The sequence below is a fragment of the Eumetopias jubatus genome, unplaced genomic scaffold (genome assembly GCF_037043125.1).
Source record: "Eumetopias jubatus isolate StellerSeaLion01/CBP00866 unplaced genomic scaffold, mEumJub1_p1.0 scaffold_3, whole genome shotgun sequence".
In the NCBI taxonomy this organism is placed as follows: Eukaryota; Metazoa; Chordata; class Mammalia; order Carnivora; family Otariidae; genus Eumetopias; species Eumetopias jubatus.
Genome location: NW_028274809.1, coordinates 60,231,930 through 60,304,018, shown reverse-complemented (window position 1 = coordinate 60,304,018; position 72,089 = coordinate 60,231,930).

Here is a 72,089-nt window from a genome sequence, read left to right as displayed (position 1 = left end):
GTTTTGGCCCTGGCTGTCCCTTGGACTAAGACATCGTAAGACTGAATCCATCTCCCTTTTCTTTCCCTTACTAGATTTTGCAGATAGCTTTCTCCTTTGCTTTTGACATAGAATAAAGCTTTTTTTTTTTTTTTTTAAAGGTCTGGGAAATCATTTTTGCTCTGGACTTGGCTTCTGATGAATTGTATGACCTTGGGAGAAATTCCATATAGAGAGTTCTTTGTACCTCCTTTTCCTGAAGAATAAATAGGATATCCTACCCAACAATGACATTCAGAATATTAGAATATAAACTTTAATTTTGGATTTTGAATATGGCTGATAGTCACAATCATGGACTGGCTTGTTAAACCTTCACTGAGAAAATGGCAGTATCAAGAAAGAAAACTAAGAAAATCCAGCTTAAGCCACAAGGAGGAATTTATTGATTCATACAAATGAGAAGTCCAAGTGGGGGTAACTGTGGCTTCAGATGTGGCTGATTCCACAAACTGAAGTGATGCCTTTGCTCTCCATTTTTCAACTCTGTTTACCTCTGCCTGGCTCTGTTCAAGCTTTATGGTCTTTATAGTTCAAGATCCTGGAGTATGAGAGGCAACATATCTCTTTTAGTACCCACGTGTCAAATCTTAGGGAAGATACTGTTGGTCCAGCTTAAGACACTTGTCTATCCCTGACCAAATAATTGTGGCTAGAAGAATGGAGTACCCTGATGGGCCAGCCAGGTTTGTGAGCCATATTTTTAGCCGGGGGACAATTGGGGCAACATGATAGACAACTTCATCATGATCCCATGAAGTCAAGTGAGGATGGTTCTACTGTTCCAAAGAGTAAAGGAATGATAAACAGGCCAAACCAACACAACAAAAGCCTTTGGATTAAGTGTGAGTGTATTAGCTATAGATTTGTTCAGTGTTTAGACATGTTTATGTCTCTCACCATACATGTAACTTATACATATGCCCACATTTAATTTGATTTCACTATAAATCTTAATTAAGCTCCATTGAACAGAAGCAGCACCATAATAAGCCTGGCAAAGATGTGGTATTGATATAGAAATGTATATCAGGCTAGAGAGATCAAAGTAAGAAGATAATATTTTTTTTCAGCCTCAGTTAGCATAGAGACATTATATTTATAAGTTTTTCTTGGCTTCTTTCATCATATAATTTAGAGAAGTTCTTCAGAATTATTTTTTTATTATAAAAGTAGTACAAAAGAATATAAAATAAAAGTGAAACTCTCTCCTACTTTCAGAAATAGAATAGTTTCTTTTATAAAATTCCAGAAACTTCCCATGTATTTGCAAGAATATATGTATATTTTATATAGACACATAGGATATATGTCTGCTCTGCAACTTGCTTTCTTCGCCCAGGGCCGTATTTTGGAGATCTTCGTTAGCGCCGATAAAGCTCCTTCCTTCTCTTTAACAATTGCACAATTTTCTGCAGTTTGAATGTGTAACTGATCCCCTCATCAGAGGATTTTAAGGTGCTTTACAAAGAAAGCATCACTCTTTGGTCTCTCCCTGCCTGCAGGAAACCTGGTATGGCTGGAGGTCCTGTGGCTCAGAGTTGGGCCAAGTTTTCCCCATTGATAGTAGATGCAGCAGGAGCGGTGATGCCATCAGGGATTTCCCAGAGGGAGCAAAATTCCCCTAGGACTGAAGTGGAGCCAGAATCTGGTCCTATTAATGTCCCCCCTGCCCCAACACTGCCTTCCCTGTGGTTAACCAGACAGGAGGTCCATTGTTGAGTGGTTTGGCAGGTGTCTGAGAAATTTGCAAGGATGTAATGACTTCCTCTCTAGCTTGTAGCCAAACTTGAGGGGACTGATACATATTTCTCAGGATTACTACATAGCTTCTGTTCTCCAGCCCCCTGAAGGGGCTTCTTGATGTCCTTTATCTGTTTGCAAACATCAGCATGTATTCCTAGGTTATGGTCGATCACAGGTAATTGATTTATGTCTAGTTTGGAAATGCTTATAGCAGATGGAATTGCCTCCAGTGTCTGTTTCTTACCACCTAGTTACCAAGACTGTCCTAAAAAGCACACTGGGCTGAAGGGACAGTACCAGGATGGAGCGAGAGGGCAGCTCAAAGGTAAGTGAGCAAAGGAGCCATCCTCAACTCAACTGCCTAATTAAGAAAAGGTCTTTGGCCCCCTTATCTCCCAACTCTGCCTCCTGATATTCCTTTGCCCTTCCTGCTTCACGCCCATCAGCTTCCATGTCAAAGGAAAGGCTTCTTTTTATTTAAAAAATGTCTTAGCTCATGGAGTCTCCAGGGCAGATGAATGGCTTCAGAGTTGCAATGACCTAGAAACTAGAATTTAAGACCAGAAGGTGTCTCATCCCATGTTCCCTCATTTACTGCAGACTTCTCTCTCTGCCTTTCATTGCCCTTCCGCATGGTTCTGCCTATTGAAATTCTTATCCTCTAGACTCAGCTCTGATGCCACCAGGAAGGTGTCTCTAGTTATCCCAGTGAGAAAGGGTCCCTGACCTCTGCTGCATGTACCAACTGCCCATTGTCTTCCTCACTGGACCCTGGATGTTCTTGGAGGTCTTGTCCTGGAGTGCTGGGATAGACAAGCTTTCCTCTTCCCTACCAGACTGTCTACTTCCTCCCTCAAGCCTCAGAAGGCACTGTATTCCTAGCAGCTAACATGATGCTTGGTTCATAGTAGGAACTTAATACGTCTGTTGAAAATCTGAATCTGTCTAGTTCAAGATTTGCTGTGAGGACTTGAACTTTGTTTTATAATTAAATCACTGGCATCTTTTTGGGGGCCGCTCTATTTGTCCCTTTTGTTGGTTTTTGAGTTCTGGTGATGCTTTAACATTTGAAAATAAATATTTTTAAATGGAAGGATTTTCCCTCCTTTAGTGCCCTAGTAGACTTTAAAACTATCAGATCCTAGGAAGTAACCACATAGGGACAGGTGGTATATGAGTCTAAATTGTTTTGTAAATTCTAAAGTCAGAACAAAAGGGAAAAGAAATAAATGTCAAAAGACCTCAGGAAATAGCATCTTGCCATGCAAGAGGTTGGGCACAATCCCCATCTTGCCACAATATATTTTTGGACCCTGGAAACCCTCCTGAGCTTCTCTCCAACATAAGGAAGAACCTGCAATTACAAGTACAATGACATTATTTTACCTCCCTAGGGTGGCTGGAGCACAAAGAACTCAGAGAGGCCCATGTGGGTGTTGGTTTGGGGCTACAGGAATGTGCTCAGAAAGAAGGTTCTGTTTGTTTTATGACTTGACACAGATGTAAATGGCAGCCCTCAAGGCCTTTGTTAGAGCAAGACATTTACTCCTTAGGTTTTCTGTCCTGGAATATCACCTCCTCCTCCCCGAGGATGGCAGTTCTGACTAAAACATGCTGCAAAAGCTATCTTTGGCTTTTTATTGTCTTCTGAAGACAGTCCAACCTCTTAATGTAGATTTTCAAGGCCCCAAAAGGCCAGCACTGGCTCAGATACATATATATATATATAGTGAAGATGGCAAGTCTGGAAGCTGTAGGAGAATCTCTTTCCTAGTCCGAAGTGGAAAGAATCAAGATTTCTCCTATTTTCAAAGAGCTCTAAGCAAAATTTCTGGTACTTCTATTTAGTGACCAATTTTCATTTATGATCGCTGTCTTGCTAGGGGAGTTCTGCTTGACTTTCCCCTCTTCATTTTCTTTAGGAAGCCCATCATGTGGTTTAAAGATTTTCCTTTTACTTCCTCTTTTCAGAACTTATAAGTAATTAAAAATTTTTTCCTCTGAAGAAAATGTATGTTGGGCATCTGGATGGCTCAGTTGATTAAGCGTCTGACTTTGGCTCGGGTCATGATCTTGAGGTCCTGGGATCGAGCCCAGCGTGGAGCCTTCTTGTCCCTCTGCCCCTCCCCCAGCTCATGCTCTCTCTCTCAAATAAATGAATAGACTTTAAAAAAAAGTATGTTCGTTGGAGAAAATTATAAAACCTCAAAAAAGTTTAAAAAACAATAAAAGTAGTCTTAATTTTATCTGTAGGATTGAAAAAACATTTAAGCTATTTTGGGGTATTTCCTTTTGAGATCTGTATCTATATATCTATCTATTGGTTTGTATCTTGCTTTTCTTCTCAATTCAGCTTGGCATTGAAAGGATTGAAAGCATTTTCCTGCATTGATAGAATTCTTTATTAACACTTTAAATACTGCATAATAGGGGCGCCTGGGTGGCTCAGTCGTTAAGCGTCTGCCTTCGGCTCAGGTCATGATCCTGGCGTCCTGGGATCGAGCCCCACATCGGGCTCCCTGCTCAGCAGAAGCCTGCTTCTCCCTCTCCCACTCCCCCTGCTTGTGTTCCCTCTCTCGCTGTGTCTCTCTCTGTCAAATAAATAAATAAAATCTTTAAAAAAAATACTGCATAATATTCAGGCTATGAGAAGTTGTATGGCTTAATGTAAGCTCTCTCCTTTTGCTAGACATTTAGACAGTTTTCACGCTGGCAACTAAATCTTTGCCTACTTTTTCTACTTCCTAAAAATAGAGTCTGAAAATTGGAATCACCAGTTAAGAAGGTATAACCTTTCTTATTGTGGGAAAATATGCATAACATAAAATTTACTCTTTTAGCCATTTTCAAATGTACTGTTTAGTGACATTAAGTACATTCACATTGTTGCACAACCATCACCATCATCTATCTCCAGTTTTCATCTTTCCACACTGAAACCAATTAAACACTAACTCCACATTCTCATCTCCACCCAGCCCCTGGCAATCATCATGCTACTTTTTGCCCCTATGAATTTAACTACCTCGTATAAGTGGAATCATACAATATTTGTTGTTTTGTGTATGGCTTATTTCGCTTAGCATAATGTCTTCAAGGTTCATCGATGTGGTAGCATGTGTCAGAATTTCGGCATTTTTTTAAGGCTAAATAATATTTCATTGAGTGTTTTATACCATTGATAAACATAGGGTTGTTTACCCCTTTTGGCTAATGTGAATAGTACTGCTATGAACATTGGTGTACAAATACCTGAGTCTCTACTTTCAATTTTTTGGGGATATAGACCCAGAGTGGAGTTAGGGGATGACATGGTAATTCTATGTTTAATGTTTTGAGGAACCACCATACTCTTCTACAGTGGCTGCACCATTTTTCATTCTCACTAGCAATGTATGAGGGTTCCAATTTATCAAAACACTTGCCAATATCTGTTATATTCTACTTAAAAAAATAATAACCATCTTGGGGCACCTGGGTGGCTCAGTTGGTTGAGTGTCAGATTCTTGGTTTCTGCTCAGGTCATAATCTCAGGGTCGTGAGACTGAGCCCCACAGTGGGCCCTGTGCTCAGCATGGAGTCTGTTTGAGATTCTTTCCCCCTCCCTCTCTCTTTTCCCCTCTGCCCCTCCCTCTGCTCATGCACTCTCTGGCTCTAAAATAAATAAATAAATAAAATCTTAAAAAATAATAAAAAATGAAAAAATAACCATCTTAGTGAGTGTGAAATGATATCTCATTGTGGTTTTGATTTGTTTTTTCCTAATAATTAATGATGTTGAATATCTTTTTGGGTGCTTATTGGCCATGGGTGTATCTTCTTTGGAGAAATGTCTATTCAAGTACTTTGTCTGTTTTTGAATTGGGTTGTTTGTTTGCTTTTTGTGCTGAGTTGTACAACTTCTTTGTATAGTCTACATTTTAACCCCTTATCAGATATATCATTTGCAAATATTTTTTCTTATTCTATAGGTGACTTTTTCACTGTTGATAGTGACCTTTAATGTGCAAAGTTTGAAATTTTGTTATAGTCCAGCTTATCTATTTTTTCCTTTTTTAGTCTGTGCTTTTTGTGATATGTCCAAGAAATCATTGCCAAGTGTAATGCCATGAAGCTTTCCTTCTATGTTTTCTTTGAAGAGTTTTAAAGTTTTAGCTCTCATGTTTAGGTCTTTGATTTTGAGTTAATTTTGAATTAATTTTTTATATATGGTGTAAGGTAAGCGTCCAACTTCATTCTTTTGCATATAGAAATCCAGGTTTCCCAGAATCATTTGTTGAAAAGACTGTCGTTTCTCCCACTGGCACCCTTGTTGATAATCATTTGACCATATATGCAAAGATTTATTTCTGGGCTCCCTAATCTATTCCATTGGCTTTATGTCTGTCCTTATGCCAAAAACATACTGTTTTGATTCCTGTAGCTTTGTAGTAGGTTTTGAAATCAGGAAATATGAATCTTTTAACTTTGTTCTTTTTCAAGATTGTTTTGGCTGTTCAGGATCCCTTGAGATTCCATACAAATTTTAAGACTGGATTTTTTTCCCTCCATTTTTGGAGGATAGTTTTGTTGAATATGAAGTTCTTGGTTGATGGTCAGTACTTTACATGTACCATCCCACTGCCTTCTGGCCTCTATGGTTTCTGATGAGTAATCAGCAATATCTTATCAAGGATACCTTGTACATGATGAGTTCCTTTTCTCTTGTTGCTTTCAAGATTCTCTCTTTGTCTTTCAAAAGTTTGATTATGTTGTGCTTAGGTGCAGATCTCCTGGAATTTATTCTGCTTGAATTTCATAGCACTTCTCGGATGTGTAGGTTAATGTTTTTAATCAAATTTGGGAAGTTTTACCCTTTATCTTTTCAAATATTCTTTCTCCCTCTCCTCTTCTTCTGGGAGTCCCATTATGTGTATATTGCTATGCTTGAATTTGTCCCATAGGTCTTGAGGTTCTGTTCATTTATCTTCATTATTTTTTCTTGCTGTTCCTTAAAAGATATAATCTAAAATGACCTGTATTCAAGCTTACTGATTCTTTCTTCTGCCTGTCCAGATCTGGTGTTGAGTTCCTCTTGTGAGTTTTTTAAAAAGATTTTACTTATTTATTTGAGAGAGAGAGAGCGAGAGTGTGTGCGTGTGTGGGGGGGACAGGAACAGAGGGAGAAACAGACTACCTACTGAGCAGGGAGCCCAATGTGTGTCTCAATCCCAGGACCCTGAGATCATGACCTGAGCCAAAGGCAGGTGCTTAACTGACTGAGCCACACAGGTGGCCCCCTCTAGTGAGCTTTTCATTTTAGTTATTGTCCTTTTCAACTCTAGAATTTCTATTTTTCAAAAAAATAATATTTATCCTTTATTGATATTCTCTGTTTGTTGAGATATCATGCTCATACTTTCCTTTAGTTCTTTAGATATTGGTTGCTTTTTGTTATGTGAATATTCTTAAAATAGCAGAATTTAAAGTCTTTATCTAGTAAGTCTAGTGTCTCAGATTTCTCAGGGACAGTTTCTACCAACTGCTTGTTTCCTGTGTATGGGCCATACTTTCTTACTTCTTTGCGTACCTGATAATATTTTGTTGATAATGGATATTTTAAATGATTTAATGTGACAACTCTGGAAATTAGATTCTTCTTCCTTCCTCGGGTTTGTAGTTGTTGCTCTTTAATGACTTTTCTCAACTAATTCTGTAAAGTCTGTATTCTTTGTTTGTGTGGCTACTGAAGTCTCTTTTCTGTTAGCTTAGTGGTCAGCTAATAATTGGACAGATTTTCTTAAATGCTTGGAACCTGTAAGTCTCCAAACCTTTACTGATGGGTTTTGTGTGTGTGTTGGCATATGCCTTCATTGTTTAGGTAAGTTTATTATATCCTTGCCTCAGCCTTCAATCCTGGCTTGTGCAGAACCTCAAAGTTAGCCAGAGGCAAGAACTTAGGGTCTTCTCAGGTCTTTCCTGGGCATGTGCACAACCCAATGCACACAGGTAGCCTTCTAGATTCACAGAAATGTGTTGGAACTTTTCAAAGTCCCCAGTGAACATCTCATTCCCCAGCTTTTCCTTTTAATTTTTAAATTTGTTTGGTTGCTTGCTCCAACTGTTGTCACTGCCTCGGATAGTTGTGGTATTAAACAATTGCCACTGATTGTTTTTGAGAAATGTGTTTGGGGGGAAATGTTATTTGCACTAAGTGAAATCTGTGGCTGGCAAAATAAAGACAAGGCTTGTGAATGAGTTTTTCCAGGGAACCGTTAGATAGGACAAACAATGACAGTCGTCTGTGGTTTGGGCTTTGAATGAGCTCCAATCTTGTTCTGTGCCCTTCCGAGGCTACCTGGTGGCTCTGTTTTGCTATAATTGTGGGGCTATTGGTTTTCAAGGCTACCATGGGGCTGGAAATAGAGGGATGGGACGAAGGCAAGTTAAAATGAAGCAAATGCTTGCAAGCTTGCTTTTGTTATGGAGACTCAGCTGCTTTCTCACATGAACCCTCCCCAGATTGTTGCAAGGCTTTGGTTAACTTCCAGGGTTCTGAAAAAGTTGATTTTGACAATTTTTGCTTGTGTTCTCATTACTTTTATGGAGGAGAGGATTTTCAGAGGTCCTTATTCTGCCATTTCTGTTATTGTCACCTCTTCCATTGATTATTCTGCATCTGGTTTTGTCAACAGGAAGTCAGATGTTAATTTGATTCTTGTTAATTTTAGGTACTTTGTTTTTAGGTATTATGAAATTTCACCATAATATATCTAGGTTGATCCTTTTATTCCAAGGAAATGTGTACTTCCTCAGCTCTGGGGAATCTTCTTCTCTGTTTCTTTGAGGGGTTCATTTCTTAGGTTCTCTCTTTTCTGGATGTACCCTTCATGTCTCTATCATACTTCTCATTTCTTTATCCTGTTGTTCTTTCTGGGAAAATTTCTCTATCCCACCTGTCAGCTTTCTAAGTCTATCTTTTGCTTTGTCCATTCTGTCACAGTAAGGGCTTTATTAAAATGTTTGGTGGTTTGTGATTGTGTTTTCATTTCTGATTTGAGAGGCTTAGATGGTGTGTCTGAGAACGTGCTTTCCTCAGGATCAAGATGTGAGGTTGGGCAGGGTGAGTCAGTAGACTTATCTGGCCAAGAGGCTTCCACTCTTTCTGGGTGAGGCCAACTGCCAGAAATGCTGTCTTCATTTCCTGACCTAAATGCTGGCCCCAAATATGCCTCTGGGGCCTCCTGCTCTTATAATTTTGTGTGTATGTGTGTGTGTGTGTGTGTGTGTGTTTAAGACCACCTGCCTCGCTCTTCTTATTGGAATGGCCCAACCAGTTCTGATGATAGCCCAGAATCCACACAGCATCCCAATATCTTCTCTCTCTAATTTGGGGCCCCTTGGAGCCATCTCCACCACTGTCCTCTCTTATATATATTTTAGGTTACTGTCTTGTGTTTTTCAAGGATGGCTCATATTTCTTACCATAGAGGCTACCTTTCTTTGCTTACCTTCATTGTTTTTGTTTTATTTATTTAAAATTATTTTCTGTCATTGCTAATGATTTGGAGTTGGGGGGTAGGCTGGAGCATGTCAACCTTCTTTATCCCATCTCCTCAGGTGACTTTTTAAAAAGTCATTTGGGGGTGCCTGGGTGGCTCCCCATCAGTTAAGTGTCTGACTCTTGATTTGGGCTCAGGTCACGGTCTCAGGGTATTGAGATCGAGCCCCATGTTGGGTTCCATGCTCAGTGGGGAGTCTGCTTGAGATTCTCTCTCTCCTTCTGCCTCTGCCCCTCCCCCTGCTTATGCACACACTCTCTCTCTCAAAATAAATAAAATCTTAAAAAAAAAAAAGTCATTTGAAGTTTTCCTCTAAGAATTCAGAATTGATAATCAGATGAGGAAGTAGCTTAATATTTGCCTCCCAATATCTTAGTAAGTGTTGGGAATTTAAAACCTGAGTATAGACAAAGTATAGGTTTGGACCATCCCCTTGACTAAAAGTCATACTTTCTTTATCCATAGTTAAATGCCACCTTCCCTCCGAAGCTGCTCCTTGACTCTTGCCAGGCCTGTTGCTAGAGAACTTTGGTGGCCCTGCTGGAGACAGCACCTCCCTGGCTGGAGGCAGTGTTTTATAGCTTTGCAACTTTAGGGAGAGGTCTGGGTGGGGTCAGGTTCCAGCTGCTCCCCATAACACTTCCCACGAACTCGTTGTGTTGATAGTTGGTGCTGTCTGCGGTTCACTGTTCCAGCTAAGGGAGGCAGAAGCATTGCTTGTGTTGAAAAGCATTGACTCATCCAGCAGCCTCTGGCTGTGGTTTACTCCCATGCATTTACAGACCTCTGGGGCTGGCATTTCTGTGAATTCTTTCAAGTTCATTCCTGTTCCTCAGGCTCACCCCTTTACAAGTGCTTGCTTGCCCTGCATGCCTAAAATGACAGAAGGACATCAACTCCGCGCAATAACTTGTCAGCGACTTTTCTTCAGGATTCTCCTGGGCTAGTGTGTTATCATATCCATGTTTGTGCAATGTCATAATAAAGATACTTTGTACTTCTCTAGAACCTTCCCCCTGAGGAATTTTTGAACATTTAAAGACGGTAGTTTTGTAATCTCATAATTTTCCAGTCTGAGGTAAATGTCCCTTTGTTAATTTTTAAGCAATGATTATGACTCTGAAGATAGCATGGCAGGCTTTTCATTTTACTGCAAAACAAAAGAACTCTGTATCCTAGGCTGATGTAGAAATGTGGCATTTTATACTTACTAGGGGTGTAGATATACGTACAGGCATCTTTCGTTTATTAGTATTTCAGTGACGCTGACTACAAGCTATTTGTCACAAAATTTATTTCATTTCCCCAAGACTTTTTGGTACGAAATTAGAGATTTATTTTTCCAGAGGGAAAAATTCGAACAGAAAATGTTCAAATTTTGTGAGGCAGGATTAAGGAGAGAGTTTAGCTCTCTGGGATCTAGTATCATAGATATCACCATGTCTGTATACTAGAAACACTTGGGAAGTTTTTTAAAAAAATACAGGTGCCTGAAATCTGTAGAGGCCGGAAGCAGACCAGTGGTGCCAGGAGCTGGGATGAGAACAGAGACTGACTACAAACTGGCAGTGACCAGGGAGCTTTTTGGGGGTGAAGAGAAGGGTCTGCATGTGATTGTAGTGGTGGTTACACAATTGTATATATTTACTAAAAAGTTATTGAACTTATAATGGGTGAATTTTATGGTCCATAAAGTATATCTTAATAAAATTCTTTAAAAAAGCCTGCCTGGGTATCACTTCAGATCAGGGAAATCAGAATCTCTGAAAGTAGGACTATGGCATTGGCATTTTTAAAAAGCTCCCTAACTGATTTTAATGTTCAGCTCAGGTGAAGAACCACTGGCCTCAACCTTGTTTATCTTGGTAGGACAATCCTGCCCTGAGGCCAAGAACCTTCCGGACAGTATTACTTAGTAAATGAGATCTGGTTTCTTTGCCTTTCCCTTAAAGTAATAAAGGCTTACAAGACTTAGAAGGATGGATGGTGGGTACTTCTAGATTACAGTGGAGCAGTTTGAATTTAGGTGGCAGTGCTATCTTGGAAATATAGGTGAGTGACTGAATTAGTTATTGATGTTTGGGGGAGACCCCAGCCTTTGCACGTCTGGTGATTCTCTATAGGCCTCGTCAGGACTGTGGTGTGGGTAAAGTGAGTGAGGCACTCACTCACCTAGGGCACAAAATGTGAGTAAATGTGAGTAAAAAACTCAGTAATCAAGATAAATGCAGTTTTAATGCAATTTAAAAAAATTAAAATTGATGCCAAAAATCCACCATGACAAAATATCAACATTTTAAATGAAGACAGGGTCCTCTTAGTCTCCCTGATAAAGCTTGGCTGTCCCCTACTTCTTGAAAGCTGAGACCGCATCTAGCTATTTGCATAAGAGGAGGGCTAGATGACTGTCTGGGCCCGTGACGGGAGGACTCACACCCAGACCTGGCTGCATCCATGTCTTGCCTTTCCTCTTGTTGAATAAGAAGCAAGCCAACCTTCTGGGGACCTGTAGGTTCCTGAATGTGCACTGAACCCTCTCTGTGGTGTGAGAACTAACTTCTACTTCTCCCTTATTCTCCCCTGGGGCACAGGAGAGTAGGAGTGGTTTTGAAGGTTGCCTGTGCTGTTTTCCATATTCTGGTAGGTCTGTGATTCTCTGCTTGTTCTCCAGATCTGGAGCTAGAAAATGAGACTCTAATCTGATAAATTCCTGGTCTCATCCAGGGACAGATCCAGGTTTTGTTTGTTTGTTTGTTTGTTTGTTTGTTTGTTTAGCTTAATTTAATTTTTTTCAGATCCAGGTTTTGTAGTCTGAAGCTTATACTATTTTGAGGGGCCTTCCTTAAGGAAAAGGATACACATTTATAAATACAAAATTAAATTGAGAGCTTTAGAAGGAGCTCCCTGAAAAGGAAAAACACATAAGGGTCATTAACTTCATGGTAAGATTGTCTCCAGTCTCAACTTAGTATTTCATTTTCCTTATCCCTTTGCAGGATTTCTCTCCCCAGTTTGTTAGCTCACAAGGCCCAGAGACTATAGGACTATATCTCAAGTCTTATTTTCCAATTTCATACTTTCAAAAGCCCCTAGAATTTTTTCCTTTTTGAGGGAATGAAATGATTAAGAGCATTAAGTTCTAGTGTCAAACTGGCTGATTTTGTATCCTGGCTCTGCCAAACTAGTTGTTTGACTTGGGCAACTTAGTGTTTTTACCCCTATTTCCTCCTCTTATCTTACTTCATGGGGTTCTGTTGAAGCAGGACTAAATTAGATAATGTGTTTGTGGGCTTAGCACAATGCCTGAACAGAGAAGACACTCAGGAAATGTTATTTAGTGTATCCATCAGGATTCTTGATCCTAAGCAACAGAAACGTACTCTGGCTACTTTAAATGGAGAAAGAATTTAATCAGAAGATGTTGGATAGTTGACAGAATTGACAGGGAGTTTGGAAAAGTAGGTGCTGAAAATAGGCAGGAATTAAGGAAGGCCAGCAGCAGAAATAATCTGATTAAGACTTTCTGTTCCTGCTGGATTCTGCCATTGCTCCAACCCTAATCTACTCATTCCTTCTTCCTGGAATCCAAAATCACTGATGATTCTGTCTAAATCAGCTGAACCCAAGGTTAGGGAGAGAAAGGTCTATCTAGTTTAGCTTTTAGTAGAGGCTGGGACCTCTTACAATGGAGGATTCCACCCAAATAGGAAGAGGGTTTGGATGTCAGGGACCAGAAAACTCTCAAACCAACATTACCGTTTCCCTTGTGATTCTTCAAGGTCTAATAGAACTGAGCTGCAGTATGATCTCCTGCTAGTAGGCGCCACCCTTTAACATTTGCGTCTGTACCTTTAACCTCTAACTTCAGAGGTAATCTGCTATGTATAGAACACGGTGGTATTTATCCACGAAAGTCCAACTGTGATGGCCAGCTGTTAGGTACAGGAAATGGATTCAGTGCTCTCAAATGAAAGCTTGCCATACATAAGTTTATGGTAATTCTTTGGTACTTGTTGATTTTTATCTGACATTAAATAAACCTATTTAAGAATCACTGCCATAGTCTGAAAAGTCCTTAATCTTGAAGTTTGACTCGAGTCCATTTATGGGTATGGATTTTCCCCATCTGTTTGCTATTTTCCCCCATATCTTCAACCAAAATCCAGGGCTTACATACTGTACAGCAGCACTATGTTAGGCGCAGCTGTGAGGGTTTGCCAGCAGTCTCTGGCCCTCATGGATTTCATATTTGAGTTTAGGAACAGAGAGACACACGAAGAGAACTGTAGAACAATGAGGTGAGCCTGATGGTAGAAATATGCACATAGGGGCAGTTCAGAAGAAGGACACCTCCCCTAGCCTGCGAAGGTCAGGAATGATCTCCTGGAGGATAGAAGTTGAAATTGAATCTTAAAGTTCTTCAAACTGTCCAATTTGTCCATAAAATCAATTAGCGCACACAAATTGATCTTACAGGTTTGAAATGCTATACACCACCGTGAGGTGAAGAACTTAGCACAGTGCCTGGAACATGGTAGATGCTCAATAATAAATAGTTGTGGACTAGTTAATTAGTTTAGGAATACTGGTACTATCTAGGCTGGTATAATCTGTAGCATGCTGTTTAATATAGAGTTGATTTTCTAGTATCCTAAATGGAAACTTATGCATTTAATTCCCACATCAGCTGGTTAGCTACACACATAGGAAATGCCTCCGTTTCAAGGTCATCCATTGAAACTTGAAGCCCACTTGATCCCAAGAACAGCCAAGAGTGGGGCAGTGGCTTACTACAGATTCAACTTCCCTGCTGGGAAAAGGAAAGAAAGTGCGTTCTGTGGTAGATGAGTATCAAGGGACAGTGTATATGGTCCCACATCCATCAGGTTCCTATCCAGCTGGGCATCCATCTGGAAGAAGTTCTTCATTTTGAAAACAGAAAATTGACCAGTAGCTGTGCAAGAAGGCCAGTTAGAAAAAAATTATTCATTAGATTAAGGTAAATTTCTATTCCCTGCAATAAATACATTCAGCCATCCTTCATAGGCCCCCAAAAGAAATCTCCCTTTTTTTTCATGTGAAGGTGACTTATTAGAACGTGTTTCCAAAAGAAATCTTGGTTTAAATTGATAAGCATGTGGAAGTGTATTTGCTTTGCTCTAATCCTGTTTGAGTTCCTGAAATTTATTTTGCAAAGGGGAAAGGTTTGTCTTAATTTTTTTCCTTTTGCAATGGAAACATAACTTTAAGTTTTATAGCATTCCTTCCTAGTTCTATGCTTTGCTTATTCAAAACACTGCAGAACTTTGATTTAGGTCACAGTTTGGTTTGGTTTAACCTGTAAGTAGTAACTGGAAGATGGGACTGGAGGTATCCTGGGTCATGTAAGGATATAAGGAAAAGATGTTTTGTAAGATTTAAGGAAAAGCACACAATGCAGCCATGGTTGGCCTATGACAAAGATACTCTTTAAATGAGGTGGTGCCTGTATGGGGCTCAGCACAATGCCTGACACATAAAAGGTACTCAATAAACATTAGTCTGTCAGCCAAGATTCTTGATCCTAAGCAATAAAAATATACTTATTCTCACAAAAACCTAATTTATGAGGGCAGTCATAGTCCTGCCCCTGTGTAATCAAGAGGTCAGCTTTCCTCTGCTCCTTGAGAATTACATCTTACCTCTGACTTTTGAAAGTTTTGAGTAGAAAAATTTGCCATGTGTGTAATAAACAGTGAAGATCCTCCTGGAGATATATATATATATATAAGTTTGCTGCTATAATTAAATTATATTTATAACCCAGTTAATCTGATGCATGTTCGGTGATTTAAAGAAATGATTTTGTGTTCCACTGGGGACAATGAGCATTTCTCATAAATGCTGATATTTTTTAATAGCCAAATGAACATTTTAGATGTTATTATCTTACTCAGTGTATCTAGGACTTGAAATAATCCTACTGCGTATCTTTTCTCTGACACTCTCTACCTTTTAATGAAAACCATTTAACACTTATTCTCATATGTTTTAATACAGAGACCCTGGATCTCTTACTGAAGCTGGAGCTCTCTGGTCCCCTGCCCCAAATCTCACCCCCCAGAACTGATGTGCCTTGGGTCTCCCTTCTGCATTTCTAGTGTAACTTCTTCAGTGTGAGGTTTGAGCAACTGCTCTGGCCCCCATACCTGGCTTTTCCTGTGGGCCAAGAATCCTTCCATTCTTCTTCTCTTTAAATGTGGCTCTGTGATGGTTCCTGTTTGTTTGACAAACAGGGAGCTTGCCTTAAATAAGTTCAAAGATTAGTGAGGGAGAGAGGAACAGTTATAATTCAAGGTTATGAGTGTAGGTGGGGAAAATCACAGTGCTTGATAGGGTGCAATGAGGGCTGGCACTAATAGGCTCCTAGGGAGGTCAGGAGGTCCTCCTGTAAGAGATGGTATCTCAGCGGTCTTGGAGAATAAATGAAGAAGGATGGGAAGTGTATTCAGCACATGCAGAAGCAGGAAATGATGGGGAGCATGGCAGTTTCATGGGACCATAAGTGGTATGGTGGGGACGGCTGGCACAGGGTTTACGGGGAGAATGGTCAGAGGTGAGGCTGAGGGGAGGCAGAGGCTGTGTCCAGGAGCGGGGGTGTGTGTGTGTGTCATTCTAGGGAGTCAGGACTCTGTACTATGCAAAGCCATCGAAGAATGTTAGGCCAGGGAGTGACAAGGTCAGATTGGTTTTAGAAAGACCATTTTGGACAGGCTAAGGACCAGTGAGAATGTGATCAATGTCTGATGGAAGGTAATGGCAGGGGAAACAGAGGTGAGGAGGGATCCTGGAAATGCAAGTTGAATTAATAGGATGGTGTATCTGGTTGGATACAGGCAATGAGGGAGAAGGAAGAAACAAATATGATCCCAGGTCTCTGGCTTAGGTAATAGGGTAGATTTCTGAATCCAGGAGGAAAAGGAAAGGCTTTGTGGCAAAGATGTGAGGTTCCATTTGGGATATGTGGACTTCAGATGCTTGTGGGACATACATCTGGAGATGTCCAGCAGGAAGTGGGATCTTTGAGTAGGGACCATGGGGGAGGTCTGGGCTGGAGGAGGGGATGGACTCACTCAGGGAGGAAGTGAGCATGACAAGGGAAGGAGTCTAAGCCCCTGGAATTGCTGAGTCCCTTTCTCCCTGTCTTTCCAAAGGCCTAAAGGGGTAAATTGGGGCTTCCCTCACAAGTGTTGGCTGCTCTGGCCTCCCTGCCTCTGGTTCATCCTGGCCTCTGACATTGCCCATAGGGGTGAAATTCCAGAATGCGGCAAAGAGAAATCCTCTTATGATCCCTTAGCTTGGCCATTCCTTTTGTCTGGAAAGCTGTTCACCCAGAGGCCCCTGTAGCTCATTCCCTCACTTCCTTTAAGATTTCGCTCAAAAGTCACATTTTCAATGAGTCCCAGGTGGCATGGGGTTAGAAAGCCATGCAGTTGTCAGGAGCCACAGGTGACTTTGTTTTTACAGTAGCCTGCAAATCACTTGGCCTTTCTAGCCCCCATCAATACAGTTTTTCATCATAGGAAGTGTTTTTTCAAGAAGAGTTCTCTGAGAGGAATTTGTTGGTGAGGGAATTCTGTGAGTTCTAGCCATCTGTTTCATCATAACTCAAGGGGTGAAAGTCTGGACAACCATATAATAGCCATGCATTCGGCTGGCAGCTGTTTGGCTCATCATAACACCCCTGCGCCTGGGCTTCCCACTTCGGTAAACATGTGGGGCATGGAGGTTAATGCATGGGGGCAATGTGGCCTTGTCACCCTGCCCTGACAGTAAGCTCTGATCCGTTTTGATAGTTAAGTGTTTCTATTCTAGAAAGCTCTGTAGCTCTCTGCCATCTCCCTTTCCACACCAACAGGAAGGATCGAGGTTGTTGAAGACAGGCTAGAACCTTGACACAGCCAGCTGTGCTTATACACTCCTATCCCCGCACTGGGAGCTTTGTGGCGGGTTTGCCTTCGTAGTTGGATGTCCCAGGTGGCATCTTGTGTGGGGATGAATTAGTATGAGAGGGAGACCTTGTATTTCTCACACTATTCACCGTAGGAATACCTGCTTAAGATATAGACACAGGGAAGTGCGCCTGGGTGGCTCAGTCACTGGGTGTCTGCCTTCGGCTCAGGTCATGATCCCGGGGTCCTGGGATCGAGCCCCGCATCGGGCTCCCTGTTCAGCGGGAAGCCTGCTTCTCCCTCTGCCACTCCCCCTGCTTGTGTTCCCTCTCTCGCTGTGCCTCTCTCTGTCAAATAAATAAATAAAATCTTAAAAATAAAAGATATAGACACAGGGAAATATCCAGGGACTTCCTTTCTCATTCTTACTTCTTTTCCTAGTTCTCTTTCAGGGTTAGCACCCACCTTCCTCATTGACAGACATCAGGGGCATCTCTGTTCACAGTTATGTCCCATGCTACCTTCCAAAGGCAAGGATGGGCTCATCTACCATCTGCTTTCTCCACCAGATTCACGCGAGAAGTAACATGGGTCATCACAGCTCTTTCCCTTCCGCCGAGCTCATGAAGGCAGACCAACCCTAGACCCACCAAGATGGATTTGGGTTAAAAGGAGAGATGCATTCTCAGTGAGAGTTGTTAATCCTGAGGAGGCTGTGGGCTTCCTTTTCTCCAGGCCATGACAAAACACAGATCTTTTCATTAGTTAGGAATGTGTTGTGCTCCTGTCTGAAAGCTGGAGGAAGGCTTGAAGGACCTCCTTATGGAAGCTGCTTCCCTGTGTCTCTGCTTTGCTGTGTTTTAACTCAAGGGAGCGAATATTGAGTAAAGGCTGAGGTAGCAAAATAACCTATATATGGAGCTTAGAGTTGGGGAAAGATTTTCTCTTCTGGGATGGCAATTTTCAAGACTGTCCATTGTGAAATAGCCTAAAGAGGGAAGCGGACATGGTATGATTCATATCTGGCCCCTCTTTCCATGCTCCTAAAAGACGGTGAGCCTGGGGTCAGGGCTAAGGATGACTTCTGATTTGATGGCTCGATTGTCAGATGCTCCGTGCATACTGCAGGGCATGTCTGGAGCTGCACTCAAAGTTTCCAACCCTCCCGATGCCTCACACTTGCTGAACAGTCTCAGGGAAAATGCTGGAGTATGAAAATGATAAACCTGGAGAAGGCATATATTGCTGAACAGTGCAGCATTAACAGAGGATACAGCCAGAGTTAATATCATTTAGACAGGTTTTTTTTCCCCATTTTTTTAGCATTGTCAGAGTAAACTTTTTTTTTTTAAATGAAACTTTGGGGTTATTCTAACCCTCATCAATCTTTCTAATATATTTTTACTAGCCCTTGCTTAAAACGTTTTGTTTTTAAATGTTGATTGTGAAAAGTTAAACCGAGAGAATAATGAGCAAAAGCCTGTTCTTCTTTATCCATTCTTTCTCCTGGTGCCATGCTGTCAGATGGTACATCACCCCGTGAACTGCTCCGTGAGAAAGGCCTGGTTGGTGGTGTGGGATGAGTTCAGGGAAGTTTGAAGTCATCTGAGCGGCGGTAGTCAGGTCAGGGGCAGGGGGGATTTGAGCTGGGCCTTCAAGGGACAAGATTTGGTTGGGAAGAAGGGCCTTTGCAGAAAGGGGAATGTCATAAACAAAAGCACAGAGGTGGAAAAACAGGGTTGATTTAGGCAAAAACGAGGGGCTGAGACTAGTGGAAGATGAGCCTGGAAAAGACAGTTGGGTCAGGCAGAGGGTCTCAGAGGCCGAGAGTCTGGTCTTCAGCACCCTGGCCGTGGTGGCTCATTAGAGGTTTCTGCATAGGCAGCTGTCTCGATGGTGCTTGGCCATGTTGCATTGTGGTGAATCGTCTCCAAGGGTTCTTTCCTTCCTGTACACATATATTATTCTTTCCTTTAAGAAGTGGAGTTTATTCCCCTCTCCCTTAAATCTGAATTGGCCTTGGTAACCTCTGTGACCAATAGAATGGCATAGAAATGACATTTTGAGATTTCTAAGGCTAGGTCATAAGAAGCCTTGCAGCTTCCTCCTGAGTCCCTTTGAGCACTCAATACTCCCAATACTCTTGGATCTCAGCCACCGTAGAAGTCCAAGGCATGCGGAGAGGCCATGTGTTTGCACTCTGGTCGACAGCCCCCGCTGAGCTGCTCACAGTATCAGAGCAGAAAGAGGGACAGAACCTGGATCCTTGATAATGTACCTAAGTCACTAAATCAAATCCAACTCTGACTTCCAGTATTAGGAACCAGTAAATCAATTTTATTGTTTTTAGCGAATCAAATAAATCTTTGAGTTTATTTTTCTGTTTCTTACCGTGGAATGCATTCTAAATGATACAAAGGAGTAGTGGATCCAAACTGTTCCAGTTATCGCCTCTTATGCCCCTCTTCACCATGTGATCGGGGCAATGCCTCTTAACTGGCTTCCTTATTTCTCCGTCTTTAAGGGATGCTCTATGTGGCTGGTCTTCAGGTTGCCCTAAAATATCCCATTTCTTTTGTTATGGTTAAAAGCATTTCTCTCCCCTGGACTTGGTTTCATACATATGGAGAAATTTCTCTCCTGGAACTGTCAACTATATTTACATTTCAGAGTCACTTTCTTTCTGTTTGCTCCAGGCATTAAAGCCATCCCACCCTTATTTCACGTGTAATAGTTGCCGTAATACTCTCAAATGTCTCCATTTTTTCAATAATGCCACTCTCACTAAAAAAAACCTCTCTATAGAGGTGGGATGTCCTCGTTTGGAACACGCAAGTGTCGAGTCATAGGAAAGGTTTTACTCAGTTTAATTCAGTAAATCAGCTCTTAATTAAAAATCAGTGCTGACAGAGTTTGGGTAGAATGAATAGTTCCCCTGGAGCCTAGTTACCTACGGTTAAGTTGACTTTTGAGGTTTTGAACTTGCGGCTCTGGAACAATCCCACAATCTGTGAAAACCAGTCAAGATGGTACCAAATGAGACCTTAGTCTCATTAAAGCTAAACTTCCTCCTTAACTTACTGGACTCCTGTTTCCAGGGATTTTGAAGGGTGTATTCGGAAATTTTCTCAGTTCTGGAACATCATACATAACAAAGCGTGTGTGGGTCTGGGTCTTCTGAAATAAAACAAATCTCATGCCCCAAAAATGTTGGAATTACAAACCTAGAATACATATTGTCAGGGGGGCTCTGAGAAGTTCTATAATTGCCGCCCTTTTTAGTTGTAACTGGAGGGCTAGAAACCTTCATCTCCTCATTCTAACTGGCATTGAGAAGGCAGGGGCGGAGGGTATCAATGCCATGGTTAGAAAGCTCTAGTTTAGAGACATAAAACTCACAAATACAGAAGCCAAGCTCAGACACATCCCCGTGGCAGTAGTTCTTCTGTATTCTACCCTCATGTTCATGGCATCAAAATGATACCTTCCTTGGTATTTGACTCCTAGAAATACACTCCAGCCCCATCTCAGCATCCCGGAGCAGGAGACCTGAGTTCCAGGGCAACCTTGACATTATGAGCCCTTTGACCTTGGGAAAGTCCCTTGAGAAGGTAGTTTTCATGCATGTAAAATCACCACCACCTCACAGGCGTGGGATGAGACAAACATAGTAGGAGACAGCATGCTGAAAACCGTGAAACACTCGATCTGCTCACGTCAACCATCTTGGGTTCTCCATACCCTTTCAAAGTGAGCATTTTTGGTAGAATGCCTGAAGCCATTAGAGGTGAGGATCAATGAAAACAAAAGGCAGATTGGTAACATTGCAAATAAATCCTTCTGGAAATGATCGGCCCCTGTAGCCTATCTCCTTCTACTAGCCCAAGTCACTTTTGAAGGGAAAAGGGACAGAACAACAAGTAGTAATACATGAAGGAAGGAGAAGGGGCAGAAGGAGGAGAAGCCCCAGGGGATGCTCTGCGGCTTGTCCGCATATCATACTGGAGACTCGGCAATTATTTGGTTAATTTGGTGGTTGTAGACAGACCTAAGATAATTACAAGGAGAAGCATTAATTCTGGGACATGATTTGCCCAGATTGACTGTCTAGAATGATCTAATTATCAAGTTAACCAGCAAATCTTTATTTCACTTGAGGCTATAGAGAGTTATAGCTGGTTTTGTATAACTGGGAGCAATGCTTAAAAATATATCGTATATTTCTGGGTTAGTGCTAAAGGAGATTTTTTTTTAGAATTGTTTTGTTTTGTTTTCGTATGGTTTTTTTTGAAAGTTGCATTTCAAAAAAAAACACATCAAATTTCTAGGCCCTTCATTGTATTTTCATTTGAGATGTATAGTTTTGATGTTGCCCATGCATTTAGTTACGGGTTATTTAACACCACCACATATTTTAAACTCCCCTTCTCCTCCATTTCATTAGTGATGAGAAGAAGATTACAGCCTACAATCACAGTCTTTATAAAAAGGAAAAAAGGAAATTGGTCGGTTCTTCTCTATTTATTCATCTTCTCTGACTTCCTAAATCTCCCCAATTAGTTTTTGGGTTGTGTGCCTGCCAGGGTAGTTAGCATTCTATTGATGTGGGAATCCATTTCCTGCTCACTGGCCTTCTAACTGGAGTGCCACATTGCTTTCTTTAAATTAAACCTCTTAGAGCAGTCCAGCTAAGAGTTGGAGTAATAGCACTCACAGGCCTGACTTACATTAAACTTAGATTCACAGCAGCTACAGGTTCTCTGATGTTAAAATGGCGGCCTATTATCTGAAGGGTCGGGGAAAGCGCAGTGGAGAGCAGGGGCATAAAGTAACTGCAGTGTATTGTTCTCTGGGCAAAAGGCTTCAAACCTAATAGCACAACAAAAGAGTGAAGAGAAAGTACTTTTTGTCACCGTGGAGAATTTTTGCCAAAACTCCCCTCTACTTGGAAAGGATGAAGAGATTTTGCAAGGTTGAAAAGAGAGCAAGGAAATAAGGCTCCATTTCCATGTTGGGACCTGCTCTTTCTTGGTGGGTACAGAAGGGCACTTGTGCACGTTCACCCAATTATAGGAAAGAAGCATTAACCAGCAAAAGCGTGACATGCTTAGAAAAGGCATATGGCCTTCCTTTCTCCCCAAGCATAAAATGACAGGCTGGTCCAGGGGAATTGGTTCATTTTGACAGGACAATAGTAGCAGCATTCTAATTTCCATTGTATTCTTGCTTGAAATTACCTTCCCTTACTAATAAGAGTCTTCCAGGACAATGAGTACTGAATAAAATAGGCATTAGAAAGATTGTAGATATCAGATTATGGGGGAGATCTGGGATTTAAATTCAAATTCAGGTCATTAGAAAAAAGACCAATGACGTGTTTCACTTGAATCATTTGGCTTTATATGGTTTTTTCCCCCAGTGTGGTGGTTCTTGGACCTTACCTACATCACAATCATCTAGAGGGCTGAGTCCCACCCTGAACTTTCTGTTTTAATGGGGCTGGGTTGGGGGTGGGGTCTGAGCATTTGCATTTCTTTCTTTCTTTTTTTTTTTATATTATGTTAGTCACCATACAGTACATCATTAGTTTTTGATGTAGTGTTCCATGATTCATTGTTTGCGTATAATACCCAGTGCTCCATGCAATACGTGCCCTCTTTAATACCCATCACTGGGCTCATCCATCCCCCCCTCCCCCCTCCCCTCTAGAACCCTCAGTTTGTTTCCCGGAGACTATGGAGTCCATAGTCTCTCATGGTTCATCTCCCCCTCTGCATTTCGAACAGATAGTGATGCTGATACTGCTGGTTTTGGAACCACACTGCAGGTGGAACAGGGCTAGTTAAATGTCTAAAACCCTGCCCTGACTTGTAGCAAATCTGGTACAAAGCAAAAGTTGAATTTTTGGCCAGCTGCTTTCTAGTTGGACTTAAACTGGTATGTGTTGGTCAAGCTGATGGACTGGGTTCCAGTTGTTAAAGACAAGGCCAGAGGAGTGATTCTTTTATAACACCCAGGGAAGAGATATGTAAGAAAACTATGTAGGGGTTTTGAGCATAGTAAAGATACACATGGGCACGTAAGTTCCTATAGACCTTATGCAATGGAATCGCTTTTCTTGCCCTAATTTTCCCTCTATAATTCTGAATTGAATTGACAAATAACTTACTTATAAGAAGGGTTGGATTTGAGAATATTTTATCCTGTGCTGCTCCTAGGATAAGCCTCAGGGCCTTTTGTTCTTAAATGCCTCTTCAGGAAACAGAAAACCGGTCTGTACCAGGTCTCAAGAATTTGGGGATTTTTACCTTTGGCTAACACAGGCAGGCAGGGAACATGCCAGAATCTAGCCTTATACAAATATAAACCATAGTAATATATAGGATGACAGGGGTCAATTGCTCCTTCTTCAGGTAAGTAGGCTGAGCCAGAGTGTTTGCAGGAGGTGATGGTGAACTATGCAGTCTCATGTGGTAGCTGGTGATGGGGCTGGGTCAGGGAGGGGAGAAATTCAGGATAAAGAGCCAGTGTGTCCTGCCCCTCGCTTATGCCTTTGTGACCTGGCGTGTGGAGGCAGGGGATTCAGGCTCTGAGAGGAGGACAGCGTTGGATCTGGAGGCTAAACTGTGAAACCACCATCCCTCAGATTTCATTGTGCCTATAGTCTCCTTGGGAGGCCAGCCAACTTGCTGTCTGCCGTTGAGAGTGGGCGAGGAAGTCGGAGGGAAGAACTGGTGATGAGAGTAGGAGGACAATGAGAAACTGTGAAAAGTGGAAAATCTGTTGAAGGGGGTGAGGAAAAAGCTGGTGAGGCACAAGAACCCCAATTTAAAATATACAACTTAAGGGACCCTGCCATCTCTGGCAGACCAGGGACTTTGCACGTGCTGTCCCTTGATCCTAGCAGGCTTGTGCTGGCCATGGGCCCATGGGCCCTAGAGGCAGCCCCGCTGTGAGCCACAGGAGAGCCAGTTCATGGGGCATGTGTCCCCGACTGTACGTGGAGAGTGTGTCCAGTGGAAGGCATTGGTAGGACTGAAAGGGAAGACTAATCCCCGAGAATTCCCCTCCCCGCCCCTGTCTCTGCCTCAGGGGGCTGCTCTGGCCACAGCTGCCAGACAAACCCTCAGAGACCCAGTTTCCTCAGGTGACCTTGGACTTCCATCATTTCATCTCCTCTCTTGTCTTCCTCCCCAGGATAGATAGTGGTTTCCTCTCTGCCAGGACCCCCTTCATCTGTGGTAAGGATTCTCTGAATTACACTCTTTCTATTGTAAATGCTTAAAAGTAGTTCATTTCATTGGTTAGATCCTGACTGATACAGGTTAGAATTCTTATTCCTAGTGAGCAGATTAGTAAACTCAAGCTTGTAATAGGTTAGCTTGTTCAAGGTCATCATAACTAGAAAATGATGAAAGTGACATTCAGAATGCAAGACTGCAGAGCTCACACTGTTAACACAATACTGTCTGGCCTCTCAGAAAGAGTTTGGACGAATTAAGAAAAAAGAAGGAAAGAAATATTTTCACGTATGAAACAGTGGTAATGGTGTGAAAATGTTGCTTTGACCTCAAGCAATTAGGTGATCTCTGTGGTAGAGTAGGCGTGTGTGCCCTGTGTTCTATAGTCCTAAATCTTGGTGAATTAATTCAACTCAGGCACGGACGCCAGTCTTTTATTATAATTCCTCCTTTTCTTGGTTGATCACAAGGGGTTACTTATTTCCACTCATCTAGCTATAGTTTGTGAAAATGTGGCCTGAGCCTTGCTTTGGAACTCAGGTTGCTATAGAAACCTTTGACTGGAGGTGGATGGATCACGGAGGTTTATTAATGGGAATTTCCCTGTTCTACCTCTGGGCTTGGTCTGTGTGAAAATCCAAGAAAGGCTCATTAGTTTTTATATTAGTCAGTGTTCTCCAGAGAATCCAAACCAATAGGATGTACAGAGATAGAGAAAGAGATGTATCTTAAGGAATTGGCTCATGTGATTATGACAATTGGCAAGCTAGAGACCCAGGAGAGAAATGGTGTACTTCAGTTCGAATGCCAGCAGGCTTGAGATCAGAAAGAGTGGATGTTTTAGTTTGAGTCCAAAGGCAGGAAAAAAAATCACATCCCGTCTCAAGGTAGTTGGGCAGGTTTTGGTTTTATGCGGACCTTCAACTGATTAGATGAGGCCCACCTGTATTAGGAAGGCCAACCTGCTTTAATAGTCCACTGATTCAAATGTTAATCTCATCCAGAAATACCCTCACAGACACACCCAGAATAATGCGTGGCCAAATGTCTGGGTATCCTGTGGCTTTAGTCAAGTTGGCACATAAAATTAATGATTGCAGTTTTCATTCTCGAAGGCTGACATTTCAGCCTAATTGTTTGGTGATCAAAGGTTCTCTCTCCAATCAGCTCTACAGAATGTTGACCTGCGTCAGAGGAGAGTGTATTCTTGAGTTGACTGCTGTCTGGCTTCTTCCATAGAATTCTGTCTTGAAGTGAATGCTATCAGGGTGTCAACGAATATTTGATAGAGGGCAATGGTCCTCAGAGAGTGAGCACCAGCATCAGTATCACTTAGGAAATTGTTAGAAATGTAAATTCTTGGCCCCACCCAATACTTACTGAATTGAAAACTGAAAAATGGGTGTTTTAACAAGCCCTGCCAGGTGATTCTGATGCATAGTCAAATTCAAAAGCCAGTGGTCCATCCTACAGCAGTGTTTCTCAAACTGAGAGCCATGAGTCTGCAAACATACACTTGGGGACATGAGATTTTTCTAAAAGAATGAGAGATGAAATGTTTTGTTTTGACAAAAATCCAAAAAAGCTAATATATTCTAATTAGCCTCAATAATCAGTTTTAAAACAAATGCTGCCATACTATTTCTTAGTCCATAATTTGTGTATGCATTAGTTTTCGTGTTGGCACAGAGTAGAATTCCTTTGCTACAGGTTCATGAGATGCATCTGTGCTCAGTGAAGACTGAGTGAATTGTGGGAGTTTGAACCTAGAAGGGTGAGGGACAATTGAGGTGTCACATAGCATGACACTATCTGCATGTCAGACACGTGGGACCTGTGCCCTAGCAGTCACTGTGATTCAGTTTCAGCAAACAGCATCACCTCCCACATTGACTTCATGTTGCTAACTTGAATTTCATTGGTTTTGTCGGTTTGTGTTAATTTGTAAGCTTGTTTTGGCTTTAGAGTTGTTTGCATATATAAACCCAAGAACTTTAGGCTGAAGTTTATATTTGCATATATCTAAGTGACATAATAATGAATATAATTTATATTAACTTTGGGTCTATACAAATTTATTCCTTTTATTTTTTATTTTTTTATTTTTAAAGTTTTTTTTTTATTCATTCGAGACACAGAGATACAGAGAGAGAGAAAGAGAACATGAGCAGGGGGAGAAGCAGAGGGAGGGGGAGAAGCAGGCTCCCTGCCAAGCAGGGAGCCCGATGCGGGGCTCAATCCCAGGACCCTGGGATCATGACCCGAGCCGAAGGCAGATGCTTAACCATCTGAGCCACCCAGGCGCCCCTATTTTTTATTTTTTTTAAAGATTTTATTTATTTATTTGACAGAGAAAGACACAGCGAGAGAGGGAACACAGGCAGGGGGGAGTGGGCGAGGGAGAAGCAGGCTTCCTGCTGAGCAGGGAGACCGATGTGGGGCTTGATCCCAGGACTCTGGGATCATGACCTGAGCCGAAGGTAGACGCTTAACAACTGAGCCACCCAGGCACCCCAAATTTCTTCCTTTTAAAAGGAATTTGCGTTTTTGTATCAGTAAGGATAGGTTAACTTATGCAACAATATTAAAAAAAAAACCACTCAGTTGTATAATTCAAAAGAAGTTGAGGGGGTTTTGCTAATTTGAGGTCACTCAGGGACCCAGGCTAGCTGAGGCTTCATTTTGACCTTAGCATTCTATTTTTTTTTAAATTTATTTATTTATTTGACAGAGCGAGAGAGAGGGAGAGCACAAGGAGGGGGAGCAGCAGAGGGAGAGGGAGAAGCAGGCTCCCCACTGAGCAGGGAGCCCAACGAGAGGCTCGATCCCAGGACCCTAAGATCATGAGCTGAGCTGAAACCAAGAGTCGGATGTTTAACCGACTGCACCACCCAGGCGCCCCTGTAGGAAGCAGTTTTGATTTGCGATGACTAATGATGTTGAACATCTTTTCATGTGCTTATTGGCCATTCGTATATCTCCTTTGGAGAAATGTCTGTTCAAATCCTCTATTTTTTAACTGGGTTGTCTTTGTAATGTTGAGCTATAAGTGTTCTTTATATATTCTGGACACTAGACCTTTGTAAGATATATGATTGAACATTTCTTCCCATTCTGTGGGTTGTCTTACTACTTACTGGGAAGTGTTTTTTGATGCACAAAAGTTTTTAATTTTTATGAAGTCTATCTATTTTTTCTTTGGTTGCTTGTGCTTTAGGTGTCATATCCAATAATCTGTTGTTGGTCACCTTCAATGACTGCAGCAGGATGATACTGTGGCCAAATGGGCCCTGGTATTTGAAGCTTCCACCTAGAAGTTCCACGTATTACTGAAGTTCACATTTCATAGGCTACAGAATGTCCAATGGTTTTACCTAATTTTAGGAGACAGAAAAGTGCAAACTTACTGTGTTTGAAATTGGGGAAAATAAGAAATATTTGTTAAACAGCACGAATGACCACCATGATTAAACTCATACTCGAGAAACACCAAAGTTGGGATCACCAAAAACAACCTATGTGGTGTATTTTAGAACCAGAAGATCTGTCATTACTGAAATACAACCAGATCTTATGTCCTTGCCTTTTCTTAAGGTGCTGTATGAGAAGTAGGCACATGAAAAATTTTACATCTTCAGGAGGATTAGGCCAAACTATATTATTCGTTATGTTACTTGGTGGCTTTTACATAAGGAAATGCATGGTAATTCTTAGAATTTAGTAACAGGAAGACATTTATTTCTAGATGAACTTATATGCCTCCCTTTTATTTTGTAATGGGAAAATTCTTACTTTTGTTGCTAGGAAACTCAGAGCTGAAATTAAAGACTGTCTCATACCCTCCTAGTATAGCTAATACTCTCTTGTTCAAATATTAAGATTTTTTTTTCTCTAAATGTTTATTGTAGCTGTCCTAGCATCATTTGTGTGTGGGGTGTGTGTATGTGAACTATCTCATTTTTTTTTTTTGCCATATAGTTAGGAGATAAATTACAAATAAATTACAGATATTATTATGTTTTTCAATACAGTTCTTAGGGGAATGTTATGCTTAATTTTCAAATTTTCCAGATCATTCTGCCATGTTCATGTATCAAAAGTAAAATGCATTAAAAGTATAATGACCTTAAGACATAAAATTGGTACAACATGAGTAAGGGGTTGAAAAAAATGGATGAAGTCACCTTTTACTCTTAGCGTCAACACTGGTAATTGCATGATACTCTCAATTTACACTTTCCTGAGAGGGTAGTTTGGTAATTATATCCCAAGCCTCAAAAATGTGTATACTGTTAGACTCAAAATTGAACTTCTGGGTATTTATCCGAAGAAAATAATTTGGGAAGTGGGCAAGGATTAAAAATCAATCACTAATGCTTTTTTTTTTTTTTTTTTTAATTTGGGGGAGAGAGAATGTGAGAATGGGCATGAGCAGGGGGAGGAGCAGAGGGAGAGAGAATCTGAAGCAGAATCCACACTGAGCATGGAGCCCAAAGTGGGGCTTGATCTCACGACCCTGAGATCATGCCCTGAGCCAAAATCAAGAGTTGGACGCTTAACCGACTGAGCCACCCAGGTGCCCCACAATTGCTAATGCTTTTAAAGCTCATGGTTAGTGCTTTATATATATTTTCTCATTTAAACAGTAGGCACCACTATAACCTCATTTAACAGAGGAGGAATGTGAGGCTCAGAGAGGTTAAATGACTTGTTTGAGGCCACTTGCAGCTAAGAAGGCAGTGCCTGGGAATTGATTTCCCAGGTGATTCTAATATGTTGCCAAGGTTGAATACCATGGGTAAAGCAGGAAGTTCACCTAGGAATTAAAGATGATTGTCTCTGAATAGAATGGGAGACTTTCCCTTACCTGTATAAGCTCTCTAACTTACATTTTTATGTTCTAGAATATAAATATATTTATAGTGAAGATATGCAATGTATGTGTGTGCGTGTGCATGTGTGTGTGCATGTCTGTGTGTTTGTGTGAGTTGTGTTCTTCCACGGTACCTGGGAGCCAAACTACCACACATATAGATGCCTGTGGGACCAAGCCAAGTACAATAGTCGTGCTTCTCCAGACAGCTTGGGGTGGGAAAGCCTTGGCCTCCTCAGTTACCCCCAACAGCCACTCCTGCAGCTTCCTCCATCCCTGTTAGGGTGACCAGTCATCCCAGTTGGCCTGGGCCTCTCCTTTTGGTTTTAGCACCAAAAGTCTCCAGTCCCAAGAAATCCCCCAGTGTTGGGCAAACAGGACGGTTGTTCCCCTGTTCCTGCTCTGCTAGCCGCTGTCATCCTTTGCCCCCTACTCAGTCTGTCTCTGAGCCACAGCGCTTCCACTCCTCCACTCTTCATAGCCACCCAACACAACATGCGAAGGCGGGGATGAAGCAAACTACATCAGTGTTTGCTCCAGGGCCAAAGTACAAATGAAAAATGTATTTTCTTTTTTCATCTGCCTTTGGTTTGGAAGGAGAAGGGTATCTGTAAGCCCAACAGTACCAGGATTTACTCTCTTTTATTTTGCTCTGGGCTTTCCTTAATAGCCTTGAACATGCTGAGTTTTCTAATTTATGGGAGAGCTATGATATTCTTGCTGAGTAGCCCATTTCTTTAATATTCCTGAATCATAATACATTTCTCTAGGCTATGTTAGAGGCCTGCCAGCCAGTCCTTCATCGTGACTTAAGCTTTCGTAGGATTTTGCAAAAAGCTGGCCTGGATTCTGCTTAGATAATTCTAGAAATGGAATCCAAACAATCTCTTTTTCCCAGTCCTCCTTTTCTAAATTGCTTTTTGATCTTGTCATACTCTGCTAAACCTTGGGTCCTGTTTCAAATTGCATATCACTCTTTTTATATGGTTTGACTGATGTAACACACCTTATTGGAAATGCATACAGTACATCAAACTCTACTGGTTACTCATAATATTTGAAGTATAACACCATTGCACATATATTACTCTTTTTCTTAAACTTGGTGCATCAAAAATTTTCCCATTCATTCACACGAGTGTCATCCTTACTCATCAATTCCCACTGAATAATGGCACACACCTGACCCAGATCAGTTACACCAAAATGTCATTGATATATTAAAAAAAGTAAGAACCAAAGCTCCATTCCCAAGCTGCAATAAGATCTAGTTTGTCAGTTGGAACTGAAGATTCAAGGCCAAGGTTGTGTGAGGGATGGTAGGGGTTGTATGTTCTCTTCGTGAAAATGAACACTGGGTATCATTATGGACCAGACATGGGTAAAACATTTACCTTCCATCTGCTATAGCTGCTCGCTTAGGAAAAACTGATTTCATTATGTGAAATTCAGATAGCCTTGGGACATTACAAAATTGTTCTTTTTACAAGAGACTAAATAGCTAATATTTCTGTAACAATTGTAACATTTCCTTCAAGATGTGAAAGGAAGACTAACCCCCCTATTTAATGAGCTAGTGGTAAGCATAGGGCCAATGGCTTCTCTCTCTTTCTGTGAACTCTTGGCTGGTTACAGACAAATAGATAAAAAATTGGGTAAACAGAACTTGCTTTCCACCCATCATGTCATCACAAGGGCTGCTCCCACCTCTTCAACTGTGAAGATACATTTTCCTCCTGGAAAGGTTTGGGGGGTAGAGAAACCAATATCCTGGGCCTGTCCTTCAGGAACCTTTGGACCATTGGCTACCTTGGGTATTTCTCTCATGTCCCCTTAAGAAACACTTCTGTTCCATGTGCATTTCTCTTCGGTGAAATGCCATGGTTTAAATACTAATAACTCAGCAAATGTTAACTCCCTCCAAAATCCAAAACTTCCCATCCTTCAAGACCCTGATCAAATGCTTGTTAACCTCCAGGTAGGAAGGAACTTGCTACCCTGCTCCCTGCTCCTCAAATCTCTTTCCTTCCACAGGAAAGACCCCCGTTTTCAGGATAACCTGCCCCTGTCCCCCAGGCCCCATAGCAGTGTGCTAAATCAGAGAGGTGAAACTCCAGATCAAGTTTCCTTTGTCCAGCCAACAATACTAGTCAGTCTGGTCCCTGCATTGGTTGACCTGTTAAATTTAAGCATCTTCCAATGACAGACATTGAAGATAAAGGTAGGGAAGAATTAAATCCGAAATCACATTAAGAAAATAAATATTTCCTTCTTTAGTCCTCTTTTGGGAGTCACTGGACTTCCATTATTATGTGGCTGAGCACTTAGCTTCCTCCCATTTGTTTTCTCTCTTTGGCCTGGTTGGGAGGAATCCATCAGTATGAAAGAGGAGCTATGTGTCTTTAATGGACTTTTTGTTACTCAAAGAAGGGCTGTGGCATTCCATCAAATTCTAAGGTTCTTTCTGTTTCATTTAGTTTAATGTTTCTCAGTGAGGGTCCTATGGGTAATTTATCCAGGGCAGTTCTACTTTGACTACTATAGGTTGTTAAGTATCCTTGCTTCCCCCCAGGTCCTAATGACCCCGGAGAAGACCACTGTCAACAGTGGTTGAGAAAATACTATTTTTACATAAATGCCTACATATTATAGCTGGTAGAATTCTAAGAAGATTCCCAATGATCCACAAACTTGTCTAATCTCCTTGAACATGGGCAGAAACTATGAATACAATGAGATACATGATGATGTTATGTGATATGAGAAAAGGGAGATTATCGTGGTGGACCTGACCTAATCAGGTTGGCCCTTTCGAAGCAGAGGATGATGTCAGACATTTGAAGCAAAAGACATGCCCTTGATGGCTTGAAGGTGGGAGCCATATGGCAAGGAGTAGAGGAAGCCTTTAGGGGCTGAGAGAAGTCATGGAGGAAATGGGGGATCTCATTCTTAAAACTGCCAGGAAGCAGATTCTGCCAACAACTTGGAGGAGCTTGGAAGAGGACCCTGGGCCTCAGATGACCCAGAGCTGGACCCAGCTCAGGCTCACACCTTGATTTCAGCCCAGTGAGATCTGGGCAGAGAACCTAGCCACTCTGTGCCCAGACTTCTAACCTACAGAGTTGTGAGAAAATCAGCTGTGGTGATTTATTACACATTAGTAGAAAGCTAACACCCATGCATTTGTCTTCAAAAAGCACACAGATTTCTCCAATAAAATATAATGTTCTCAGTTACACAAATGGTGCCAGTTTCAGCTGGGGTCTACCATCATGCCCAGGATGACAGCTTGTCGTGGCAGAACTCTATTAATGCCTGCCTAGTGAATGAATGACATTCTTAGGTTCACCTTAAATGTTGAGGGTAGGGAGAGAGAAATAAATGTCCTTCATAAAGTTATCCCAATTCAGCAGAACAACATGGGTTAGTATCTACTTCTTTCAAGGCACAAATACAATAGTGTCACATACTGATTTCTTTCAGTGGCTGAAGATTTTCAGTCAAACTTGATTTTTCCTGGACTTCCCTGCAAGGTTTCCTTCCTTGGCAAGGATGTAATAAGAGCCACATCAGCATATAATCTTATTAGTGTTATTCTGCTGATACCCTGCAGCATGTGTATAGTCTACCAGACTGTTGGAAATGTCAGGCTAGTAATTTTGATTTTATAGTTGTTTTTCCTAATTTCCAGTTTAGTCTCAGGTCCCCATGGCAGGACAGGAAGCCAGTGGTGGCCGAGGCCATGGCTAAACCCTAGCTTGGCTCCCCATGCTTCCTGTCCTGGGACATGGTGTGGAGTGGTGGTGAAGGGTTTGACTCTGGTCAGAGCCCATAGATTGAAGTCACAGCCCTATCCCTAGTGGGATGTGCCTCTGTCTCCCCACTTGGCCAAAGGGATGATATTAGTAGCACTGTTTCATGGGCTAGCTGAGGAGTAAACAAAATAATGTATGTAAAGTACTTAGCACAATGTCTATTAGGCAGCTCTCAAATATTGTCTATTATCGTTCCTACTAAATGTGAAAGATTGGTTTCTGTAAATTTAAGAAATGTTTGCACTTTCCTTTCTGTAGTTTATATTGCAAAAACAACGATTTTCCAAATATAAAATGACATACTCTTAATATATTTTTCTTTTCTTTTTTTTTTAAGATTTTATTTATTTATTTGACAGAGAGAGACACAGCAAGAGAGGGAACACAAGCAGGGAGAGTGGGAGAGGGAGAAGCAGGCTCCCCACTGAGCAGGGAGCCCGACATGGGGCTCGATCCCAGGACCCTGGGCAGACGCTTAACCGACTCAGCCATCCAGGCTCCCTTAATATATTTTTCTGAATAAAACATCCTCCGGTATATTCTCATTGTGCGCCTCTTATGGGGCAGGCTCCCTGCTCTGAGAATCCTGTTTACAGATGTGGGTAGTTGGGGGTTGGGCGGGGGGGTTGGCTTGTCCAGAAGAAGCCAGGTTTGGGCTGTTGGCCCGAAGTTCTTGCAAAACCAGCTGTCGCCTTTTGTTGGGGGCTGTGGTGCACATGATGTAGAGATAAGAGCCAGGTAGGAGAGGCCATACAGAATTTTGGTTTCAGGAACTTGGGGAGGCTGTGCTCCTGCTAGGTTGGGCCCTAGGTTGCTCAGGGGGAACCGAAAAGGCTTTCCATAGAAGGCGAGGTAGTAACTTTGAGCTGTTTCTCTGTAGAGCAAAGCAAAAGGGGGAAAATCCCAGTGAAGAATTGCCAGTGAAACCCACTTGCGGTGCTTTCAGAATCTTGTTTTGAAATGGCACCTAGATTTCAGCAACATGCTTGCACTTGAAAAACTCAAACTCCGGACGGAGCTGGTGTTTACGAGTGTGAACTTGCTCTGGCATCCAGTGTAATTTTTTCTGGCTGCAAAACTGCCATTCTCCCCATCTGCTGCCTCCTGCAAATCTTTGTGAAAGAGGAGTTCCAGCTGGGGAGATCTGGGTTGCCTTGTTACAAATGGGCTGTGGGTGGGCAAGGGAAGGGGTTTCCCTGTCTCCACCTGAGAAAAGTGTTATGCGGGCACTTCCTCGTGAATGGGAGGTGAGGAGAGGGGGACTGTGTATTTACAACCAGAGAGATCAACGTGGCATGGACTCCTTTACCTTTCTTGGGCTATTTAGGGATCAGAACTGCTTAGCTCAGTCCCCTCCTGGTGGGAAGATACTCTTAGCAAGCCCCAAGGGAGGGCTCCTGGAGTGGGTGCAGTAAGGATTCTCTGGGCCTTAATGGCTTGGTTACATTCCAGTGACCATCTGTGTGACAGTTTCCGCCCTTTATTAGCATGCTTATTTTTGCAAAGATTAGTGCTATATTGGGAGCCTGTGTAGGGATGCCAGGTAAAATATAGGACCTTTTGTATTTGTAAAACACAAAAAGTTGAATTTGAATTTCAGATAAATGATTGTTTTAGTGCATGTCCCATGCAGTATTTGTGAATACTTATTCTAAAAAAATTATTCTTTTGCTTATCTAGAATTCAAAATTTAACTTCTTTTTTTGGCTGAACGTGGCAACCCTAGCTCCATGGGGCCTGGTGACCTGGGCTGCAGTGAGGTAGCATGTGCCAGGAATATAGCAGTGTTCATTTCCTGGTGGGTTTTTGTGGTGACTTGTGATGACAAAGTGACACCAAGCAGTTCCCTCCCCAAGAAGTCTGCTAAGTAGCAGAAAGTTGTTTGGAAGCAGAAAGGAGCCTGATTAAGAGTACCCTGCATTCCTTCCTAATCAGACTAAGAAAATCTCCCCTTCTCAAACCAGACTTTCCTTCTAGAAGACCAACTCCACTGGCTGTGACCAGTTGTCTGCATGTCGGGCCTGGCATAATGTCATCGGCTGGTGAGCTATTTATCCTACATTCCTAACCCAGGAAACAACTCCCGTGTTTCCTGCCAAGGGGTGGTATCAAAATGTCTTGGTTGAAGGGCTGATAACAAAGAGTGAAATCAGAAATCCAGTGTGAAGAGAACGTAATTGGGAGGCATGGCAGGCTGTTGCAACAAGGGAAACTTTATAGTCAGACAGACCTGGGTTCAAAGCCTGGTACTCTGGCTTCCTTGTTGATGGATCCAGGGACTTGGTCTCAGTTACCTCATCTCTAAAATGGGATTGATTGTGCTATTTTTACCTCACAAAGTTGTGGGGGGAAGGTTAAATGAGATAGTATAGTCAAGGCTTTCAGAGGGTGTTATTTGGCAAGTGCTGACTTAGACAGTGCTTATGCCACAGCCACACAGTAGTACAATCTACCCCATGCCACCCATGATTGTCACAACCATCTTCTCACTTAAATCTTGCCCTGTGTCTCGGAAAGGGGATGTCTTCGCTTGATCTTAGCCAAAAGGCTGGGAAGAGATGGAAAGGGGATGTCTTACCATGCCTCCTTTTTGGCAGCAGAAAGCAGCTGCCTGCCTTCCAAGGGTCTTTCTAGAAGGACTCTGGGGTTTCTTGGCACCATAATCAATGGCTACACTTGGGTGGGTCAGCTCCAGCTCTGAGGTAGGGGTGGGACTGGGGGTTCCCCATGATTTCATGAGTTCCCACTCCAAACCTCTGCGTATCAACATTAAATTTATGTAAACACTGTGTGCTCGCTCTGCAGAGCCAGCTTCAGACAAGTCCCTGTCCCCCTGCCCCCCAGGCAGACCGCAGCCTGGGCCCCTGTGTTAAAGACCTTGGGAGCCATTGCTGGGCCAGATGAGAAGTGCCTGAGACCCCAAGCATGAGCAGCTTCTCCCTGCAGAGAGGCCACCAAGGTTCTTGGGTCGCTGGCTCTGTAAGAACACAGATGAAACAGACAGAAGACATTTGAAAATTTCAGCATTTGGTTGAAAGCTTCTTTATTAAGATTCTGTAGCTACTGAGGTGCCTATCAGAATGTGCTGATGTATGTATTGCAATAGAAGATATGTGGGTGAAGGGCAGGCTTAATGGGACCGATAGGCTTTTAGAAAGGGCATTCAGAGAAAGTTCCAGTGACATTTTAATGCAACTGATTACACATAAGGATGGGGGAGGCTTGTTTTGGGGGCTGGACCATAGACCCTGGGCCAAAGAGGCTGGGGCTGCCTGGAGATTTGGGCAGCAGGAGGGGGCAGAGCCAGCTTAGCGGCCCTCTGTCTCACAGGTCCTGCTGTCCTCAACCTGGCAGCTGGGGCCAGCCTTGCCCATCTGCCCACCCCTGCCCCGGAGAGTCAGCTGGCCGGTGGGCCGGCTGACGGGGGTGGTGTGCATGGAGTTCTCTCCCAGGGAGGGGGGGGACATGCCAGGTACTCCACATATCACCCTCTCCGCCTGCCAAGGAGGCAAGATAGTGCTGCGGGAAAAACAACTTTTACTCATTCCTTTGTATTTGGGCCGGATGAGGAGCCAGAAGCAGTGGGATTTGGTTAATAAGTCCATCGCACATCACACTGATGGGAATGCTAGAGTCTGGGGAGGTTAGGGCTGGGGAGCGTGTGACTGAGTGCTGAGAGTCTTAGGGTGTTATCCTCCCTAATGTTCTACTTTTGGAGCTGTTCTGGTGCAATCACGTCATCATGGCTGGTGTGAGCAGCCAGCTGTGACAGGGAGGGACAGGCCAGGGTCAGGGTGGCAAACACTTTGAGGTCTTTCCGTGATGTGATCATTGTGGGGTTAGCATGGAACAAGCTGTTGCCTGCTCTCTGAGTGAAGATGGAGGGCAGAGATGTTTTGCCTTGTGCACAAAGACAAAAAAAGGGCAGACTGGTACCACCACCCAACCCAATCAGATGCTGCTAGGTCGGGTTTCCTCTGGATCTGTTATCTCTCAAGATGGCCAAACTAGCTATCATACTCAGAGAAGGGACCCATCATATTCAGGTGGATTTCTTTTCGTCTTGGGGACATTGGGGTTTGGCATTGTTTTTCTTCCATCTGACCTTAGCGTGTCCTCGTACTCGGCTCTCACTGTTGGCTCAGGTCTGAGTTTCATGCTATTGTCCCCAACTGTCCCTTCCTCCTAGAGATCCTGTTACACTCCACAGACTAGATGACTAGAGGCTGCTGACCTCTTCCTCTGGTAGGGAATATGCAGTGCTAAGGGGACTTGGTTTCATCAGTGCCTTGGGGCTTTGCTGAGCACAGAGGAGTTCCCAGACAGGCTCAGGGAGAAGCATGCAGAGGTTGTCGGGATGTTACTGCCTGGTTTTACACAAGCATCTTCATGAAAATAGGGGTTATTGTCCTTCATTATCTATTGTCCAAATGCCCCACCTCTCTGACCTTGCCCCAAACACACACCTGCATCCTGCTCGGCCCCCTTCTTTTCTCCCCAGGTGACTAGTTAGTTTATGAGTTAATTATACTCAAGAGGGCCTAAGTATTTTTTTAAAGCCATGGCGGTGAACTAGCTTCTCCCCTGGCTGCCTTTCTGAGTCACTGCCTGGCCCGGCTGCCAGGAAGAGAGGAAGAGCTGGGTGGAGGAGGGAAAGGTGACTAATAACAGGGGAGAATCTTTAGCCTGGAGAGCTTTCTTTACATCAAGTCACTGTGTGGAATGAGTGTGTTTGTGGGTGCGTGTGCGCATGCGTGTGCTTGTATGTGCTGAGTCTTGTCCAAAAGCCAGTGCTTTTCTCAGCATCACCTGAGGCCCTTGCTATGGGTGGGTGCTCTGAGGTCATGCTCTTCTCCTTCTTGTAGTCAAACTCAAGTCCAACGTTAGCTTTGTTGTACCACTCAGACGAGGAAACGGACCCTGTGAAATTCATTTTTTAAATCATGTTCAGTGAATGTTTTTGGATTCCTAATCCTCACACCTTCTTCGCGTAGCTCGAGGGTGGGCATGAAGTATACTCAATCCTTCACAAAGGTCTTTTTCCTTTCCTTCAAATTTCTGTTTTTCCCAAACTGTAAAAAAAATAGCATATACTCCTTCAAAATGGAAGTCCCTCCACAAAGGACTCTATTGACAAAGAAAATAAAATCCTTCAGCCCACTCCTCACTTCCTGGGCCCTCAGAAGAGGGATCGGCCTGGAGATGGAGGTCAGGCACTCGAACATTACATCTCCGTCCACCCTGGAAGGAGGATGTGTGCCCTTATTTATAATGTATTTACACAGTTCGGTGGCCATTGAATAAGCCTGTTTAATGAAATGCTGGACTTGTATTTAGATGGGCCTGTTAGAAATCATTATGAGTAAACATGTGTAGAGATTTATTTTCCTTCCCCCAGAGGTCTTTCACAGGTCCCTGAAGATAAATATTTGTATGGCATCCAGTTTGTATTTCCCCAGCCTAACGTAGTGCTGAGGTAAGTGGTTTGCCTTCTTCCACTGAGCTTGTTAACATGCACAGAACTGCTCTCCTCCCTGGGCGCCAGAGACAGTATAACCCTGCCTTGGAGACCGCGCCTGGGCGGCAGCCACTCAGCCACCCTAGAACGTTAGGGCAGGCATGGGCTGGTTGCTGTGCCAAGCAGCTTCATGCCGCCAAGGAGTGGACCAACTGGCGTCGGATGAGTTTTGCCTTGAGTCTGGAAGCCCCATCTCCTCTTCTGTGTGAATCCACATGGCTGTTTGAGTGTTATGGAATTCAGGGCTGGTGGACATCATTCTCAAGAGTCCTGCAAAATGGAAATCTCTTGAATTCTCTGTTCCTTCTGGGAAGCTGATTTGAATTTTCTTTCAAATAACTTCTTTTTCCTTTAGACTCTTAATAATATTCCAAAACAAACCAGGAGATGTTAGCTAAGACCAGGATTTAAAAAAAAATTTGTTTTTTGATTGGTCTTTGTCTCCTTTCTTGGGTAAAAGAGGAGGGAGAAGGAATTATAGAGTATTTCATGCTTTTAACATACATTTTTATTTATTTAACTACAAATTAGGAAAGTAGGCCTAAGGTTACTCCATAAAGGACATGACTAGTCATTTTAGAGTGCATTATCATTAACATAAAATGGGGTTAAAAAGAGGTCTGAGACTATTCAATTTATTTTATGTCTCCATACTTGAGGATGGCAGAGGTCTTAGAAATTGGTGTCTGAATACATTTAGGAAACATTTTCAGCTCAGACTCAAAATATTCTTTACTGTAAGGTATGGATAGTACTGCAACCTAAGAAATACTATATACTCATATCTGTAATCTTGAAATGGGCACACAAATTCATGGACAGGCTTGAAGAAGCCCGAAGTCACCCGTCACGGACTTAGAAGAGCCTATACAAGTTGAATTCAGTCTGTAGGAATATATCAATCTCCTCCTGCAAGAGTCAGCAATTGATGATTTTAAGATCATTGTTGGAAGTTCAGGGCTGAAAGCTATTATGAAATACTGCTTCTTGGGTAGCTCACCATCCACTCTATGTGAATTGTCCTGACGTGAGAAAACAGAGTGCAGAAGGCCAGTGAACTTTTTGAGAAACTGGCAGCCCAGCAGACATGCTGACGCCAGCAGGACACCCGCAGGAACTGAAGGTCTTTGTACCAGGAAGAAAACAGGGCTTCTTCCTTGAAGGAGAGGGAGCCCTGCCACTTGGAAGGCCCTGGGTAGGAACTGGGTAGTGAAACCTGGGGGAAGGGCAGGGAGATTGGCGAGGTGCTGTGTGCACAATACCGGGAGAGGAATTTGGAGCTCTCCAGCTTGAAAGAGAAGGGATGTGGCCATAGGAAGGGGGTGGGGTGGGGAGAATGGCTGAAGTGGCCATCAAGATGTGACCCTTCTTCTTGTGGAAAACCCCTCCTTGTTTTCAGTGAAATCTCTCAGGAACTGCTTCATGCCAGCAGATTTATTTTGGGAATCAGTGAAAGGGCTGTATTTTGCTTTAGGGTTGGTGGAGGAACCAAACAAGAATGGTGTGCAGATTCAGGAGGTAGGAGGACAAGAGACCCCCTAGGAATTAGCACGATTCTGGGGGAGGTCTTTGGACCTTAGACTGTAGAATTGCTGGGATCCAGACAATTTCACAGGGCAAGTAGATCTGCAAATGAATTCAAATAATGTCCACATGAATATTTGTTCTTGAAACTCGTGTGCTATCAGACTCACCAAGCAACTCCGTTCCTCGATTTTGCTTTCGTGTCCGGACGAATACCCCTCGATTCTGCTTTCGTGCCCGGACGAACACCCCTCGATTCTGCTTTCGTGCCCGGACGAATACCCCTCGATTCTGCTTTCGTGCCCGGACGAATACGGAGCGGGAAGGGAGGATCCCGACCGAGATTTGGCAACTCGGCCAGCACCCAGGAAAAGGGCGACGGCCGCGGGTTTCGGCTCGGAGCTGGGCCCCTGGGGCACGTGGCGCGGCCGGTGGGCAGCGGCGCACGCGGGGGGCGGGGGCGGGGGGAGGCGGGCGGCGCTGTCAGCGGTGGGCGGTGCCCCGCGCAGCGCGCTCCGGGACAGCTGGCTGGCTCAGCGGCAGCGCGGCGAACGGTGACAGGTTCTGCAAATAACAGCTGCGGAGCAATCTTTATGTTTGGACAACGTGGGAAGGGCCATTGTTCACAAATTGGTCTCTTCAACAACACCTGCATGCACAGATAATAATCCATTGTCGGTCTCCGGCTTTCAAAGACAAAAGACAGCCCCGGCGGGAGGAGCGAGCAGTTACTGGAGAGAGCAGAACAACTTTTGAACGGAGGAAAGTGCAAACGAGGACTTCAGGTTCTGTTCCTGGATCCGCCCGGGACAGTAATTCACTGTGGGTTCTCTTTCATTTGCGGGTGGTGAGCGCCACCTCTTTTATCCTTGCAGGCCACCGCCGCTGCTGCGGCCGATGCAATCATTTCCCATGCAGTTGCAAAGCGTGCTCCCTTGCAAATCAGCGATCAATACTGGTAGAGTGGCCCCGGGATAGGAAAGGTCGCACGTGTGTATGTAAATCGAAAGGTTTATGAGGAGCAGGTGGTTTATACTCCACCGAGATTTTAGTATTAGCGTGTCAAAGCTAAAATGAAACGAAGGCATCTATGCATTGTCTCTTCCTGTGGCTCCAGGAGGGCCCTGAGAACGGCCCTCTTGATCCTTCCGTCTGAAATCATAGGGTGGAGCCAGATGTGGCCACCCCATTGCTAATGCATCCAGTACCTTACATTCGTACAGTGCTTTGCAGTAGAAGGTTAAGGAGTTTGCTTACTTGCACTGCCTCATTTGAGTCTCCTTATATTTCCAGTACTTTCCATTTTCACAATGCTTTGCAGTTTGTTAGGTCTTCTTAGTTGCCTTTTCCCATTTTGGCCTCATAAGGACAGTGTAAAGTCTGTAGTGAGTAAAAGCTCCACTTTAACAGAAGAGGAAGCAAAGGCACCAAGTCTGATGTTATGTGAGCTATACTACCTGGCACAACTACAGTGTACATAGGGTTATTTGGATCTTTTTTTCTTTCTTTTTCCTTTATTAAACAGCTATGACTAGGGCCAAGATTAGGTAATAGACTAGAGATACAGGAGATGTATTCCCTATCCTCACTGCTCTCTCCCATTGGAGCCACTAGCCACATATGGCTATTTAAATTTAAATTAATTAAAATGAAATAAAATGTAAAATTCAGCTCTTCAGTTGTACCAACCACATTTAAATTGCTCAATGGCCATATATACCTAGTGGCTACTGTATTGAATGGGGCAGAAATTTCTATTGGACAGCATTGTGTTTAGACACTAGCAATCTAGTGAAATTTAAGAAAATGTCTCTTCTTTTCTGTCCTGTTTGCTTTGTTCTTGAAATTCAGTTGTTTCTTGGTGCATGCGTGCTTCTTGCTTTCTGAAAGATAGTTTGAGTAATTTTAGTTTCTCAGTAAAGAGGTAAAATGTCCATACAATAGATGCATTCGTTTTGATGCATGATTTAGTGAGTTTTCACTAATGTAAACAACAGTGTAGTCACTGCCATTATGAAGACACAGAACTTGTATGATATCTTCCCAAAATGTTCCCTGTGCCCCTTCCCAGTCATTCTTCCTCCTAACCCTTGTTCTAGGCAAGCACTGGTCTACTTTCTGTCTTTATATACTAATTTGTAGTTTCTACAGTGTTAAAAAATGGAATCCTACAATATTCACTCTTTTTTCTGGAGTCTTTCACTCAGTTTGAAGTTCATCCATGAGATTTATCCACTTGCTACACGTATTGCTAGTTAGTTCCTTCTTATTGCTGAGCAGTGTTCTTTTGTATGGATGAATGTATTACAGTATGCTTATCCACTCACTCACCTGTTGAGCGACATTGGGGTCGTTTCCAGTTTTGGCTATTATGAACATTTGCGTGCCTGTCTTCGTGAGGACATGTTTCCACTTCCTAAAAGTGAAACTTCTAGGTCATAGGGTAAGTATATATTTAACTCTAAGAAACCACCAGACTGTTTCCAAAGTGACTATACCATTTTGCATCCTATTTAGCAAGGTTATAGAATTCAAGGTTAAGATATAAAAATCAATTCTATTTCTATATGATAGCTATGAATAATTGGAACTAAAAATTCTAAAAGTACCATTGATAACAGCATGAAATATGAAATATGTAGGGTTAAATTTAACAAAATGTATGTCTGACCTGAACACTGAACATTGAAAATGCTGCTGCAAGAAATTTTAAAGGACCTAAATAAATGGACATTTTAATGGACCTAAATAAATATACTGTGTTCATGGGTTGGGAACTTGATCTTAAGATGTTATTTCTCATGTTTGTTTGTTTTTTAGTAGAAACTGGTAAACCAAAAATAGAAATCCAAATAATCTAGAATAGTCAAAACAATATTGAAAAGAAGAACAAAGTTGGAAGGTTTACTTGACTCCATTTCAAGAGTTATTTTAATGCAACAATAATCAAGACAGTATGGTTCTGGTATAAAGACAGTCTAGGTAGAAGATACTGGAGAAGGACTACAAGAGGTAAAGATTTAGGAGAAGATTTATGGAAAGGGGTCAAACTAGTAGCTTTGGGCTTCTAAGGAGGAATTTGTGGGGAAAACAGAAAAATCTAATGGAGGTTTTTATCAATTTGTTTGCTGTCTGGCATGTGATGTAATTCTTCCTTGGTGACAACCCTAAATCTTCAATAAAGTTCTTAAGCTCAGAGGATGCTTGGTTTAAGTAAAATTGTCATAGAAAGTCACAGAGGGCAGAATCAAGATGGCAGACTCAGATGAAGGAGTGATGTTGAGGGGCAGGAAATGTCAAGAGGACATAGTAATTAAGATCCAGAAATAAGTAGAATATAGTCAGTAAATGCCTAAAGTAAGATCAGGCATTTTATAAATGTGTGAGGGCTTTTGGATGTTCCAGACTGTGGAAGTAAGGTTCAGACTGTAGTCAGCCAGATTCTTTATGGACAGATAAAGACTTTTCTTACGCAAAGGAGAATTCCTGAATCCATTGCTGGTGTATTGCACAATTCAGAGGGCACTGTTTTCATGTTCTCTGAATTTTGAGTGAAAGCTAGTACCAAGAATTGTGCCACCCAACTCAGCGGCCCTCAGTGATTGAGTCTAAAAGCCAGAATTTTAAAAAAGGCTATGGGAGTGTGAGGTTTGCAGCATAATCTCCAGAAAACATATATTATCTATTTTGTGTTTCTCAGCCATGTCCCTATAATATATTCTTTATTTTATAAACCTCTCAGACAAAGACCCATTAGAAAGGACATGCAAGGGACATAAGGCACATTATCAAATGGAACTCCAAAAAGAATTCTTTTTTTTTTTTTTAAGTTAATTTATTTAAGCAATCTCTATACCCAACGCGGGGCTCAAACCACCCTGAGATCAAGAGCTGCAGGCTCCATGGACTGAGCCAGCCAGAGGCCCCAAAAGGAATTCTTTTTTTTTTTTAAGGGGGGGAGGGGCAGAAGGAGTGGAAAAGAGAGAATCTTAAGCAGACTCCATGTCCAGCGCTGAGCCCCATGCTGGTCTTGATCTCCTGACCCTGAGATCATGACCTGAGCTGAAATCAAGAGTCCCACGCTTAACTGACTGAGCCACACAGGTACCCCAGGAATTCTTTACCCCTTCAATCTTCTCTGATTTAGGGAGTCAGAAAAAGGAAGGAAATCTCTTATTCACACAGCCTGGATTAAACTGTATGTCTAGTTCATTCTACCTAGGTCTCAATTTCATATATATGTATTTTTTTAAGATTTATTTATTTATTTGAGAGAAAGAGAGGATCTCCAGAGCCCCCCATGGGCTTCAATCCCAGGACCCTGAGATCACGACCTGAGCTGAAATCAAGAGTCAGAGGCTTGACCAACTGGGCCACCCAGGCACCCCTCAATTTCATATTTCAAACTGTTTACAAAGTCCTTTCCATTTAGGTATTCCAAGTAATTAGGCATGTCCAAAACAGAAGGTAAAAGCACTTTTGTGGTTCTTTAATATCCAACATCTGTTTCCTCTTCTTTTGTACCTCGATTTCCCTCTGGGGAATCATCCTCTCCCTCATTCAGGGTAGGGTTGGCTGTACTCCCAGTACTGGGCAGAGCATGCCACCCCATCCAAGGCAACCCGCGCATCACATTCCCTGGCTTTTCTGATTGGTTTTCGGGTGGCGCACACAAACTAAGTTGGGTCAATATGAGTGAAACTCATAACTGTGGAAAAGACTTTCTTCTAAACCATGCCTAAAACTGGACGTGTTATCCATAACTCCCTTATCCCCCTTTAAGTTAGTTAGGTCAGGTTCTACATTACCACAAAGCAGAACAACCTAAAATGAAACACCAGATTTATTACCTCGTCCTCCAAATTCATCCCCACTTTCTGTTTTTGTTGTCAAAGTGGCATGACTGCTGTTTCGGTCTCAGGATAAGTTAACTGCCGTAACAGATGACCCCTGGGATGTCAGTCACTGCTGTGTGAAGCCCAACTGGTGTTGGTATCGGGCAGGCTGCCTTTCATGTAGTCATTCAGAGACCCAGGCTCCTTCAGTCTTGTGGATCCGACCTCCTCTTCATTCATCAGGAGGATAGGGAAGGAGAGTGGAGAAGCAATGTGGGAGGTTTTCATGGACCAGCCCCAGACGAGAATCCTATTACTTCCGTTCACAGTCTTTGCTCAGAACTCAGTTACCGGGTACACCCAACTGCACGGGAGGCTGGGAAAGGTGTTCTAGCCATGGCCCCATGAGGACGAGGAGGGTGCCCTCAAGCGCCAGGATTAAAAAGTGTAGTCATTTATTACTTATCCCTGTCCTTGAATTACTTTATTCGGCTGGTCACTAAGCCCTGCTTGTTTTTATTTGGCAGTATCTCTCCTATCTCTCCCTTCTCCTCTCTTCTCTCTGCCACTTTCTTAACCCAGCCCCAACTGTTGCTCTCCGGTGCTTCAACGCATTTTGCATTCCCCTTCACCAGGCTCCTCAAGGGCAGCTTCTGCCTTTCCCAGCTTTGTATTCTCCGTACCCATGGGCACCTCGGAAGCATCAAGAAATGCTTGCTTTGTGAAAACCTGACAGACTCATCTTCCTTATGTATCAATTTCAGTATGTCGTCCCCTTGCTCAGAAATCTTCAGGAGATCTTATAGCTTATCCTGTCATTCTCGCATTTATCTGCTTGCCTTCAAGTGCTCAGGCCTTAATTTCTGTTCTCTTCCACAACCTTCTTTGCTCCCCAGGCCCAGTTCTGGCTCAAGCGGGTTCTGTCTTCTGGGTACCTGAAGGTATTACTGTGCCGTTCCCGAAATGCTCTCCCCTTTTCCTCTTCCCTCTGCCTTTCCAAATACCTTCTTCCTTCAAGTTCTGCCAAGCTCTGCCCCCTCCACAAAGCTCTCCTTTTCTCTCCTGCTCTCCTTGACTTCCTTCCTCTTTCAACTCCAACTGCCTGTATTGTTGGTAACCAGGGCGACCCTGTGTTCTGGCTTTTCTGAGAGGGCCCTGGAGGCGCACATGGTCTGTCCTGTTGTCAGACACTTTGGACTCAGATGCTTGGCATGAAAACTAGAGAAGATGGAACTGCTCTGAGTAGAAGTGGGGGGGCAGAAATAAGCCCTGTTGCAACACGCCATCGGCCCCAGCATCTTCTTGCTGTCCTTTGAAGAGTGGAGTTTAAAAACCAATGATTGGAGGGGCACCTGGGCGGCTCAGTCTTTAAGCGTCTGCCTTCGGCTCAGGTCATGATCCCAGCGTCCTGGGATTGAGCCCTGCATTGGGCTCCCTGCTCAGTGGGAAGCCTGCTTCTCTCTCTCTCCCACTCCCCCTGCTTGTGTTCCTTCTCTTGCTGTGTCTCTCTCTGTCAAATTAAAAAAAAAAAAAAATCTTTAAGAAAAAAAAACCCCAGTGATCGGGGCACCTGGGTGCCTCAGTAGGTTAAGCCTCTGCCTTCAGCTTGGGTCATGATGGGGGGGGGGTCCTGGGATTGAGCCCGGTGTCAGGCTCCCAAGTCAGTGGGGAGTCTGCTTCTCCCTCTACCTCTTCCCCCACTTGTGCTCTCTCTCTTGCTCACTCTGTCTTTCAAATAAATAAATAAAATCTTTTAAAAAACCCCAATGATCAAGTCCAGTCCCTTCCTTTTATGGATGAGGGAGTGGAGGCACCTAGAGAGGCAGACCTGCCTAAGATCACAGCCAGTTAGTGAGCGCAGTAGTCAGAACCCTCAGCCCCTGGCTCCCAGGGCTGGCATTCTTTCCTAGCGTCTGCCTCCTCTATATGCTGTCTTGCTTTGGTCTCTGGCACAACTCTGTAGGGGATAAGAAATTCTACAGGGCACCTCCTGCCTGGTAGACTTCCCTGTGGCTGAGATTTAAATAATAGTAAATGCTCAATTCATACTTGAATTCAGTTTCATATCAGAAGGTTTGAAATCTAGGGAAATGAGCCAGGATCTGTGACTAAAACTATGAGCCCATTATATACATTTAGACAAGGATTAGAAGGGAACACAGAGAAATGGAGGTAATTTAATTTGATGGCTGGCAGGATTATAGGTGAATTTCTTTTACTTGTGCCAGATGTGAGTATGGCAATCTAATAGAATTAACTGGGGTCCAGATGTTTTCTGTGCTACTCTCAATTTTACTGAGAACAGCTTTTTTTCTCTCTTCCAATTTTCTTTCTTTTTTTTTCTAATTTCAAAGTTTACTGATACCAATGTCTATCTTCTTTGAAATTCCTTCTAATCTTCTCTTTTCCATTCAAAACCACCTCAGGCATTTGAGAGTCTAATTCACATTAGAAATTTATTATTAATAATATCAGCGAAATGTAACCTGTAATTATATACACCACAATTTTAAACATGGTAGAGCATTTGTACGAGCACGGACCTTGCCTCAAGGGTTATAATGTGCATACTCCACGTCGATACGAAGCATGAATAAATCCTTTTAGATAAGATGACTTTGGGATCTCAAAGGTAGAGGATTCTTCAATTGTGTTCAATAATAATATAAATCAATTTTTCAGAAAGAGACCATCCCCAAAGGACAGAGAACAAAGGCAAGAAGGAGGCTGCTTTTAAGAAAGGCTTGAAAGCGATGGGAGGAAGCATGGCATGCAGCTGGGTGTAAGCCGAGCTAAAGCCATCGGGTATAAAGTTGCTAGCATCTCAGAGATGCCATCCTTTGAAAGAGAGGATTCCGTGGCCTTTCTTCCCTAGATTGAGGGGCAAGGACCGGGAGCTGCATGTGCGTGGGAGAGATTGGTCTGATGTTTTCATTTCTCAACTCTTAAGAGCTGGACAGTTTTGAGAAGCCATCATTTGCAAAACCCGCCAGATCACAGTGTGGTGCAAAGAGAGGAATAAAATGCTGCTTTCAAAAATTTTAAATCACAAGGAAATTTAAGTGTCAACTGCAAGTATTTCTTATGGGCCTTGTTTGGAATCTTGTTGTGTAGACATTGTTGGATGGGGGCCAAGGCTGCCCCATAAGGTCAAACAGTTGGTGCACTGCACCAGGGCCCAGGCTGGGGTGGTAAATCACGCCTAGCCTTATGATTGAACTCCGCACTGGTACATGGTAAGGGCTAAGGCTGCCTTAGCCCAAAGGAAGGGCACCTTTTTCTAATTTATCCAAAACTGGCTTGCCAAGCCACGCACCCAAAGGGTGTGTTCTTTTCTAATTTGCTGAAAGGCACTGAGTAAGCTCATAGTGGCGTAGAAAGAAGGGGCTGAAAAGAGAGGAGTAAGGATACAGGAAGACGATAACATGGAGAATTTAATTGAATTTGGAAGAGAAACATTCAGAAGTGTTACAAGATACCATATAATCCATTGTGGCATGACTGCCAGGATTCCATTTTCATATTTCTTCTACTCTGCTCCCTACCTTCCATCCTCAGTGACTTCCTTCAAGTCCATCACTTTAACCTCCACTTTGTTGCCCAAGACTCCCAAATTTCTATCTGCAGCTCTGATCTCTCTCCTTAGCTTCAGGACCATCCGTCCAAAATCCTATATCGGAAATATACCTGGGTGGCCTTGATGCATCTTAAACTCAACATGTACCACAAACACTATTCATTATCTCCCCTGACCCCAAACTTGTTCTACGCTCTTGATCTTCCAAACCTGCATTCTCTTTTTTATTTCCTCGCCAGTGCCTTGGTTCAAGTCTAATAACATCATAACTGATCTGTCTGCCTCAATTTAAGGTGACCTCCACATTTCTGCCACAGTAATTTTCCTAAATGGAAAATCTGTTAGGCCTCTCTCCTCCTTAAAACTCTACTGGTCCCGATTTGAGGTCAGAGGACTTCCTGATCTGGTCCCCATTCTGTCTCTCTCTAGCCTCCATTCCTACTCCCATCCCCTTCATACTTTATACCGGCTCTGACCAGGAGGCTACTGATTTCTTTTCACACCTTCCTCCTTGCCTCCTCCGTGCCTCTTTCCCGGGATGTCTTGCTCTCCTCGTCTGCCAACTAAATTTGCTATTCACAGTTTTGCTTCCTGGAGGAAGGCTTCCCTGACAGAATTACTCTTTCTTTTGTGCTTTCTCAGTGGCTTGTACTGTTTGGGAACATATTTCTTTACATGTCGATGTTCCTTCCTAGATAGGGGCTCTGTGATGGTTAATTTTATGAATCATCTTGACTGGCCTAGGGGATTCTACATAGCTGGTAAAACATCATTTTTGGATGTGCTGGTAAGGGTGTTACCAGAAGAGATTAGCATTAGCATTTGAATCAGTGAACTGCGTAGAGAAGATCACCCTCACCCAGCGTGGGTGGGCATCATCCAATCCACCGAGGGCCTGAATAGAATAAAAAGGCAGAGGAAAGGAGCATTTGCTTGTTTTTTTTTTTTTTTTTTCCTTCTGATTTGAGCTGGGCAGTTGATCTTCTGCCTTCAGACATCGGTGCTCCTGGTTCCTGGGCCTTCCGACTCAGACTAGGACTTATACCATTGGCTCCACTAGTTCTCAGGTCTTTGGAGATGGCAGATTGTGAGACTTCTGGGCCTCCCTAATCACAAGAGCAAATTCATATATATATGAAAGAGAGAGAAGAGGGAGAGAAAGAGATCTTATTGGTTCTGTTTCCCTGGAAAATGCTGACTAATCCAGGCTCCATACATTAAGAGTGAAGTCTTGGTCATCTATGTATAACTGATACTTTAAGTTTCTGGCCTCATCAGCCTGCACCTAATTTAAAAAGCCATCTAGTGTATGTCCTATTTTATACCCAAGTGGTAACAGTTTAAGTCCCTTCTAGTCCACTTGCCAAAAAGGGCAGACTGCTCCCGTCTTGCCCTTATTGTGATTTTGGTGTGAAGAAGACCCATGCAGACACCAGCCTACAACTGCTACCAGAATAACCATCTTCAGAAATTTCAGGTGAAGCATGATCTCTGAGCCCCCACCAAATCCCTAGAGAATCTCTCAGCATCTCCAAGCTAGTGATGGGCCATTTCACCTAAGAGCCACCAAACCACTGGCTGGCTATGACAGCCCAAAATATCCTGGACCAAAAAGTTTTACTGGGAAAATCAGGTGTTCTTACCTGGGAATTTGAAGTTCAAAGCTGAAACAAGTTACCAGTTGGTGGCAGGGGGAGAAGATGGAAAGATGCTAGGTGGTAGTTCCAGGACCCTAGCCAGCCAATCATGGATAAATCATTGAGATTAGAGGCCAGCAAAACTGAGTGAGCAAGCAGGGGAGGCCAGCTGACAGAGATGGAGAAAGAAGCAGACACATGGAGGGTAACAGCTCTGTGAGGGGTGGGGCACCAGCACAGCTCGGGACTTTTTGCTGCCAACGTCTCTAAAGATGCCTCAAATCCAGAACACCTTGAAAGCTTAGCACCCCTGAGGACCGCTGTACCGTGGCTCAATATCAGATCCTGTGACAACCCTGTCTCCTTCCTTACCTTTTATTTATTCTTAGAGCAACACCCCCCCTCCTCCCTATTAATCAGATTGAGCAGATGGCGGTTCCTTCCACCCCAACAGTATGACCCACAGTTGGGGCCTGATTAACACTCATTGAATTACACCATAGGGACTTAAAAAGGAGAAAATGTGATGTGAGTTGCTGTGGTCAAGCAAGGCTTTCTGGAAGAACTAGAACTTTAAGGGTGGGGGAAGAGTAGAGGGGGAGATATTCCAGGCTCCTGACAGAGCACAGTGAGTAATCCAAAATTACGCCAAGGAAAAGGCTGGTTAGAGAGCAGCGATTTGGGACTGTGTTGGAACCCTGAAGCTTGAGAGTCCTCTCATGGTTTTTTAGGCTACCCCCCCATTTTTCCCCAAGTCATCATTTAGATTAGTCTGACCCCAAAACTTGGGGAAGACAAAGGATGACTACTAAAGAATCACACTATGCTGTGGAAGATGGAAAGGTAAAATTGTGCTGTAATAGTCCCACAGACAGAATAAATGTTGTAGTGGATTATTATGTTGTCTAAAAACAGTCTTTGTGAATGGTGAATGACACTTGTGAAATTTTCAGCGATTTACTTTGCAGTGCTTCCATTTCCATTCTATTTGGAGTGATAGTTTCTTTTCCAATGCCTCCCCTTTTCCTTCATCTTGGCAGTGGGAAATAGTCTGACAAGGGGCATTCAGGAACTCTCTCAAGGTCCAGCCACTCAAAGTTCTCCAGAATTCTGGAAAGTTCCACTTCTTCAATTATGTTAGTGTGTGTGGGAGGGGCAGGGAGAGGGAGAGAGAGAGAGAGAGAGAGAGAGAGAGCGAGAGCACAAGCAAGAGAGAGAATGGGAGCCAAAGAGGGAACAGACAGTACTGGCCAGCTGCCATGGAGACAGACATCCGTGAAGAGGCATTTATGCAGAAACACCCCAAGGGTGGGGGAAATGCTTGAGGATAAAGCAAAACCCTTTAACATGCTGGAGCTTTGTACAACAAACCTAAATGTGGCGCATGAACCCTTCTAAACCTAAATTTCCCCAGCATTTTAAATTAATTTTTAATATTTCATTTACTTTAAAAACTAGGTAATGTGTTCGTGGCACAACCTATAATATTTACGTGAGAGTTTGTAGTGAAAATCAAATCACTTTCTCATTCCTATGCCCCAGTCCATCAGGATCTCAGGATCTTTCTTTGGAGATAGCCTTTCTGGTTTGTGTGTGTGTTTTGTTTATTTTTACTTGACTTCCAAATATAGTCCATGCATCAACTAGCAAAAGTACATATCCCTCTCCCTCTCCTTTTAAAGGTGAATGATAGCATACTATGCATACTATACTTACATTTTTCACTAATTAATATGTATCTTAGAGATAATTCCAGGGAGTATAATTTCAGGACTTATAATGCTGCTTTATTTTTTAACGACTATGCATGGTATTCTGTCATAAGAATGCACCATCATTTGTTTGACAGATTTTCTATTAGTGGTAGTATGGGCTGAATTTGTATCCCCAAAATTCATAGGTTGAAGTCCTAACACCCAGTGCCACAGAATATGACTGTATTTAGAAATTGGGTCTTTAAAGAGGTAATTTAGGTTAGATGAGGTTATTGGGGTGGGCCTTCATCTTATATGACTCATATTCTTATAAGAAGAGGAGATTAGGACATAGACACACACACACAGATGAAAGACCACGTGAAGACACAGGGAGAAGACTATCCTCTACAAGCCAAAGAGAAAGGCCTCAGCAGAAACCAACCCTGTGGACACTTTGGACTCCCAGCCTCCAGAATCATAAGAAAATAAATATCTGTTTGGAAGCCACCCAGTCTGTGGGGTTTGTAATGGCAGCCCCAGCAAACACCTGGGTAGCCAGGTTGCACTCAATCTTTTGCTATTACAACTATACTTGAATAATTAACACTGTTTATATATCTGTATGGTAAATTCTGGAAGCAGAACTGTCAGGTCAGAGCAAACTGGGGCCAAAATAAAAACTCTCTTATTTATAAAGCTATGTGAAGGGAATTCAGAAAGTAGATAAGCCAGTTTTGTTATATATGTTGAGGCCCTGTTTGGTTAAAAAAAACCAAACCCGCCAAAAACCAGGGCATAGGAAAAAAAGAGGGCATTATAGCTCATAGAGTGTTAAAATGGAAAGACCTTAGAAACTATCTAGTTTCAATCCCCTGATATACATACGAGGAAACGGAGTCCTTAGAAGATCACAATGTGAGCAGAACCGGGGCAGACCACACCACCAGCCACTCCACTCCACACTACAACACACCACACCGCACCACACCACACAACACAGCCAGGTCTCTTGATGTCCTGTTGGCATGATTTTTCACTATGCTTTAATCAATAACCTGAAGTTTATTTGGGGGGTACATAAGGGATGATTTTGCTGTGGGAAGGATACTACAGTGGAGCCATTCTAAAATTAAGTAATGAAAACTCTCCTCCAAGAGAATACGTACAGATCCACATTTCAAGCATCAAAATGAAAAAGTTCTGGGGCGCCTGGGTGGCTCAGTTGGTTAAGCGACTGCTTTCGGCTCAGGTCATGATCCTGGAGTCCCAGGATCGAGTCCTGCATCGGGCTCCCTGCTCGGCAGGGAGTCTGCTTCTCCCTCTGACCCTCTTCCCTCCCGTGCTCTCTATCTCTCATTCTCTCTCTCTCAAATAAATAAATAAAATCTTTAAAAAAATGAAAAAGTTCTGATATCATTCATCAAGCTCAAAAGCCAAATTTCTAGGAACAAATGCAGCAGCTCATCACTTTGACAATAAGCATAAGAGCTACCATTTGTCATGCACATGCTGTACGTCAAATGACACCAGATCCTTCCATACACTTTTTCTTGATCTTGTTACCACCGAAACTCTCATCTTTGGTTTCTTCATCTGTGAACAGGAGACAGAAAGAGTGCCTACCTCATAGGTAAGGTTGTCCTTAGGATGAAATGAGGTAATCCGTGTATAGTATTTAGTAATATGTCATGCAGCGCTTGGTACTCCGTAAGTGTTAGCTGTTAATATCGGTATCTCATGTATTTCTCAACAGAATGCAGTGAGGTAGGGACTTTCATTCCTATTATAGAGATGAGTAAACTAAGACTCACAAAGTCAAGTAACTTACTGTTATATTGTTTGTCATTTATTTTTATAACGTCCTTATAAACAGCCTGATGCATTTGCGTATGTGAGATAAATTTCATCACCCCCCGGGGGCGGTTGGTTAGCACTGAAAGCACTCCATTAGAAACCCACTCTCTAAAGCTGGCTACAGGCAGGGGCTGCAAATATCATTATCTATATCCTCAGCAGGGCTTCTGTTAATGAGTGTAAGACATATTAGAAATAGGTTTTCATTGGTGAAACGAGTGGCATGAAGAGATTTGTAGGCTAGAAGGACTGCACCGCCCTTTCCACCACTGTAGGAACAAGATACAGGAGCTGGCTCGGCACACCCAGTGGCCTGACACTTATTTCTGGGACCCCCACATTCATGGAAAACTCTGTCTCTGGGTCCATGAGGAGATTGGCTGACCCTGACTCACGGTGGCTGAGTTTGCCTTGCGTGAAGCATCAGTGGAAAATCTTGTAGGTGCACCTAGGTACATCATCCACCTTTATAGGTATGGGCTGTGTGACTGCTTCTGTCTCATTTGCCAGGAATGTCTGTGTGTCTTCGAGTTGCTTGCACTGAAACATGACACTGTGCAGCAGGTTGCTGTGGGAGGAGCCGTGGCTCCCAGCCACCTTGAAGAGTGGCGGGCCACTGGTATCCAGAGCAAGTGTTGAATGGTCATACTGCCTTGGGTCGCACAGATTGTGGCAGAATTGGAATGAGAACCTCAACCTAGCAGACCCCAAAGTGCATGTTCTCAGCCAGCTCATCTTTCTACTTGATAATAGGAATGACTGAGGACACTTCTGATTATTCAGTTCAGGGTATTGACATATAAGATGGCAAAAAAAGTATCATAAAGGATTGATAGTTTCCCTAAGGTGGGAGTTTCTCTACCTGAGCATCATGAACCTTAAGGGGCCCATGCTAAGCTTTGGGGTTCCAGGAATTCCTGAAAATTGTTTGCAACAGTTTTTGAATTATGTAACTATGTGGAGTCATTTTTCATGATCAGAGTTCATAACTTTTCTAGAGAATCTCAAAAGGGTCTGTGACTTTACTGCCTAGAAATGTTTACTTCTCTTTTAGAAAATCAGTTATTAGCCCTTTCATCTGCCCTCTAAAGACATTTTGCTAGACATCGGCACATGAATTTTCCCATAATTTAGTTAGAGGTAAACGGAGAGTGTCATTGTCCTCATTTTGCTTAGCGAGGAATGGAGGTGCCCAAGAAGCTCCGATGATTCAGGGCTGGGGACCCCGCTGCGGGGTCTGGAAGGAGCCCTTCCCTGGGGTCCATCATCTCTGGCTTCTTAGCTCCTCGGTGACACGATTGATTCGCTGGCCTCTAAGTCTTCCCTGAGAGGGCCTCCCATGGTTCTGCCTCTGCGCTTCCTGCTCAGGCTGCTTGCTGTGCCCGGAAGCTCTTCGGTTCTCCTCCTGCTGTGAGGCCCAGCTGGAGCTTACCACTGAGGAGCAGCCTTCCTCACCAGCCTCAGGGAAAGTGCTCTTCTCTTACTCCAGACCCAGAGGGGCTTACATGTGTATAAGTGGGCGAAGGTGAAGCGTTAACCATGGACTGCCTTGGATTGTTGCTCATATTCTTGTTTTCAACTCTCACCCGCATTTTGTGTTTGTTACCGGTGTTTGCCGGGTCACCACCATCGGCGGCGTTCCTGGAAAGCTAACGATCAGTGTTGCGTTTCTTAGGCTCTGTCCTCACCTGTGGAGGCAGGTCCTTCTGTCTCCCTTCAGGTCATCCTTGTTGTTTCTGAGAGGCCCCATGGTGGCCTGGCCTGAACACCATCCCCACTCTCCTGCACTGACTCTGGCCAATGGTGACACTCCTGTGGAGGCCCCCATGCTCACAGAGTTCCCGAAACTTGCTGCCAAGGATGCCTGCCAGAGCCCATTTGCACCAGGGCCACGGAGATGAGACTACTCTGCCTTTTCTGCTCACACTGCAGGAGTCCCTCAGGGGCGGACTTGAATTGACCTCTCAGCCAAGGTGGGGGGCAACCCCTGATCTTCACCTCTGTGTTGTTTGTTTCACGAGTCTAGAGCAGTGGGGCTTTGCTCCCAATGGCTTATGGATTTTTATCGATGGCTCTTCCCATTTCACTTGCTGTCCCCTCTCCCTAGCATGCGGCTAGAAGGCCATGGGGACGGATTCGAGGGTACCGTCCCTGGTCCAAAGTATATTTTCTTACCTCCCTTTCTCTTAGGGTAGATTCTTTGTGGAAGATTTCTTGGTAGTAATACACAACAGGCAGGCACTGGCTACAGGTATTGCTGCAGTCCCTCGTGGTACCCTTGCTGTAAACTTATGAAGCTGGTACTTCTCCTGTATCCAGATGAGGAAGACAAAGCCCAGAGGGAGGAAATAACTTGCTAAGGTTGCCCAGAAAATTAGTGGTAGAACCAGACTTCCTGACTCCCAGCCTACTGATTCTTCCTCAGATCAGTGGCTTTCCAGCTTTCTCTCTCTCTCTCTCTTTTTTAAACCCAATATAGCTCTTTCTTTAAATGAAATCATTTGAGAAGCCCAACATGTAAAACAAATATGGCTGGAGCTGCTCTAGATGAAGATGAGGAGAACGTGGCCGTTCTTATAGCTCCGCTTCCTCGTCCTCAAAGGCAGCTGGACCCTGAGCTTTGTCTGAGGAGGGACTCTGAAAGCACCACTCCCAGAGCACCCAGTCTCACCCAGAACGCTGGCCAGCTCCCCGTTCCATCAAAAAGGGACATTTCCTAGCCCTTAGGGGATGCAAGTTCATTTTTCCACAGGCCAGCAAGAAATACAGTTTTATCTGGTGGCAATTTATTCTTTCGTTCTCTCTGCCATGTCTCTCGAGTCACATCTCCAGTGCTCTGAGTCTTTAATCTTTCACTTATCCCTCTTCCTCATGAGCTCCTTTAGCTGAGACGCTTTCATCCTGGCAGGTGATCGCCACAAGCCTTTAAGGAGTGGTAAAATGATATGGAGAAATAATCAGAGGCCCCAAGGCTGCTTTAGGTGATGTTTGTTCGGTCTCACCCGCCTTCCCTCTGAGCTTTGGGTTTTCCATTCAGGCTGACAAATGCCACACCCAGGGCATTCCAGCTGAGTTCTCTGTAGCTGAGCCAGAGTTTGTAGACAGCTGGAGGAAAAAATGTGCTGAAGAAGCAAGACCTCCATGCTGTTACCCTGTTGGGACTCACCCCAGTAGCTTCAGTCAGGCCTAGCATGACTAGGTGCTGAAACGGTCTGCCCTGGGTGGTGAAAAATGTGAGGCTAGTGAGCAGTACCCAGAGCGCTTGGCCTTGGTCTTCCTCCCTCCCTGAGTCAGGAATGACTGCAGAATAAGCAAGCATCAAGGAGGCAGGAAGAACTTGCCAGAGAGAGGTATGTGTGAGCCATTTAGGATGACTCATGAGAGTTCCACCTGATAAAGGAATGTCAGCCCTTCCTGGATATGCTTCAGGAGACGCTCAACTCTTGAAAACCCTCCCAAATGCCACACAACACAAACTCCAGCCTGTTCCTGTTTTCCAGGTAGGGAAAAATAAGACTACAGAAGGGAAAATAGTTTCCAAAAAATGACAGTTAGAGACACCTTCATGCTTCAGGTACAGATTCTAGGTTAAAATGGCTATTGGCCCCGGGGGAGACTGTTCAAGAGTGTGGCCACTTGTCTGCTCTTCCTGAAACTACACATTCCATAGTTGATGGTTATTTCTGTGGCTCCTTTCCAGATGGCAGCTCTGGGGACTTGATGAGTAACCATAACCCATATTTCCATGGCAGTTTCTAGATTCAGAAGCCCTTTCCCATATATATAGCAGACAGGGTTCAGCGCAGGCAACAGAATTGATTAGTTAAAGTTGAAAGGGATTTAATATAGAGAATGAGGTACACAAGGAGCAGGCTTCAGGCTGGGCCTCTAGGAGTGGCCCCCCAGAGCTGTCTCCCAGACCTGGCCTGCCCAGAGAGCATCTCCTTTTGCCACAATTAGGAAGCCACTGCCAGAAATGTTGGCTCCAAGAATATACTACCTTCATTATAAAGTGGGGGTCAGAGGTGTTGGCTGCAGTGCCACGTGACTCCAGTTTTGATCGGTGCTAGCAGAATGCATACCTCATGCTCACCCCTCTCCCTTCTTAACTTTTTAAATTCAAACCCTGTGCAAGGACGTCTGACTGGTGGAACCCAAATTGCATCTGGAAGTATAGCTGCAAGGGAGTCCGGAAACGAGGTTTTTAGCTTTGCAGTACAGGAAGGCACATGGAAAATTGGAAGAGACATCTGTTCTGTATCTACCCAAACTATATCTCACTTAATAGTCACAGGAAGTCTGAAAAGTGACGGGAGAAGGGGTAGCCTCATGTAGCACGTGAAGAGAGGGGGCGTGATGATGTGATTAGAGAGAGAAGAATGGGGAGGGGAGCAAATGAAGTTTGTGTTGAGGTCTCCAGAATGCGAGGGCCTCAACTAGATGAGGGGCTGAGCAGGGATAGTGTTCTGGACAGAGTGGCGCACAGAAAGCTGGTGAGCCTGGAGGGAGGTGCAGAGCAGAACTGGAAGGAGCAGGGGGTACGCGTGAGAGGCAGGGAGAGGAGGACGAGGAATGAGGCTGGGGAGGTGCCAGGGACAGACAGGCAGGCCCTGGAGGCCCCATTGACGAATCTGACCTTCGTCCTGGGATGGGAAGCGATGGGAAGCCACTCAGGGGTTTTACGGAGGGGAATGTTTGGTGGAGGTGTGCATGGGACGTGATGGTATTTAATTTTGCAGAGGTCACTGGCTGCAGTGTGTCCTGATGTCATGCCTGTATTCGCTTACCACGGTCCACAATTTGCCATCAAGCCACCACTCTCCCATATTACTCAAGGGGTTTATTTCTGCCCCGTTCTCATTCTTTCATTCCAAGCAACAGGAGAAGGAAACAACAGCAAGATGAGGTCTACAAATCTGGGAAGGTATTTATAGTTTTTTTTTTTACGTTTTTATAAATAAAAGCCCCTGGGGAAACCATTAACTTCCTTTGTTGCTGCTCTAGGATGTTAGGAAGGGCATTCAGTGTGAGCTGTTTGAAATGCTTCTGCAAGTTGTTCTATGAGTAAGGTGTGGAAATGAATCAGCAGGCGAGGCCCCTGATATGCTTCTGGGCCTCTAGAAATTGGCGAGAACTGGGTTGCTGTGGCCCCCGGTGGGAAATAGCTTGGTGGGGGGTGGGTCTCCTCTCGCTGACCAGCAACTCAGGGGCTTGCCAGTACTTGGTCGGGGCCCACTTCAGAGATCAAAGGGCAGAAATCTTAAAAATTGGCAGATGTGACCAGGCTCTGAAACGGCCACTGGTTTTAATGCAATTGGTCCCTGAGACGCAACTTCCTCCAGAGCCTTTCTTCTCACAAGAAGCCAGCGCTGCTAGCACCTTCCTCCAGGAGGTCTGGATGCGGTGTCTGGCATGCATTCTCAGCTAGATGGGAGACCCAGGCTCTGGGTCCTAGCTTCCTAACCAGCTTGTGAGCTCCTTGTAGGAAGGGATCTCATCTTTTATGTGTTTTTGTATTCCTTACCACATTCGTCTTGGTTGGTTCATGGTCTGAATTCAGAATAGTCACCAGTCAGGAGATTTTTCACTTTCTTTGGTTCATGGTTGTGGGCTGGGGTGTCCATGGACGCAGGTTCAAAACATTTAAATCCTCAACAGGGCTTCTCAGAAGCGAACTTCTTTCTGATTCTCCCAGGGCCACACTCTGGGGGGTTGTCCACACTGGCCCTAAGACCAGTGGTCAGGTGCAGGCAGTGAGGTTGTGAGGTGACCCCTGGGATGGCGAGTGGAAGCAGCTGTGGTACTTGTGGGCATGGCCTCCCCCTTCCTGCAGAGCTGTGCAGAGCCCGAGTTGCTCTGCAGGTGCATTTTGAGGCAGAGTATTAACCGTTTAAATGTGTGGGCCAAAGACATTGATGTTTATTACTTGCCCTGCTTTTCCTTCATTGGTTTCCCAGAAAAATTGCTAAGGTAGGAGCCCTGTAGACATGATGTGGTTCCCATGCTGATTGCCTTTCAAAGCCACTGTTACCCAATGTGGGGGAAGTATTGGATTGTAGCTAACTGCTGTTTCTTTGTATGAACGGCCAGAGTGTGTTGGGTTGGGTACTCTGGAGCTTACTTTTTTGCTCATTTGGAACACTCCTTGGTCATCTCTGCTTCCCCATCATGGCTACCTGATAGGAATAAAAACTCCAGAGAACCATTTCTATGTATATTCAGGGGATTCTGAAAAAGACACCAAGAAGCCAAAGATAACAATGAAGTGATAAATGATTAATGAAGTAAAACATTATGGACAGATAGTCAAATTCATAGGGAGGGAAAGTAGACTGGTTGTTACCAGGGCTGGGGGGAGGGGAGAATGGAGAGTTGGTGTTGAAGGGGTGTAGAGTTTCATTTTGGGGAGATGAAAAAGTTCTGGAGACGGATGGTGGTGATGGTTGTACAACAGTGTGAATGTACTTCATGCCACTGAACTGTGCACTAAAAATGGTTAAAATAGTAAATTTTGCCACATATTTTGCCACAATGGAAAAAAATTAAATAAAACCATTTGGACAGCATTGTCTCAATGAGGAGACGCTAAACTTGTTGCCTTGTAGCTTGGGTGCTGTGTGTGTGTGTTTTTATATTAAAAGTAACCAGTTTCCTGAAAACATATAACCTACTCCTAGCCAAGAGGCTCTTTTCCTGTGCTTTTGTGCATCCTGAAGCTGTCTCCACTGTGTGTTGGTCAGGAAGTGGGTGACTCATGGGGCCTTTATGACAGATCCCTGAGTCACACACACACACACACACACACACACACACACGAGTCACCTCCCTCCACACCTACAGGCTTCTCATACAGGCAGTGATTAGGAAGCCAGAGACATGTACCTGGGGCATGGCAGGGGCTGCCTGGTGCCGTTGCCATTCGTGTTCCTGGGTGGCCTGTCCAGGGCTTAGCAGTAATCCGCGGCCGTGGCGATACTTCTCAACCCCAGGTTCAGCATTTCCTCCCTCTCTGTCTCTCTTTAAGGCCAACCTGAATGGCAACAGCAGTGGAAAGCAGTTGGTACCAGAAGCGCCTGGTGCCCACTTGATGGCTGTGGCCACGCCTGTTTTAGGGGCCTCTCTATACTTTTGTGTGAGTGACACTGCATGTAGGAATATGAATCAGCAGGTGTGTGGTGGGTGCCACACGGTGAATGGTTGGGTTAACCACAGGGCTGGTGTGACATCTTGGTGGTCATGAGTGGGTTTAGGAGCTACTCAGTGATAGAAAAAAATGGAGGGCTGAGCCAGACGTTAGGAGACCTGGGTTTAGACTTGGCTGTGACACAAGTTAATTTCATTTCCATGGTAAGTCACGTAAGCTCGGTTTCCTCCTGCATCAGGATCGGCGTTCATAGCTCCTGCATGGCCTGCCCCTCCTGTGCCCATAGCAAACACTGCTCACAGCGCTCTCTCCCCAGAGCCCAGATGCCAGCTTGTGGTCCTGCTCAGAGAGCTTCTCCTATCATTTCCATTGAGTCAGAGTTAGCGTTTAAAATGACACCTATTTGCCATCTTAAAGGCTAAATTGTTGGTTCTCAATTCTTACTACACATTAGAATCACTGAAAAGTGTCTATAAAATACAGATGTCTGAACCATACCCATATGGGGTCTGATTGAATCGGTCTGGGATGAGGCCCACGCACTGATAATTTTAAAAGCTCTCCAGGTGATTCTGTTGCATAGCCAGGATTGAGGGCCACTGGGTTAGATAATCACTAAGGCCCCTTCCAGAGCTCACATCCAATCATTCTACCAACAAGTGTTGGAAGTAAGATGGCAGACACGACTGGACCAGTTGAATCAGGAGATCTCATTTTTGTTTCTGGTTTTCACTCCTGATTCTGTGAGTGATCTTGGTTTAGTGTATTTATTCTTTTTGAGTTTTAGATTCCACATGTATAAACTGGGAATAATAATTTCTTGGGCTTCCTATTTGACCATATTTTAGGAGGATGAAATGGTGAATGATATATGAGGAGAATGCTATGTATAATGCTACATATCCATTTTTATGACATGAATGCCCCCAAATACTTAAAAAAAATTTTTTTTTAATTTATTTTTATTTCTTGATGTTTTCAACTTCATTTTTTTAAATTTTTTTTTAGTTAACATATAGTGTAATATTTGTTTCAGGAATAGAAGTTAGTGATTCATCACTTACATATAACACCCAGTGCTCATCACGAGTGCTCTGCTTCATACCCATCACCCATTTAGCCCATCCCCCACCCACTTCCCCTCCAACAACCCTGTTTGTTCTCTGTAGTTAAGAGGCTCTTATAGTTTGCCTTCATATATATATATATATATACACACCCCACATCTTTGGTATCCATTCATCTGTCAATAAACATTTGGGCTCTTTCCATATTTTGCCTATTGTGGACATTGCTGCCCTTTCGAAGCAGTATTTTTGTATACTTTGGGTAAATACCTAGTAGTACAATTGCTGGGTCATAGGGTAGTTCTCTTTTTAACTTTTTGAGGAAACTCATCCTGTTTTCCAGAGTGGCTGCACCAGTTTGCAGTCCCACCAACAGGGTAAGAGGGTTCCCCTTTCTCTGCATCTTCGCCAACACCTGTTGTTTCCTGTGTTGTTAATTTTAGCCATTCTGACCAGTGTGAGGTGATATCTCAGTGTAGTTTTGATTTGTAGTTCCCTGATGATGAGTGATGTTGAGCATCTTTTCATATGTCTGTTAGCCTTCTGTATGTCTTCTTTGGAAAAATGTCTATTCATGTCTTCTGCCCATTTATTAAATGGATTATTTGCTTTTTGGGTGTTGAGTTTGATAAGTGCTTTATAGATTTTGGATACTAACCATTTATCAGATGTGTCATTTGCAAATATCTTCCCCCATTCCATAGGTTGCCTTTTAGTTTTGTTGATTGTTTCCTTTGCTGTGCAGAAGCTTTTATCTTGATGAAGTCCCAATAGTTCATTTAAAAAAATTTTTAAATAAAAATTTGCATCTATCCCTTATGATGATTTTGTAAAGATCCAATGAGGTAGTATATACAGCCACACCCAGCCTGTGCTTGCTAGTGTGCAATAAAAGTGCTTATTTGAAAATTGTTTTAAATGATTTTATTTATTTATTTATTTAGAGAGAACTTGAGTGGGGTGGAGGGGAGAAAGAATCTCAAGCAGACTCTGTGCTCAGTGAGGAGCCCATCGTGGGGCTCAATCTCACTACCCTGAAAGCATGACCTGAGCCAAAATCAAGAGTCAGATGCTTAATGCCTGAGTCACCCAGATGCCCCACTTGTCTGAAAATTTTGATGGAGTTTACTACAACAGTAGAGCGGAGGTGGGGTGAGTAGGGGGAGAGAGATAGCATCTCAAGCAGACTCCCCACGGAGCATGGAGCCTGATGTGGGGCTTGATCCCGTGACCCTGAGATCAGACCTGAGCTGAAACCAAGAGTTGGATTAACTGACTTTGCCATTCAGGTCCCCCCTTCAGTGATTTCTTTTTTTCTTTTTACTTTCTTTCTTTTTTTAAAAAAGACTTTATTTATTTATCTGAGAGAGAGAGAGACAGCACAAGTGGAGGGGAGAGGCAGAGGGAGAGGGAGAAGCAGTCTCCCTGCTGAGCAGGGAGCAAGGTGCAGGGCTTGATCCCAGGGTCCTGGGATGAACTCAGCCACCCAGGTGCCCCTCAGTGAATTCATCTTAATAGATATTCTGATCTTAGTCTTTTCCAGTTCTATGCCTCAGTTTCCCCACCAGAAAGCTAGGCACAGTGTTGTCCACCAGGCAAGAGGTGCCCAGAAGAAATGGACTCAAAGTGGTTACAGTTTATGGTGGTTTATGACATTGCAAGGTGTTTATCTGCACTGCTGATGAGCAGAAGGTCATGACCTTGTCTTTAACTTCTCTTTGGGTTTTGTTAAGGAAGGTACAAGAGAGGAGAAGGTGTTGGCATTTTGCCTCCACGAAGAATTTTGATTAAGGATAAACATATTCCAAGATGCTGTGAAGTTGAAGTCACATGAATGCTAAGTGATTTCTTGGCATCAAAAATCAATCTCTTTCATGTCAGTCCTAAAAAAAATAAACACTTTTACTTTCTTTGGTACCGGGAATAGCCAGGTTGGCTTCAGCTATTACAGCAAAAGCTTTTAAAATAATTACTTCTAGAATACGATAATATTAATGATTAGCTTTGTGTTAAAATTGAAGAGATAAGTAGTTAAATACAAGGAATAATAAACCTTGGAAGTGTCATTGTGATAAGTTTGCCCTTTAAAAGTATCATTTTTCAATGATTTTGCTCATCGTGAATAGTTCAGGAAAAATTAAATCCCTCACTAAATAATCCTTTCTCTACAATTGAAGTGACTTCTTAAAATGATCTTTGATTTTCGTACATTAGAGTCAGTCCCTTCAAAACAACAGATTTTTTTTTTTTTTTTTAAGTAATTACATTCTCATTTATGGAGTACCTTCCCTGGGCTGGGCTGCGTGCATGCACCATCTTTTAACTCTGCAACCGACCCAGTGGAGTGATAATGATTATTACCACCCCATTTTAGAGATGAAAAAAACTGAGGCTTAGAGAGGGTAAGTAATTGGTCAAGTGAACATAATACATAAATGGCAGACCTGAGATTTGAAGCCCTGTCTGTCTCCTTAGGAAACAAAGTATCTGACTGGTTGCTCCAAAAGCTAGAGAGGTCTGTTATTATGAGGCTAATTACTGAAGGGGTCTGGATTTATATACAGGGCAAATCACTCCCCAGTAACATCAGAAGTATATGTCATAAAAAGTGTGTGCAGGAATATGCGCATGTGTGTAAAAATATGAAGGCTAAATGGACTGAGAAGAATGGGAATCTGGTGGGCTTATCAAATGTAAGGCTTTTGGAAAAAGCTCTCTCCCAGGACTTGTTTCTGCTTGGGCGCAGGTGGACCTGCGGAGAGGGGAGGGCGGTAGGCAGCTTCCCTCTGGAGAGGGCCTGGTGCGGGCTGCTGGGTGGGCCCTGGGAAGAGCAGACTCCTCTGTTGGGGATGTTTTTTGTAACTAAATTAAGGGTACGGGAGGCTTTACTGAAAATTCTGTTTGGTGGCTGAGAACTTAAATTTCACAGCACTGCTTCCTGCTCTTAGATTGTTGCCGCAACTAATATAATAAAAATCAGAATTTCTTTTTCTTTTTTCTTTTCAAAGACACTTCTTAGGTAAAAATTTAGAGAGGTCTACATTTGCTTTGTCTCTCTCTTCACACATCCACATCCACACATCCACATCCACATATGTACAAATACACATCCACACACACATCCACACATACATACACACACATACACACACATCCACACACATCCACACACACATCCACACACACATATGTGCACACACATGCACGCATGGGAGTTGACATGTTAAACCATCTCCCCTTCATTATTTATCTCCTAAAAGCAAATTCATTCTTCTACCCATCTCTTATATTGATCACATCCAGGAATTTAAACATTGATCTATCAGGAGTACCATTATCCAATCGACAGTCCAAATTGAAACTTCCCAATTATCCCGACCATGTCCTTTATAGAATTTGTCAACAACTTTCTGAGTCAGGATTCCATAAGACTCGTGCATTGCATCCTTTCATCTGCCACAGTTCCTTAGCAATTTTTTTCCCTATTCTTTATGTCATTGACATTTTTGAAATGTCTAAGTGAGTCATTTTGTGAGAATGTCTGTCAATTTGAATTCAACTGTTTTCTTTGTTTTTTTTAAAGATTTTTTATTTATTTATTTGACAGAGAGAGGCACAGCGAGAGAGGGAACACAAGCAGGGGGAGTGGGAGAGGGAGAAGCAGGCTTCCCGCTGAGCAGGGAGCCCGATGTGGGGCTCGATCCCAGGACCCTGGGACCATGACCTGAGCCGAAGGCAGAGGCTAATGACTGAGCCACCCAGGCGCCCCTGAATTCAACTGTTTTCTAATGATTAAATTAATGAGACCCAGTTGAAAGAGTCCAATGACCCTGCTCGTATTTTTTATATTATATTTATGTATTATCTATATTTATGGGCAAATATTATATATAAATATATAATTAAAATCATATAATGACCTAATTGGAAAACTTAAATGGCTTTAAGAAGTACAACATAACAAATGACGTTCCTCTGCCCTAGTCTCTTTCCCTAAGGTGACCCTGTTGACAAGTTTCTGATTTTGTCCTGAAAAACATCTATGCATATACCGCCATGTCCATCTCCCTGTTTGTATGTGCCTTTTTATTTACACAAAAGAAGACATCATGCAATGCAAAACTTAGATCTTTGAACCACCTTTGTGTTTCAGTGAAGGAAAGTTCCCAGGGTGAAATGAATCTTAAGGTTGTTCCCTGGTTTGAAGAAAATCTTCCGTGTGACTGCTTCCCATCACCTTTGTGCGAAGGCTTCATGGGCTTGCATGGAGACGGCGGTGTTTGGATGATTAATACAGACCAACGTCGGTGTACATAGTGGTTATCTGGCATCGGCCCACTTCATCAGATAGTTCTTTTATGGGGTTGATTGGGAAAAACTGGTTGTTGATTAACTGAAGGAAGCTTTTAACAAGGCTGAATTTAGGAATGAAGGGAAGGAAGGCCTCTGCTAAAGATGATGGATAGTGTGCCTTCCTTTTTTTTTTTTTTAACCCATTTGGCTCTTTCAAAAAGTGTGGTGAAATTCACATAAGATAAAATCTACCATTAGTGACATTTAGTAAATTCACAATGTGGTACAACCATCACACTGTCTAGTTCCAAAACATTTTCATCCCGCCCAAAAGGAAACCCTGCGTTCTTGAGCAGTCACTTCTTACTTCCTCCCTCCTCGGTCCCTGGTAACCACGGACCTGCTCTTTGTCTCTGTGAATTTGTCTGTTTGGGATATTTCATATCTGTGGCATCATGTAATGGGTGGCCTTTTGTGGCTTCTTCCACTTAGCATGACATTTTCAGGCTTCATCTGTGTTGTTGCATGTATCCGAGGCCCCTTCCTTTTTTTGGCTGGGTAATACTCATTGTATGGATGACCACATAAAAAAATCCATTTATCGGTCGATGGCCCACTTTTGAGTATCGCTGCCAACCTTGGATCAAAGGGACCCCCTTGCACGGGACTGCTTTAAATTGTATGAACCATGAACCATGTCAGTGCTTTTCTTAGGTCAAGAGTTTGGCAGGCCAAATCAGTTATTGAAAAATCACCAGGTCTCTGCGGGCTAACAGTTAATTGTCTCTGAAGGGTAGGAGAGAGAATGACTTTTTTTTTTTTTTAAGATTTTATTTATTTATTTGAGAGAGAGAATGAGATAGAGAGAGAGAGCATGAGAGGGGGGAGGGTCCGAGGGAGAAGCAGACTCACTGCTGAGCAGGGAGCCTGATGCAGGACTTGATCCTGGGACTCCAGGATCATGACCTGAGCCGAAGGCAGTTGCTTAACCAACTGAGCCACCCAGGCGCCCCGAGAGAACGACTTCTTGACCAGAAAGTAGAGCCTCTAAGGTTTGTAACAGGTAATTATCTGCCTTCCTATTCCACAAGACCTTCGACTGTGACCCCTGCTGGATGATGGGCCCCCCAGGCCCCCACGCTGCTCAGATAAGCTCCTGAGTCATGTGTTGGCTGGAGTGGAACAGTCATTCCTCCCAGGGCAGCTTAGGGATGGGGAAGCCAGAAGCACCACAGTGGGTGCCAGCTCGCTTGTCCCCACCAAGAACTGCTTCCCCTGCTTCCTGTATGCTTATTACTTGAAAAACCCAGGAAAAATCCTCCTCTTTGAACAAAAGATTTCAGAATCTCTGCTGTCAGTAATGGGCTGCCTGCTATTTACTCCAACCTGCATTTATACTGTGGCTGTGTGTGTGTGTGTGTGTGTGTGTGTGTGTGTGTGTGTGTGTGTGTGTGTGTCTAAAATCACCCAGACAGGGATTAGCAAGAAAACCCTTAAGAATTCATTTAATGGCTAATGATGGAAAATCCCAGGATTTAAAAGGAGCAGAAAAAAAAAATGCCTGCCTTGTTTTCCAGACAGATGCAAAACCTTCACCTTCCCTATAATTAAAGTCTTGAGGCCTACCATGGGGTGGGGAGAGAAGGAAATACAGAGAGCAGGAAGATAATGTCAAATTGCTGATCCCTCAGTGGCACCGAGCATTGTCTAACAGATGAAATGTGATGAAGAATAACCAATTTCCCCTTTCCCACTCCCAGCTTCTCTCAGCCGTTCCCATACTTAGCATTTTAAAGACTTCAGCAGGAAAGGGCATCCTGCAGGGAGCAAACAGGGGCATCCTGAAGGAATAGTGTAAATCCTGCCGCTCCACACACTGTTTCTCTCCCCCGAGCCAACTGAGTCTTCCTCACCCACTCCCATTTCTCTCTTTTCATTTATTTTTTTTCAACTTTATTTATTTGTTTATTTGTTTATTTATTTATTTTTCTAGAGAGGGGGACAGAGAGAGAGAGAGGGTAGGGAAGGGGCAGAGGGAGAGGGAGAGTCTTAAGCAGACTCCATGCCCAGCGCAGAGCCCGACATGGGGCTCGATCTCAGGACCCTGAGATCATGACCTGAGCCTAAATCAAGAGTCTGACACTTAACCAACTGAGCCACCCAGGTGCCCCCTCCCCTTCTTTTTGAGTCCCTCTCAGAATCCTGACAGTCACACCCGTCCTTGCCCATGGCATTGGACCAGAAAGTCGGGCTTGCTTTCTTCATGGACCGTGGCTGCCCATGACTGAAATAATCAAGCCCCACATCAGCTGTCCTTCCCAGGCCTCCGCATCAAGGTCAGCTGGTGCAGTAGGAGGGAAGTATTTTGCTCATCATACAGCTTTGGCTTGGAAGGTTCTAGAACATTAAAAATGAACAGAACAGGCTTTCTTATGGCATGTTTTTGAGAACCACTTGGGAATTTGGGTGGGGTAGGTAGGAAACAAGTGTCTGGCCTATCCCGGGGATATTAGTCACCCAAATTAAGTTTCAGGATAAAAAAATATTAGACAAGTTTGTACATGGTAATAACTGTCAGACCGGCCACTCCCTGTTGATGCTTGAGGTTTTGGAATTCTGATCTGCCTTCTCAAAGAATTTGTTTTTCAAAAAGTGAGAAAGCCCACGGAGAAGAATCCTGGATTTCAGGAATGTGATTTCCTTACTGAGGTGTGACAACAGTTAAAAAAAGGGGGGGGGGAGGCGGGGGATCGCAGAAAATGCAGGCATGATTGAAATAAATGTAAACCCCAAAAGTAATCTCTGCCCTAGGTTGTGTGCCATCTACACTTGGAATGCTGAGTGCTACCCTGGTCCTTGTACATCAGGAGAGACTGAGAAAAACTGCAGAGAAAGGCCAACACTGAGACCAAAAGGGGTTTAGGACGTACGAAAGCAACTGTATGTTTAAAATCTTGGGTCTTTGCAAGGTTGGCGTCTTCATGGAACAGCTCAGGGGCCTCATTAGGGAGCTGGTCAGAGATACTCCAAGGGCCCGGGCAGGGTTGACAGCCTCTGATTCACCAAATTCCAGAGACTCAAACAGGAAGTCCTAATGGGACTAGCACTGGCCCATTTTAAAAAAGGTTTCTGCATAAGAGACAACTAAAATGTTAAAGAATTATCCCAAATAATCATGCCCCTATTCAAGCTATGTGTGATAGATTCCTATCTTCTAAGGATGAGAGTATAAGGAAAAGTGGCTTCTATTAAGAAAAAAAAAATCTCTTATATCCTCTAATGTTAGCACTGAGAGATGGTTTTGGGTATTGACCGTGACCGTGCAGCTGCTCTTTACCTTCCTCTAGAGTTGTGTTGTCCTGTATGCAAGCCACTGGCCATACATGCCTATGAGGACCTTGAGATCAGCTAGCTTTATACTTTAAATATCTATAAATACATTTATCAATTATTCCCAGTTATTCCTCAATAAAGTTAAAAAATGAAGAAATGTAGCTAGTTTGAATTGCGATGTGCTATGTATAAAATACACACTGGATTTCAAAGACTTACCATGAAAAAATAATATAAAATATCTCCTCAATAATTTTTTCATATGAACATATTAAAGTGATAATATTTTAGATCTATTGGGCTAAACAAATATATTAATATGTTAATTTCACCTTTTACTTATTTTAGTGTGGCTACTAGAAAATGTAAAAGTTACCTATGTAGCTTACATTTGTGGCTCACATTCTATTTTTAGTGGAGAGCATTGTTTAGAGTCCTTTGCTAATAATCACAGCATGATCACGCTTAAGGGGGTTAATGATAACATTGGCCCAAGCATGTATATCACGGACCTGTGGCATGGCTGGAATGTCCAAAAGTCAATGTACTGAAGGCCAGGGACACACCACCAGAGCAGAAACAGAATTTTGTTGATGAAAACAAGGTTTTTAAAAACCTTTCTTTCTGGAGCTGCTTTAATGGAGACCAAGGTTCCCAGCTTGAGGGCATCTAGTGGTAATGCTGGGTTCATTCTTTAAAGGCATTTAGAACAGCGCCCATGGTAAATGCTTCACAAACATTTGCTATTATTCATCCTTTCCTGTGTGAAAATGAAACTCTTTTTTTAAAATTTTATATATTTATTTGACAGAGAGAGACACAGCGAGAGAGGGACCACAAGCAGGGGGAGTGGGAGAGGGAGAAGCAGGCTTCTTGCTGATCAGGGAGCCAGATGCGGGCCTGGATCCCAGGACCCTGGGATCATGACCTGAGCCGAAGGCGGACGCTTAATGACTGAGCCACCCGGGAGCCCCTGAAAATGAAACTCTTTAAATAAATGGGTTTCCCTGGCACTAATAAAATTCCTTTATAAAATTAAAAAAAATGTTTTAAACCATTTTATTTATTTATTTGAGAGCGCGCACGCGTGAGAGAGGGAACACAAGTAGGGGGGAGTGGCAGGCAGAGGGACAAGCAGACTTCCCGCTGAGCAGGGAGCCCCATGATGGAGGCTCGATCCCATCCCAGGACCTTGGGATCATGTCCTGAGCTGAAGGCAGATGCTTAACTGACTGAGCCACCCAGGCGCCCCAATATTCCCTTGTTCTTGCCCCAGTTTTTTAGTGTGGGGAATAGTGGCCCTTGCTTTGCCAATCTAGCAGCTAGTAGGGCCTGCCATTGATTGGGTCTGCCTCCAATTGGTACGTGAACCAATGGTGGAATACAGACCCCTTTTCTAGTGAGTAAGGTTTGGACATGATCTGTGCTTCGCCCATGCCCCTCTCTGGGTTTCTGGGATGGATTTTATTTCTGGGGCACCACTTAAGCACTGGATGAAGCCCCCCTGTGTCATTTCCCTGGTGTCCTGCCGAGGTTCCTTGCTCTGGTCATCTCAGTCATGGTGTCTGGCATGTTTGGATCCCCCGTTAGCCGAAAGTACCCTCCACCCCACCACACAGCCTCTGCTTATTAAATGTGATCATACTGAATGGCAATCACTTAAAAATTATAAAGAAATTTGGTTTGGAAGCAGCTACTCGTAACTAGTGAATGTGGATCTCAGCTGTTCAGCTCCTTTTAAGATTATTTAGATCAGTGGGAAAGGTTCAAAACGACCTGGGAGCATTTTCAAAGGACACACTCTTGGGGCCCATTTTCAGAAATTCTGATTTAGTGGGTCTGAGGTAGGGCTTTGGCATTAGTACTTTTAAAAAGCTCCCAAAGTGATTCAAGTGAACGTGCTTGATTGAGAACCATTAGCTTGGCAATAATCGGAACAGATATTTTCCCACTTTCATTTTGGGAGTTAACCAAGTAATATATTTCATGTCAAGATTAGATGGTTAATATTTCAGTTCAAATTTAACAGAGTACAAATTTGCATCTGTCTAATGTGTGTGTGTGTGTGTGTGTGTGTGTCTGTGTATGTGTGTGTCTGTGTGTGTGTCTACTTTTTGCATTTTACATTCCCAGCAATTAGCACACTGCCCTGCACATAGCAAGCTCTAACAGAATGATTGCTGCATTGGCGACTATGCATAGTGAATATATATTTTTAGAGAAAATATCTTTAAAATGTATTTCATGGGATTTTTTTTGAGACATCCTTAAAATATCTTTTAAAATGTATTGAAGGTTTCCATCACATTTCATGTGTGTGTGGGTGTATTTTAAAGATTTTATTTATTTATTTATTTGACAGAGAGAGACATAGCGAGAGAGGGAACGCAAGCAGGGGGAGTGGGAGAGGGAGAAGCAGGCTTC